The sequence below is a fragment of the Leptinotarsa decemlineata genome, unplaced genomic scaffold, assembly GCF_025532065.1.
Source record: "Leptinotarsa decemlineata unplaced genomic scaffold, Ldec_3_MD MMD2_tig00026374_RagTag_RagTag, whole genome shotgun sequence".
NCBI classification, from domain to species: domain Eukaryota; kingdom Metazoa; phylum Arthropoda; class Insecta; order Coleoptera; family Chrysomelidae; genus Leptinotarsa; species Leptinotarsa decemlineata.
Genome location: NW_027412710.1, coordinates 1,922,469 through 1,994,557, shown reverse-complemented (window position 1 = coordinate 1,994,557; position 72,089 = coordinate 1,922,469). Strand labels below are relative to the sequence as shown.

The 72,089-nt window shown below is 36.4% G+C and overlaps 4 protein-coding genes and 1 long non-coding RNA gene across 6 annotated transcripts; 4 read left to right on the top strand and 1 right to left on the bottom strand.

Annotated features, from left to right (window-relative positions):
* The first annotated feature begins 26,373 nt into the window (after positions 1-26,373).
* On the top strand, positions 26,374-30,270 carry LOC141486848 (uncharacterized). The gene is made up of 3 exons (XR_012468071.1): positions 26,374-26,622; positions 26,674-26,870; positions 29,241-30,270. It is a non-coding gene; the product is annotated as an uncharacterized lncRNA (long non-coding RNA).
* Positions 30,271-31,803: 1,533 nt separating this feature from the next.
* Positions 31,804-40,968, bottom strand: LOC141486847 (uncharacterized). Its single transcript, XM_074185419.1, is given in 5 exon segments — positions 31,804-34,672; positions 34,674-34,988; position 39,178; positions 39,267-39,386; positions 40,649-40,968. Coding segments are annotated over 5 exon segments (1,206 nt in total). The 3' UTR covers positions 31,804-34,222.
* A 303-nt stretch (positions 40,969-41,271) lies between these two features.
* On the top strand, positions 41,272-43,571 carry LOC141486846 (uncharacterized). Its single transcript, XM_074185418.1, has 2 exons — positions 41,272-41,428; positions 42,583-43,571. The coding sequence occupies exons 1-2, from the start codon at positions 41,272-41,274 to the stop codon at positions 43,239-43,241; spliced, it is 816 nt and encodes a 271-aa protein (XP_074041519.1). The 3' UTR covers positions 43,242-43,571.
* A 1,840-nt stretch (positions 43,572-45,411) lies between these two features.
* Positions 45,412-47,802, top strand: LOC141486833 (uncharacterized). The gene is made up of 2 exons (XM_074185402.1): positions 45,412-45,559; positions 46,790-47,802. The coding sequence occupies exons 1-2, from the start codon at positions 45,412-45,414 to the stop codon at positions 47,737-47,739; spliced, it is 1,098 nt and encodes a 365-aa protein (XP_074041503.1). The 3' UTR covers positions 47,740-47,802.
* Positions 47,803-55,664: 7,862 nt separating this feature from the next.
* LOC141486834 (uncharacterized) lies at positions 55,665-57,498 on the top strand. Of its 2 annotated transcripts, XR_012468068.1 has the most exons (4): positions 55,665-55,905; positions 55,981-56,404; positions 56,526-56,624; positions 56,720-57,498. XR_012468068.1 is itself a non-coding variant. In XM_074185403.1 (3 exons), the coding sequence occupies exons 1-3, from the start codon at positions 55,987-55,989 to the stop codon at positions 56,857-56,859; spliced, it is 657 nt and encodes a 218-aa protein (XP_074041504.1). In that variant the 5' UTR covers positions 55,665-55,986; the 3' UTR covers positions 56,860-57,498. The 2 variants fall into 2 exon arrangements, 1 of the variants encoding a protein (XP_074041504.1); XM_074185403.1 differs by having other exon boundaries at positions 55,665-56,404.
* The last annotated feature ends 14,591 nt before the right edge of the window (positions 57,499-72,089 follow it).

Here is a 72,089-nt window from a genome sequence, read left to right as displayed (position 1 = left end):
CTCCTCTAACAATGCTAAACGAAAAATTTCAAAGGTCAAAACAGCTCATAATTTCATTGAGGATAATGCATGGACAATGCTTGGACAACGCATGAAAATGATTATTCAGTATGAAGAGCAGATGAAAAAAACAACACAGAAAAGGAGGAAGAGGAGACGTAGTACTGACGATTCGGAATTCGTGGAAAAGGCAGAAGCTTCCCAGAAAGTATTGAATTTGATAACACAAATGAGGTGACCCCTCCGAAGACCTATGTAGCTCGACGTGAATGTGAAATCAACATTCTTTTGATGTCGCGAAACAAAAGTTTTTGCCGAAAGTTGCCAGTAGCACCGAAACCCTGTCATGAAACCTATTTCAGAAAGTATACGCGTACTGAACCACTGACTGGACGAAGAAGTTGAGAAAATCGGCATTATCGATAGTGCCGAGTCAATTGATCAACCCCACTGAGATACACGATTAGTCTTCAAACAGTGCTGAACGAAGAATTTCAAAGATCTAAACAGCTCATAATTTCACTGTGGACAATGCCAAAGAGCAGGCAATTTGCATGAAAATTAAAACTCAGTATGAGGAGTAAATTAAAAATGTAACACAGAAAAGGACGAGAAGAAATCGTAGGAGATCTAGTTCAGCACTGGAAGGGAATACTAACACCTGCAATAATGTTAGAAAAGTGATTTATAGAGCCTAGAAAGATTATTGTCGACTAAAATGCATGTTATTTTGTCATGCACGTGCTGCAACATGACATGAAGCGTTGCATAGATGACCGTTCTTAGAGCAACAATTGAGAGAATTTATGGCTATTAACTTTATCCATCTGAAACAAGTCCTAGTTTGGTTCATGAATTTGGTTAAAATTGTTTATTCTAAAACTCAAAATCGCCAAATGAGAAAGGTCCTTTTCAGTTTATTGAAGTTGTGTTCGGAGCAAGAGTGACCAGAAACTGAAAGTATTCAAGTATCTTTATTATTTGAATGAAAATATCATTAGAAATCAGAAGTTTTGTATTTGAATAGTCCTTTTTATAAAACATTTTTGAAAACATATGAAACAACCACCTCCCAGTTGGACTGTAAAATAGGGTAAGAGTACCGGTACCATAACACCGAATTTTTTAATTCAATTTTGAAGAAATATATGCCATTTCTTCGGTTATAGCCAGGAGGTTTAAAAAATAATCCCGGAAGATTCAGCAATGCAAATGTTGAAAATTGGTTTTCACAAGTTAAAAATCATCTTTTCAACGGGAACTGCTACAATCAAAAGTGCAGTAGGATCATTAGAGTTTGACGAATAAAAAAAATTCTTCACGAACAGATAATGTCAGGTACTCTCAAGAAACGCATGCACATTGAAAATTATAGTAAAAAAAAAGTTGAGTAATACGCAGGTTCCTGAACGTTTGAATGAGGCGTATTCCCAGACAGGAAAAAAAGCAAATTAAAAAGGATACCAACTTTTTAGGGACAAATTTGACAACACTCTCAACGAAGTAAAAAAAACGTTCTGGAATGAATTCAAAGACATATTTGTAGTTGATAGGAATCCATGATGACTCAACAGACGATGGAAACTTTTTATTATCCCTTTCAAAAAAACTAAAGGTGAAGAATATTGCAGAAGAGTGTGAGGAGTATTTGAAAACAGTAAACAAGATACTTCTGATCTAGAAAAATTAAAACTAAACTCTGAATTATGGCTTAACCAACGAAAAATTCGTATTACTTCATGTAATTTTGGAAAAATAATAAAGTCTATTTCGGATAAGTTCAGAGAATATATAGCAAAATATTTTTTATATAGAAAATATCCACAAACAGAAGCTATATTTCATGGAAGTATCACAGGGAAACTCTTGAAGCAAAACAGATTGAAGACAAAAAAAACTACAAACAGGCAAGAAATAATGTGGTGACAGTTATTAGAGAACAAAAATCAATATTTTACAAGGACAAAATAGATAATTGTAGTGGTGACCCCAAAAAAATGTGGAAAACACTGAAACCTTTGCTGTCACCAAAAGAAAGAACAAAATTCACCAAGTAAGAGATTGACAATGAGGAGGAAGTAGATATTAATATGATTCCTGATAAACTCAATACATATTTTGTAGAAAGTATCAATAAATTAGTAGAAGAAATACATGTTATATTAGAAAAATCAATGCACCCTTTGTCCAAGGATTGCACCATAACAAACAAACATTGCATCAGCCACTACGCAGTTACCCAGGAAATGACTCAGCATATTCAGCACATTTCCAAGGTTTTTCTAGAATATTCGAAGAAACGCATATCTACATCAGCAGTTCCTGATCCTATAAATATGGGAAAACAAGAGGACGCCTCATTCTTGAACCACTTCGCGACTATCCAAGTTCGTCGATTTCTTGAATCATTATTTTGATCAAATTCTTGAATCACTTCGCGACTATCCAAGTTCGTCGATTTCTTGAATCATTTTTGTAACATTTCATACTTTATTGTAAATATTATATTCAATAAAGTTTGTTTTTAAAAATATAAATTCAGTGTGAACCACATAACAAATTGGCGCAGTCGTACGGATCTTGAGAAACGCTGATATCCAAACAGCGGTAGTCTCCAGACTTTCGACAAGAAGAAGAACAAGCACCAACCCAGTGGACAGGACGGTCTCTTCAGCAACAAGAAACCCGCATAAGTCGTCGCCGTTGCTCATCCGTTGTGAAGAAATCACTCCAGGAAACACGCGTAAGTCGTCGAACGCTGCTCATCTTGCTGTAGCCAGAGCTCATGAAGTAGGATTTCATCCCGCCACACCAAGCAACCAGAAGCCACAACGAAAAAGAAAAACAAAGAAGAATAGAATAAGAAACTAGGATAAGGAAAAGCGTGAGTACACTTTGAATTATCATCACAATTGAGTTGAAATTTTGATTAACCCTTGTTCAAATTTTGAATAATAATTTAAAAATGTCTGAAAACGATCCAATTGAACCCTACAAACTTTCTGAAATATTTTCAATTGTTCCTGAATACGATGGTGATTCAATTTCGCTAGGAAATTTCATAAATGCTTGCGATCATGCCGAACGCATGGCCGTAGATCAACAAAAAACTTTACTCACAATTCACATTAGAAATAAATTAAGAGGAAAAGCTGCTCAATTGATAAATTCCAGAAACCCAGGAACTTATCAAGAGATCAGAGGTTTATTAAATTCTCACTTTGGTGATACGCGAGATCTAACGTCACTAATTCAAGATCTACAGAGAATAAAACAAGGAAATGGAGAAAATGCACTGACATTTTTCTCACGACTACAAAGTCACAATGCAAAAATGTTATCTTGCATACAAGCTTCAAACTTGACTCACGAACAAAAATTAGCACAATCAGTACTAATCGAGTCAATGATATTAAATACTTTATTGACAGGACTAGAACCCAAACTAGGTCACATAATACGAGCAAGTAATCCAACAACGATGTTAGAAGCATCAATCAGAATAAAACGTGAGATACAGCTCTCATACTTTGAAAATCAAAGATTGAATACACGTTTACCCCCAAATCAAAGTCAGAACAAACCAAGACAAATGGCAAACACCCAAAATAATTTCCAAAGAAATTATATGCAAAGCCAAAATCCAATAAGACCCATTGGAAATCAAAATCAAAGTCAAAGCTTTCAACAAGGTTTTCAAAGACCACAAAACTACCAACAATCATATATTCCAAGACCCAACTTTCCAGTACGACAACGTACACAACCTAATCAAACAAACCAATTCAGACAACAGAATTACGGTCAACCACAAAATAGGCCAACAGTAATTCAGAAAAAAATCCCCAAAATCCAACAAATAATAACATGAGAACCCATTATCTTGATTATAATGATTATAATTATGACAATGAGTATGACCAAAACGAATACTTTTATAATGACAACCAAGACGAATACAATTCGGAAAATAATTCATTTTATGATGAAAACAATTATTTTCAAAATCAATATGAAGAAGAACAATTCTATGAGGATTTTCACAATACCCTGTCTTTAGACAACCCTCCTATAGCCAACCCTCATATAGAGAATCCATGTATACGAACTACCAACAGTCATTCAGACAATATCAATCCCCAATTACGACAAACCCAGTATACAGACAAGCTATTAATAGACCCATCATGCGTAGCACAGCCGATAACCGAAAAATTTGCGGCAGTCATCAAAACGAATATCAGTCCCGTTCGAACAATGAACAAAGAACAATTATTCGTATAAGCCCGATCCTAAGTAATCTTTATTTCATAAACAGTCTAAGCAATTTTAAAATACTAATTGATACCGGAGCAGGAATATCAATTTTCAAAAAGAAAACTGTAGAAAATTATTCAAAACGATTTAAAGAAAATATTCAAATAACAGGAGTAACTGAAGGAAAAGTAACAATTAATGAATCCGTATTATTACCATTTGGAAACAATAGAGTTGAACACAAAGTTTATATACACGATTTAGATATCGATTTTGACGGAATTTTAGGATGTGATTTTTTGGAACATTTTGAAGGAGTTGTAGACATAAAAGAACAACAATTGAAATTAAATTATGGCACAATCCCGCTAATAAAAGCAACAGAAATGATTGATGACCGAAAATCTGAAGAGAAACAAGATGGCCAAAAATCAGAAGAGAAACAAAATCAAAACAAAGTCACTCTTAACCCTGAAACATCAATGGCTGAAATAAATGACATATTTGAGTATGACCCTGATAATTATTTTTTCGAAAGTAAATACGACTATTACAAATACTTAGAAGACGAAATTCCCATCAATAATATAAAAATCGAACCAAGAGTAGAAAAAGTTTTTAAATTAAAATCGAAACTAAGAAATACAGAAGCTATACTGTTAGCTGCTGAAAAAGAAAAAGTCAGACTTCCAAACGCTCTTGTAAAAATAAATGAAAAAGGAGAATTTTTAGTAACAGTTGTAAATGGAAACGCAATTGAAAAATCCATTGATTTCCCAGACTTACAATTTGAAAAATTTAATGAAAATGAAATTCAAAATGATTTTAGTGAAATTTTTCCAACTCGCTCAACAGAAATAAAAAGTTTGCTTCGTTTAGAACATTTGAATGAAGAAGAAAAAGAACTCATTGAGAACCTTTGCTTAGAATTCTCAGACATATTCTATATAGAAGGAGATCCTTTAACATTCACGAGTGAAATAAAACATTCTGTAAAACTAAAAGAGAATGCACAACCAATCTCAACAAAATCATACAGGTATCCACATATTCATAAAAATGAAGTGAAAACACAAATTTCAAAATTATTAGAACAAAACATAATACGACCATCAGTCTCACCTTGGTCAGCCCCAGTTTGGATAGTACCTAAAAAACTTGACGCATCTGGAAAACAGAAATGGCGCGTTGTAATTGATTACAGGAAATTAAATGAAATCACAGTAGACGATAAATATCCTCTACCTAATATCTCAGACCTTTTAGATCAATTAGGAAAGTGTCAATACTTTACAACACTTGACTTAGCATCAGGATTCCACCAAATTGAAATGGATCCTAAAGATATAGAAAAAACTGCATTTTCCGTAGAAAATGGCCTCTACGAATTCCTGAGAATGCCATTCGGGATGAAAAACTCACCCTCCACCCTTCAACGAATTTTAAACCATATATTAACCGGACTTAGAAACGAAAGATGTCTAGTCTACATGGACGACATAATAATTTATTCCCCAACAATTGACGACCACTTGCAAAATTTAAAACTAGTATTCAAACGCTTAAGAAAAGCTAATTTAAAAATACAACCCGACAAATGCGAATTTTTAAGACAAGAAATTGCATACTTAGGACACCTTATAACCAAAAATGGAGTAAAACCAAACCCAGAAAAGGTGAATTGCATAATAGACTTTCCAGAGCCTATAAACGTTAAAGAAATAAAACAATTCTTAGGTTTAGCAGGTTATTACCGGAAATTTATCCCAAATTTTTCCAAAATATCTAAACCAATGACACATTTATTACAAAAAGATGTGAAATTTAATTTCGACAATGAATGTAAAATTGCATTTCAAGAATTGAAAAAAGCATTAACGTCAACCCCAATTCTAATATATCCTAACTTTGATGAACCCTTTATTTTAACAACAGACGCATCTTCCTTTGCAATAGGAGCAGTATTATCTCAAGGACCCATAGGAAAAGATTTACCTATAGCCTATGCATCTAGAACATTATGTCCAGCCGAGACAAAATACTCTACCATAGAAAGAGAATTACTAGCTATGGTATGGGCAGTTAAACATTTTCGTCCCTACCTTTATGGAAGAAAATTTAATTTTATAGTAGACCATCGCCCTTTAACGTGGTTATTTTCAATTAAAGACCCTGGCAGCCGATTAGCCAGATGGCGATTAAAATTAGAAGAATATCAATTCAATGTAATTTATAGACCCGGAAAAATACACAAAAACGCAGACGCTTTGTCTAGAATTAAAGTAAATTATTTCAAAGAATGCGCAAAATTTCATTCAAAAATTTTCGCAATCGAAAATGAAAATCAAAATGAAAACGAAGAAATTTCAGATACTGAAACTGAAATAGGTCAAGAAACAATTTTTGAAGAATTGAAAAACTTTACAAAACTTTATGAATCAAAATCACTAATTGACTATTCTAAATTCATTTTTACCAATGACCAATTTTTAGACAAAAAACATAAAGATATAATTGTCTTTCTGCAAAGAAATAAACTTACAGAAATTCATGACAAAATACTTGAAGACATTTTTGAAGAATATCCCGATTTCTTCTATAACAAAATCAATGTTGTGTCTAGTAAAACGGTGAAAGATCGAAAATATTACTTGATCCCATTACCTTTTGATCATGACGGAGCAATAGAATATTTGTTTAGCTCTCTATATAAAGACCAAAATTTATTCGTACCAAATAAAGTATACCAACTCGAAACAAATGTAGGATTCCCAATACAAGAAATGTTATCCTATATTTTAGCTGACAAAGATGACATAAAATTCCAAATATGTCAAAACATTGTAACGACCCCTGACAAAGATCAGATTCCACTAATATTAGACCAGTTTCATAACGGTAAAAACAATTTACACCGTGGAATAAATGAAACTTTACGAAGAATAAAACAAAAATACAACTGGAACGGTATAACAAAAGATGTTGAAAATTTTATTAAAGCCTGTGAGGTATGTCAAAAAACAAAAATCTGCAGGAAAAACTTAGAAAATCCGTTAGTAATCACGGAAACCCCCAAAACAGCTTTTGAAAGAATAAATATAGATATTTTAGAAATTCCAACAAAGAATTATCTTCTTACAATTCGAGATGAACTTACAAAATTCACTCAAGCATACCCTATTTCTGATAAAACAGCGAAATCAGTTGTAAACACATTATTACTATATTTCCAACATTATGGAACACCACTAAGAATCCATGCCGATTCAGGAAAAGAATTTAACAATTACCTACTAAAAGACATATGTTTACTCTATAATATTAAATTAACATTTTCCAGTGTTAACCATCCACAATCAAATGGCTCACTTGAAAGATTCCATGCCACCCTAATGGAAATGATAAGAGTAAATCTAGCAGAAAACCCTAAAGACCACCCATTTTCTATTATACCCTATGCTGTTATATGTTATAACAACAGTATTAATAAAACCCACGGATTCAGTCCTTATGAATTAATATTCGGACACACATCCGGTAGACCCCCAGAAACTTTATATAATCAAAAAGACCTTATGACAAAGTATGTCAGAGATCTTAATAACCGTATGGAATATTATTACAAAGTAGCACGCACAAATACTGAACGAAAGAAAGAAAAAGCTAAAGTAAGATTTGATAGTAACTTACATCATGAACCAAAAACTTATAATATAGGTGATAAAGTATACGTAAAAGAGTCCCAAATCAAAAACAAGTTAGAAAATAAATTCAACGGACCTTTTGAAGTAATAGAAATTTTCAAAAACTCAGCATTACTGAGAAATCCTGAAACTAACCAAACAACAAAAGTCAATTTCGATAGACTGAAACCAAGTTTTGTTTCAGATCAAGAATGATTCTTCTACTGGCACTAACGATACAAATAATCAACGCCCAGTATATGCTAGTACCTGTGAACAACACTATAGATATTTATTACCATGAAACCGGAAGCATGAAAATATCAAATGAAAAATGGACTTTATTAGTTGTAAAAGACATGGCACCTGTAAAACAAGCCATTGCCCATAATCGAAACATTTTAAGTAATCTCATTCACCTACTTGAAACAAACAATTTAAGAATGAAAACTTTCAGTTCAGAGATAAGCACACATATTAGCCTTTTAAATAAAGTAGCTGATTCAGTAGAATTGAAATATGAAGAGACGCAAATAGACGCGAATGATTACAATAAGAATAATAAGCGATACAAACGAGGACTTTTAAATGGAATAGGTTCCGTATGGAAAGCAATAACCGGCAACCTTGATGCCAGTGACGGCGAATATTTTAATGAATGTATTAACAAGATTTATAAAGATGAACACCAAATTGAAAATTTATTAAAAAACCAAATTTCAGTCACAACCTCTGTAATTAAAGAATTTAATACTACAATACGACAATTACAGGTTGATGAACAAGCATTTAATGAAGATATAGTTCAAATTGAAGCATGGATATATACGCTATCCGACAGAGTATCTTTAATAAACGCAAGGTTGAAAGCCATCCAAATTTGCGAACAACTTTTAGAAAGTTATGTATTTCTAGAAGATTATTTAAATGATATGCTGAACGCAATTACTTTTGCCAGACTTCATATCATTCACACATCAATCATAAAGCCAAACGATTTAGTTTCGTCCCTTCAGGAAATTGCTCAAACAATACAAAGAAACAATTTACCTTTACCAACAAGACTTTCTTCAATATCAAAATATCTTGACATAATTGAATTACAAGCTTTTCAAGCAGATTCAAGACTTGTCTTTATTTTAAAAATACCACTAGTAGAACCTGAATTATATACTGTTTATAGATTGTACCCCATTCCAATTTTGGACAATCGAACAGGGTTACATCACATTTTACCCACAAATAAGAAATTTATAGCAAAAGATGATGATTCAATGCTGTATGCTGCATTTGAAAATCTAAATTCATGTAAAAACTTAAACTATAATGTTGATATATGTCAAAATGTAATTTCGTACCCAATTGATAGTAACGCAATGTGCGAAGCTCAAATTTTGAGACCACTTTCAGAACTTCCTAGAATGTGTTCAATTTCACTTTTATTTGCAAAAGATTACAATGTCTATGAAATACAAAGTAATACTTGGCTAATTGCATTATCAGACCCGTTAGCTGTAACAATAAATTGGCAAAAACGTGAGGTTGAAACACGAATTATAAAAACCAATTCAATCTTGAAACTTCAAGATAATTGTAATGCTTTCATTGGAAACACAAGAGTGTATTCAAAAATACTTGCAAATGAACAAAATGTAACTTATAAAGGTCATCCAATTTTGATACCATATCAATGTTGCAAAGATGTACCAGAAAAAGAAAGTTTACCACATTTAAAACCTTTGAAATTGAGTAAATTGAATGTAGACAATCTCAATATTGCTCAACATAAATTAGATCAATATTCAGATCAGTTGGACCAAATTATAAATGAACCATTCGTAAACCGACATGTTTCATGGTTTACTATTTTCACAATTGTAATAATTGTAATAATAATAGTACTTTACATATTTTGTAAATGTAGAAAAAGACGTTCTATGCAAATTGGTATAATGACATCAAGCAATGATGATCAACCACCTGGACCCAGAAGAACTTTCGCTTCATTACGAAGATTACTCCCAGCTCCAGGAAGAAGACCCAGTATCCACCTAGAGGAACCCATTGAGGAAGAAATTGAGTTAAACTCAAATAAAACATTTGCTTGACTGAAAGTTGCAGCACCGCATCAACTTTCTTTTCAAGGGGGAAGTTGTTATATTAGAAAAATCAATGCACCCTTTGTCCAAGGATTGCACCATAACATACAAACATTGCATCAGCCACTACGCAGTTACCCAGGAAATGACTCAGCATATTCAGCACATTTCCAAGGTTTTTCTAGAATATTCGAAGAAACGCATATCTACATCAGCAGTTCCTGATCCTATAAATATGGGAAAACAAGAGGACGCCTCATTCTTGAACCACTTCGCGACTATCCAAGTTCGTCGATTTCTTGAATCATTTTTGTAACATTTTATACTTTATTGTAAATATTATATTCAATAAAGTTTGTTTTTAAAAATATAAATTCAGTGTGAACCACATAACATACATATTGAGATGAAATAAGGATACAAAACACTGCAAAAAAACATTTGAGTGATTTCAAATTGATTAGTTTTGAGGAGCTACATGATATATTGTTGACAATGAAAAATAAAGGTAGTGATGATGATCTAGCAACGGAATTCCTAAAAAAAAATATATCATAATATAAAAGGCCCGTTATTAAACCTTGTCAACTATTCCCTACACACCGGCACATTCCCATCTATGCTGAAAGTATCAACAATAATTCCAGTTCCAAAAGTAAAGAATACTAGTAAAGCCAGTGATATGCGACCAATAAATACTTTGTTGGCAATAGAAAAACTAATTGAGAAAGTTGTCTATGTACAAATGTTAAATTTTTTGAATAGTAATAATATTCTAACTGAAAATGAATCAGGTTTTAGAACTGGGCATGATTGCGAAACAGCGGTCCAAAGTGTTTTATTTGACTGGAAAATGTGGACAGATCAAAATATGAATGTAGGAGCAGTTTACTTAGATTTGAAAAGAGCCTTTGAGAAAGTAAATAGGAGAAGATTCCTGCTTAAATTGAGAAATTATAGAATATCCGGTACAGTCTATAAATGGTTTGAAGATTACCTAAATAGTAGAAGACAAGTAACAAAACTTAATAATGTAACGTCCTGTGAAATTGTCAATAACAACGGAGTACCTCAGGGCAGTACACTAGGACCACTCTTATTCCTAATATATATAAATGATATTGTTAATGAGGTAGACAAGTGTAAAATTCATCTCTTTGCTGATGACACACTTGTATATTACTGTGCACATGATGTGGAACATTTGATAGATACAATGAATAGTGAACTACAAAAAATAAGTCGGTGGTGTAGTTATAATGTATTGAAATTAAATGGTAATAAATCAAAATTCATGTTATTTACTAATAAAACGGGATATATTATCAATATTGATAATATAGAAATAGAAACCGTTAGTGCGACGAAATATCTTGGAGTCTTAATTGATAAAGGCTTAACATTCAAAGAACACGTACAAGAGGTAATAAAAACTATCTCACGAAATGTTAGCTTTCTAGGAAGCATCTTCTCTCCCTAAAGCATTCCTAATAGGCGATTTCAACTCTCGTCACACTCAATTCGGAGATTCCACCTCCAATGCCAACGGCCGTCTCCTAGCCAACCTTCTTCTAGAACACAACCTTTATAGAATTCCCTGCCCCGACCCGACGTTTCTGAGCCACCGTGCGGCCTCTATCATCGACCACATCTTGTGCTCTGAGAGCCTGATAGAGATGGTCGATGAACTGGCCTATATCGGAGAAACTATTACGTCGGATCACCTACCCCTGATCATCAAAACCTCCCTAAACTTCCCTACTCCTTCCACTCCTGAAACCATTCCATACAAAAACCATAGATACACAGACGTCAAACAATTCCAACTTCTCGTTAACCAAAAACTATCTACTCTTGACAATCCTCCACTGAACCATTCTAGACAAATTGACGCCCAAATTGAATCAATTCAAAAAATTATCTCTGAGTCAGACGACCTATCTACTCCTACCACCACCCGACGAATAGATCAATCCCCACTTCCCCCTTACCTCATTAACCTCATCAAAAATAAACGCAAACTATATAGAACTTTCGTCCGTACCAGGGATCCTGTCCATAAAACCGAGTGGAACCGTCTTAACGCTCGTATACGCCTCCTCATCAACCAATTCACCCAGAAAAGGTGGATTGAGGAGACTAAAAAACTAGACTATCGAGATAGAATGGCTTTCTGGAAAAAATTTAAAGTCCTAACAGGACAAAAATGGAAAACCGACAGTCACCTAGTGATTGACGGTAACATCATTTCCACCCCTCCCGACAAAGCCGAAGCCTTCCCTGAAAATCTCGAAAACACCTTCCGTCTTCCTAAAGACCCACACTTCGACAACCTATTTCTTAACCACATTCACCAACATTTGCCAGCGCAGTTGGCAGGCACCCACGTCAAATCCCTCTCGACGCCAACTGTCCCTTAAGATCCCCATTCAGCGAGGAAGACATCCTCAATACCATCCACAGCGGTAGAAATACCGCTCCTGGACCAGACTCGGTTAACCGCCGTGTTCTGAAAAACCTCCCCGTCTCAGCAATCCCATTCATCAAACACATCCTAGATGCGTGTCTCGCACACGCCTACTTTCCAAACGCCTGGAAACAGGCTAACACAATTCTAATCCCTAAACCCCACAAGGATCCCACTAATCCCGACTCCTACAGACCCATCAGCTTGCTTAGCTGCCTTGGAAAACGATTGATGACTAACCGTTTGAACGACTTCCTCACACTCCACAACATTATCCCTGCCTATCAACATGGTTTCAGGACCGAACATTCTACCCAGAACGCACTAGTCGAACTACACACCCACATATCCCAAAATATCAACGCATCCTTTTGCACCATTGCAATCTCCTTAACATCCAAAAGGCTTTCGACAAGGCCTGGCACGCGGGCCTGATCTGGAAACTTATCCAAATCAATCTGCCTCATCATTTTATCCGACTAGTAGCCTCCTACTTATCCAACCGACATATCCGCGTCAAAGTCGTCGAAGCCTTATCCACCCCTTTCTCCCCAAATGCCGGAGTCCCCCAGGGATCAGTCCTCACCCCTTCCCTGTTCCTCATCTATGCACATGATGTTCCCACAACCCATAAAATCCTTCAATACGCCGATGATACCATCCTATACTCCTCCGCCCCCAACACCCGCCGCTTGCAAATTCAAGTCCAAAATATGATCGACCATTTCGAGCAGTGGTGCAACAAATGGCGTATCAAAATCAACCCCACAAAAACCCAAACAATCCTCTTCCGACATCCTAACACCTCTACCCATCCCAAACTAAACCCGGACAACTTAAATCTCAGACTCTTGGGGGAAAACCTCATACTCCAGGACTCGGTTTCCTACTTGGGGGGTCACCTTCACGAGGACCCTCAACTGGGAAATCGACCTGAGAGAGACACTGGACAGAGTCCGGAAGAGAGCTAACCTACTAGAGGCTCTGAGAGGAAAGCTTGGGAGATGCGACAGTAGAACTCTGCTTCATACCTATAAAACCTTTATAAGACCAGTCGCTGACTACAAAGCAATGATATACTGTACGCTTCCTCCGAGACTTACGACCGAGAGAAGAATCCTACGCAACATACACAACATGCACTACCGATACCCTTCCCTAGACCTATACAACCTCATAAATACTACACCAATCAACCAAAGATTTCAGGAACTCCAAGGACGATATGCGACCAGAACGATGAGCAGCAACAACACCGATGCCATCGACACGCTCACATCGCCATGGATCCCCCGTGGAGGATCCCGAAGGAAACCCAGGAAAAAGATCCCCTTTCCCCCAGCCAGACTCCTGGGAGCAATGGAAGACCCACCGGAGCCGATCCAGGACATCCTAGTCTGGAGGGTTATAGAACGAAACAGTTCCGCTGTCAGGCGATACTATAAATATCCTGGATTCGAAAGATATATGTCGAACTGGAGCACATCAACTTTTTTTTTTCAAAACTGGTCGGCAGCAAAAGACGATATTTGGGGATCCAAAAGGTTCCAAATGAGAACAAAACGTTCGGGATGGTCACTCCAAAATCCTTTCAGGTTGATATCCGACCAGAAGTATCAATAGAAACTCCTCCTTTGGGCCGTGACGTACACGTTGACGAAATTTTGTGTACTCCAATGGCAATACTTCTACTTTGTATGAAGTATTCATTGAGCATTCCTTCTTCATGGGAATTTTATTTCATTAATAATAATTCATTTCTTTTTCTCTTCCCTAGACTACATCAACTATGCAATGAAATACAGAGTTATCAAGATAATAAAATAGCTGATGTTTACTAGATTGGAACTCTGAAATTGTATACATGTATTTTATGATTTCCACAAGTAAATGATACATTTCGTAACAAGTGTTTTAGATTGTTGATAAAAGTCAATTTTTCACGTTACAACTCTCATTTGCGAGCTTGAGAGCAAGTGGGCGAAACTTCGTTTTTTTGTATTTGAGAAATCGCGTAACGATTTTTCAGGCGTCATTCTTGTGCTAGCAGTCGAACCGAAAGGATCAAGTGCAAGCAAGTGAAAATGAGTGCAAATTAAAGTGTACCTAACCCAAAAGGATTAACTTAAACGGCCTACGCGTAAAGAGTTCCTGAAGCACACTCGACCGATTGTAGGTGCCAAAGCCTAATCCTTAGGTGAAGGATTCCTAGGATATCAGCAAAACCACAAGTACCTGGGAGGACAGAAATTCCAGCCTACCTAAGAACTTTTGCAACAAAAGATATCTGAAAATAAAATCAGGTCGCATAATTCTAATTGAAAAAAAAAATGAAGAGGCAATCCCACGTCAACACAAAAAAAACATCTCTTCTTCCCCTATCATCTCCCGTGTTCTCAGGCTCTTCGCCTGAACACGAGCAATCTCCTCCCATGTCGCCAGTACAAAATGCACCCTCGACCAGTCGAGAAACTAATGAAATCAGCCCGGTGTGAGTAAACAATATAAGGGACATCCCCGCCGAACTATCCAATCAGAGGTCGATATATAACCTCCTAAATTCCCAAGAGCTCATCCATGGACAAATAGTAAAACTTGAAGTTAATTTCAACAACACCGCCCTTCTTAAAACGACCAACCAAACAAAAATAGTTGAAAACCTACAAAAACTCCTTCGTGATCGTAAAGGTCACACCGTTTTCAAAGTTAACGAACTCCGCCCAACAACAAACACCCAGAATAACAGAATACACAAAAAATTCCACACCTTCCAATCATAGTCAAGGATGTACACCTTGACTATGATTGTACACCGGATAAAATAGGCTCATTACTAAAATGAGCTAATAATTATTATCTTCAAAAAAAACTAATAAAGCGACCACGCTCATTCGAGTCATTATCGACGACAAAGAGCAATATACAAGGTGTCTCACCCATGGCGTCAATATATTCGGCAATATATGAGTGCGAAGCCTCGAATATCAACCCTTCCTCCAATTCCAAAGTATTGCAACATTTGTAGCAACAAACCTGACAACAGAGTCCCAACACGTAAGGTGAAGTGCCCCCACTGTGGGGAAGCTCACTCCTCAACAAAATGCAATAAAATCGCGAATCTAAAATGTCCAAACTGTGAAGGCGATCACCCTGCCTTTTCCTTAAAGTGACCAAATAGAGTACAAACCCCACAAAAGCCTGAAGAAATAGCTCCCATCAATATCAAAAAACCAGCTACAATCACCCAACAAACCGAAGTAGTTGAATGGCTGAAAGGCCAATGAACGACACGAGGCGTTTCATCCTCGGCACTGTGAACGTCCAAGAACTCACTAGACAAAGACCTAACACACAATCTCTCCTAGACACACAAAACATCCACATCCTATGCCTCTCTGATTCCCTTACCAAAAATCCTCCCAACTTCTCCGGTTACAATACTATTCATCGCCCAAAAGACCAATACTCCAGCGGTATCGCGATCCTTACAAAACATGGACATTCACATAAAAAACACAACCTCCTCCCCAACCCCCTAAACCTAGATTGCCTGGCAATCGATATCCTAGAGATATCTGATATCACCATAATCATAGCCGACTATACTTATGTGCATAAAACTGTGCCCAGAGACATAATTGAATATGCATAATCTCTGCCAAAAGCCATACTACTAGGAGACTTCAATTCCAGGCATACCCAATTCGGCGATACGAACTCGAACGCCAACGGTCGACTCCTCTCTAACTTTCTTCTCGACCATAACATTCAGAGTCCCATGTCGGGACCCCACGTTTCTGAGTCACCAGGGGGCTTCGATCATTGACCACATCCTATGCTCAGAGAGTCTTATGGAGGCGGTTGAGGATCAGGCCTATTGGAGACACAATCACGTCGGATCACCTATCTCTACTCACCAAAATCACACTTAATATCAAAATCCCAACGATCCCAGAAACCGTTTCTTTCAAAAATCATAAATTCTTTGATGTAAAACGCTTCCAATCCAGAGGGCACTGTAGGCGCTGCAAATCCATCAGGATGGTCTAATGAAGCCACTTTCGTGATGTTCATGGATCATTTCATAAAATTTGAAAGACCTTCTAAGGAGCGGCCTGTTATTGTTCTAATGGACATCACGAAAGCCATATTTCTGTTACAGCAATTTGCCTGGCCAAAGAAAACGGTGTCATTCTTGTTACCCTACATCCACACACAAGCAATAAAATGCAACCATGGGACAAATCAGTTTTTGGAACATTTAAAACATATTTCAATCAGGCAGCTAACGAAAAGCTGACACCTGGACACATAAGAAAACCTTTGACAATTTATGACATTGCTGACTTGGTCGAAAAAGCATTTCCACTTGCGTTTACACCAATGAACATTGCGAATGGTTTCAAGGCTACAGGATTTCATCCGCTAAATGAGAATATATTCTCAGATGCTGACTTTTTGGCAGCGAACTTTTCAGGTCGTCCTTTACACCAAGAAATTTCTACACAGCCAGATCGTCTTTTGCCTGAAGAATCATCTGCACAGGCTGACAAATCACTGCTCCAAGAACCTCCAGTCGAAGTTAGTCATCTTTGGCCCCCAGAATCTTGTGCACAGAGTGGTAATCAGTTGACTCCAGAATTGGCCCAAGAGTCCTTTGATCAACCTGAAATATCCTTACTAAACAGTTCTAATACACCTCACAAATTTGTACCAAGTTCATCAAAACTTATCACCCCTGAAATAATTCGCCCACATCCAAAAGCCGCACATCGAAAAGGAACACATAAAGGTAGACCGAAAGGCAAATCTAGAATTCTAACGGATACACCAGAGAAAAATGCGATTGAGGCTTTGAAAAAAGTAGCTCTTAAAGATGATCATAAGTTAAAGATAGGCAAGAGAATAAGGAACAAAAGAAAACAGATAGAGTAAAACGAAAAGTTCTCATCCAGTCTGACTCTGAGGATTCGAACTATTCCGACCACGACACTGATGACTCTTATAGTGAAAATGAAAACAGTGATATTCCGATTGAAGAAGGTAGCGTCAATTATGAGTATGAGATAGGAGACTTTGTGATATTTATTTATGAAGAAGAAGAATACTTCGTGTATAAAATAAAAGCCCTGAGTGAAGAGGGAGTTTTGATAAATTCCATGCAAAAGTCTTTGAAAAACTAGAAATGGCCTGAAAAGGAGGATTTGAATTTGTATCCTCATCAAGATATTAAGAAAAAGATTAATCCACCAAAGAGAGTCAACTCAAAAAGAGAAGTTTATCATGTTCCAGAAATTGAAAAATACTGGGACTTTTGTTAAATGGTATTCAATTAAATATAAGTAAGAATTGATCTCAAAATACTAACAAAAAGTCTGAGTCTTTCGTAAGTTTTTCATTTTAATTTTTGTTGTAACTTCGTAAGTTTTTTTTATTTATTTTTGTTCAATACAGCATTTTCAGTGGATGAATTACGTAATTCCAAGTCAAAGTATTGTCGACTATAATGAGTACAAAATAGATAGATGATGCTTTTAAAAAAATACTTCTACTAAAATCTAGTTGTTGATAACTGTTTTTATTTGCTATTTGCAAATACTTATATAATTAAATAATGATCACTAATATTATTTCAACAGAAAATAAATAAATTATAGCTAATAGAAGTGTTTATCTTGATTTAAATCTTCTCTGTCCAAGGTACAACGGAGACCGTCCAAGGTACATCTGGTTTATTGTACCTGGGTCAGTTTTTTCTTTTTTTTTAAGTGGGTAGTGGTCCCAAGTCTTTAGAAATATACACAGTTTTATTATTGAATTATGTAATTGATCAAATGATCTTTACATGAATGCACACTTGACACACGTAGATATTGACATTATTTTATAAATAATTTAAATAAAAAAAACTGACCAAGGTAGAACAGCCTACTCTGGCCAAAAAAAAATTCATTAAAAAAGGACGTTGTTATTTTATTTCATACATACCGTAAGTTCAGTAACTTCATCACAATATTTAGAAGAAAAGATTCGTGTTCAATTTGCTGGGAATATTCAAATACTACATACAATCAGGTCATAAAAACGTTATGGCACCGTAAGACATTACTTCTATAGATGAATCTTTATTTGCTCATTCAAAAGAGATAGACATTTCACAAGCAGCAGCCTCGATTTTACAAAAAGAAATAATGAACATTGAAAAATCAAAACTTCCAGATAATTTAAATAGTCAAAAATTGATCCCAGGGTGATGTTCAGTCCCATCAAACCTATCAAATGTTATGGGAAGTTAATTTCGCAAACGACAAAAAAGTGACAGTTTCAAACATCACGTCAATTCTGTGCCAAGAATTTAAATTACTCACAATGGAAATCTTAAAACTCCCAAACATGTTTAGGTATCACTTTGAAAAGTGAGTTGTTGATATCATCAGCCGCTACCGACATTGCATTAGCTACAATGAAATTGAAAAACTTGAGACTGAAGCTACATATACATCGGCTTCTCGAGCTGGACTGTGTGTCATCAATACCCAACAAATGCTTAAATTACGAAAGATTATTCAGGATAACTAGATCCACGATAATTTAAATATGCCTCGATTTCAGAGCGCAAAACATAAAATAACATTCCATCCTACCTAAGAACTTCTGAAACGAAGGAAATCTGAAAATAAAATCAGGTCGTATAATCCTAATTGAAAAAAATCAAGAGGCAAACCCGTCTCAACACAAAAAACCCACCTCTTCTTCCCCTCTCATCTCCCGTGTTCTCGGGTTCTTCGACTGAACACGATCAATCTCCTCCCATGCACCCCCGACCAGTCGAGAAACTAATCAAATCAGCCCGGTGTGAGTATACAATATAAGGGATATCCCCGCCGAACTATCCAATCAGAGGTCGATATATAACCTCCTAAATTCCCAAGAGCTCATCCTTGGACAAATAGTAGAACTTGAAATTAATTTCAACAACAGCGCCCTTCTTAAAACGACCAACCAAACAAAAACAGTTGAAAACCTACAAAAAACTCCTTCGTGATCGTACAGGTCACACCGTTTTCAAAGTTAACGATCTCCGCCCAACAACAAACACCCAGAATAGCAGAATACACCATAAATTCCACACCCTTCATTCATAGTCAAGGAAGTACACCTTGACCTCACCCCGGATAAAATAGGCTCATTTCTAGAATGAACTAATATAAATTCCATAAAATATTGGAGAATTATCTCCAAAAAAACTAATAAAGCGACCACGCTCATTCGAGTCATTATCGACGACAAAGAGCAATATACAAGGTGTCTCACCCATGGCGTCAATATATTCGGACGCACTCATGAGTGCGAAGCCTCGAATATCAACCCCCTTCCTCCAATTCCAAAGTATTACAACATTTGTAGCAACAAACCTGACAACAGAGTCCCAACACGTAAGGTGAAGTGCCCCCACTGCGGGGAAGCTCACTCCTCAACAAAATGCAATAAAATCGCGAATCTAAAATGTCCGAACTGTGAAGGCGATCACCCTGCCTTTTCCTTAAAGTGACCAAATAGAGTACAAACCCCATAAAAGCCTGAAGAAATTGCTTCCATCAATATCAAAAAACCAGCTACACACCAGTTATCACCCAACAAACCGAAGTAGTCATCAAAATCCAGACTACACTACTGCTTAATCTCACGTCATCTATGATAACCGAAATACTAGCCATCACCAACGAATTATGCAAAGTAAACCTGGGTCATTCTCTATTCGCCACGGCCAGTGACAACAAAGTTTACTACACTTTTACCGAGCTGATTGATGAATTGAATGACTGAAAGGCCATTGAACGACACGAGGCGTTTCATCCTCGGCACTGTGAACGCCCAAGGACTCACTAGAAAAACACCTCACACAAAATCTCTCCTACACACACAAATCATCCACAAAAGAGCAATACTCCCGCGGTATCACGATCCTTATAGAACATGGGCTTACACATAAAAAACACAACGTCTCCCCAATCTCCTAAACCTAGATTGCCTGGCAATCGATATCCTATCCAACTCTGATATCACCACAATCACAGCCTACTATACTCATGTGCATGAAACTGTGCCCAGAGACATAATCGAATACGCATATTCTCGCAGCCAAAAGTCATATTACTAGGAGACTTCAGTTTTAAGCATACCCAATTCAGCGATACGAACTCGAACGCCAATGGTCGACTTTCGCCAATGGTAACTTTCTTCCCGACCATACCATTCACAGAGTCCCATGTCGGGACCCCACGTTTCTGAGTCACCAGTCCACATCCAAAAGCCGCACATCGAAAAGGAACACATAAAGGTAGACCGAAAGGCAAATCTAGAATTCTAACGGATACACCAGAAAAAAATGCGATTGAGGCTTTGAAAAAAGTTAAAAAAGTAACTCTTAAAGATGATCATAAGTTAAAGATAGGCAAGAGAATAAGGAACGAAAGAAAACAGATAGAGTAAAACGAAAAGTCCTCATCCAGTCTGACTCTGAGGATTCGAACTATTCCGTCCACGACACTGATGACTCTTATAGTGAAAATGAAAACAGTGATATTCCGATTGAAGAAGGTAGCGTCAATTATGAGTATGAGATAGGAGACTTTGTGATATTTATTTATGAAGAAGAATACTTCGTGGGTAAAATAAAAGCCCTGAGTGAAGAGGGAGTTTTGATAAATTCCATGCAAAAGTCTTTGAAAAACTAGAAATGGCCTGAAAAGGAGGATTTGAATTTGTATCCTGATCAAGATATTAAGAAAGAGATTAATCCACCAAAGAGCGTCAACTCAAAAAGAGAAGTTTATCATGTTCCAGAAACTGAAAAATACTGGGACTTTTGTTAAATGGTATTCAATTGAATATAAGTAAGAATTGATCTCAAAATAGTAACAAAAAGTCCGAGTCTTTCGTAAGTTTTTTATTTTAATTTTTGTTGTAACTTCGTAAGTTTTTTTTATTATTTATTTTTGTTCAATACAGCATTTTTGGTGGATGAATTACGTAATTCCAAGTCAAAGTATTGTCGACTGTAATGAGTACAAAATAGATAGATGATGCTTTTAAAAAAAATACTTTTACTAAAATCTAGTTGTTGATAACTGTTTTCATTTGCTATTTGCAGATACTTATATAATTAAATAATGATCACTAATATTACTTCAACAGCAAATAAATAAATTATAGCTAATAGAAGAGTTTATCTTGATTTAAATCTTCTCTGTCCAAGGTACAACGGACACCGTCCAAGGTACATCTGGTTTATTGTACCTGGGTCAGTTTTTTCTTTTTTTTAAGTGGGTAGTGGTCCCAAGTCTTTAGAAATATACACAGTTTTATTATTGAATTATGTAGTTATTCAAATGATCTTTACATGTATGCACACTTGACACACGTAGATATTGACATTATTTTATAAATAATTTAAATAAAAAAAACTGACCAAGGTAGAACAGCCTACTCTGGCCAAAAAAAAATTCATTAAAAAAGGACGTTGTTATTTTATTTCATACATACCGTAAGTTCAGTAACTTCATCACAATATTTAGAAGAAAAGATTCGTGTTCAATTTGCTGGGAATATTCAAATACTACATACAATCAGGTCATAAAAACGTTATGGCACCGAAAGACATTACTTCTATAGATGAATCTTTATTTGCTCATTCAAAAGAGAAAGACATTTTACAAGCAGCAGCCTCGATTTTACAAAAAGAAATAATGAATATTGAAAAGTCAAAACTTCCAGATAATTTAAATAGTCAAAAATTGATCCAAGGTGAATGTTCAGTCCCATCAAACCTATCAAATTTTATGGCTTCAGTTATGGGAAGTTAATTTCGCAAACAACAAAAAAACGACAGTTTCAAACATCACGTCAATTCTGTGTGCCAAGAATTTATATTACTCGCAATGTAAATCTTAAAACTCCCAAACATGTTTAGGTATCACTTTGAAAAGTGAATAGTTGATATCATCAGCCGCTACCGACATTGCATTAGCTACAATGAAATTGAAAAACTTGAGACTGAAGCTACATATACATCGGCTTCTCGAGCTGGACTGTGTGTCACCAATACCCAATAAATGCTTAAATTACGAAAGATTATTCAGGATAACTAGATCCACGACTATTTAAATATGCCTCGATTTCAGAGCGCAAAACATAAAATAACTCTCGTAGGTATAAAGATTCTTAGCGAAAATTCCAAGTCCAATCGGCGGCCAGTACCCTAGACGCCGATATAGTCAAACGCGTCGAAATGGCCAGAGCTCATTTCAACACTCTCATTTGCGAGCTCGAGAGCGAGTGGGCGGACCTTCGTTTTATGTATTTGAGAAAACGCGTAACGATTTTTCAGGCGAGACACACTCGACCGATTGTAGGTGCCAGAGCCTAATCCTAGGATATCAGCAAAACCACAAGTACCTGTGAGGACAGAAATTCCATCCTACCTAAGAACTTCTGAAACAAAGGAAATCTGAAAATAAAATCAGGTCGTATAATCCTAATTGACAAAAATCAAGAGGCAAACCCGCCTCAACACAAAAAAAACCACCTCTTCTTCCCCTCTCAGCTCCCGTGTTCTCTGGCTCTTCGCCTCAACACGAGCAATCTCCTCCCATGCACCCCCGACCAGTCGAGAAACTGATCAAATCAGCCCGGTGTGAGTATACAATATAAGGGACATCCCCGCCGAACTATCCAATCAGAGGTCGATATATAACCTCCTAAATTCCCAAGAGCTCATCCTTGGACAATTAGTAGAACTTGAAGTTAATTTCAACAACACCGCCCTTCTTAAAACGGCCAACCAAACAAAAACAGTTGAAAACCTACAAAAAACTCCTTCGTGATCGTACAGGTCACACCGTATTCAAAGTTAACGACCTCCGCCCAACAACACCCAGAATAGCAGAATACACCAAAAATTCCACACCCTTCATTCATAGTCAAGGAAGTACACCTTGACCTCACCCCGGATAAAATAGGCTCATTTCTAGAATGAGCTGATAATAATTATCTCCAAAAAAACTAATAAAGCGACCACGCTCATTCGAGTCATTATCGACGACAAAGAGCAATATACAAGGTGTCTCACCCATGGCGTCAATATATTCGGCCGCACTCATGAGTGCGAAGCCTCGAATATCAACCCCCTTCCTCCAATTCCAAAGTATTGCAACATTTGTAGCAACAAACCTGACAACAGAGTCCCAACACGTAAGGTGAAGAAATTGCTCCCATCAATATCAAAAAACCAGCTACACACCAGTTATCACCCAACAAACCGAAGTAGTCATTCACTGCGAGCGAACTTTGTAGTTCGCAAACGATTTGCGAACGAATTTGGAGAGGTTAGTTCACAGAATTTTGTGGTTAGGTAGAGTGGTACAGAAAGTTTATGTTTAGTGGTTGAAATTTGTCGTATTAGTTGAGTTGTACCTAGTTAATAAATTTATATAAAATGGATGAACTGCAGTATATAGCAAATTAAGAGAACCTAGAAATAGCAGAGGAACCAATACATCAACCTAATCGGTTTGATAATATCGATCCTTTTGATGTTTTGAGTGAGCATCAGTTTCTGCAAACCTTTAGAATGACCAAGGAGCTATGTAGATATTTAACCTTCCAGTGGTGACGTACGGTTTCTCATACCGATGCGTCACATCCCCTTCCATAACTTTTGAGTGGGGGATAATATTTACAATTCCCTCCATGTATCTCTCAGTTACGTTCCGTTAGATACTAAGACGAAGTGGTGTGTTGTCAAAATAATTTATGAACAGGTTATGTCAAGTTTCGGTGTCGTAAACCGAAGTCACTGTTGCGGTTAGGGAATTGTTATTGAAGAAAAATATATTAATTCGCAAACTTCTGTAAGTATGATAGAAGATAATGAAAATTATAGTTCATAACTCAATATATTTTAATTATTTGAAGAAAGTGGGTGATTATGAGTGTGAACAAGAACGGCTGATGGCCCTTATGGAATTAACTGTTGAGGATATTGTTGAAGAGCAGTACGATGACGAGGAAGAAGATATGGAAGATCGTTTGGAAGAAGAGAAGAATAACAGCGACACAGAACAGAAGAGGAAGATGAACAGCCTCCTCAAAAAAGAAAGATAGTCCAAAGAAAGATAGTCTAAGAACCAACGTTTACTGGTAAAGATAAAGTTACTAAACGGAACAAGCACATGCCGAACCAAAATGTGAAAACTCCCTCTAAGAATATAATAAGAATGAAACTCCCGTGTGTGAGGGGCCCTGTGAAACAAATAACAGATCCATTAGATATTTGGAGACATTTTTTTGACAATGATATGATAAACATTATAGTTACTAATACCAATTCTTATTTAGAGAGCGTATCACAAAAATATAACCGAGCAACATATACAAGACCTACCACCAGAGAAGAGATAGAGGCACTTTTGGGACTGCTCTTATTCAGTGGAGTGAAGAAGAATAATAATTTGAACACAGAAGACTTATTCAAAACTGATGGTACCTCTGCTGAAATATATCGATTGACTATGTCACTCCAACGATTTCGTATTCTTTTGAGCTATATCAGATTTGATGATTTAGAAACAAGGGCAGAGAGACAATCTCTTGACAAATTAGCCCCAATAAGGAGTTTCATCAACAAATTTATTGATAACTGTAAACGAAATTATATTCTGTCACAAGAAGTTACAATTGATGAAAAACTTGAGGCTTTTCGTGGACGCTGTTCTTTTCGGCAGTACATGCCAAATAAACCCAATAAATATGGGATTAAAATTTTTGCACTTTGCGATTCGAAAACATTTTATACCTCTAATTTAGAAGTATATGTTGGTACTCAACCAGATGGTCCATTTGCTCAAAATACATCGACACTTTCTTTAGTCGTTAGGTGAACCAATTCATGGGTCTGGTCGGAATATTACAACCGATAATTGGTTCACAAGTATTCCTCTAGCTGAAAAACTTATACAACGGAACCTAACAACAATTGGAACTATACGAAAAAACAAAAAGGAGATACCGCCTGAATTTGTTCAAGGAAAAAATCGTCCAATTGGTTCCAGTATGTTCGGTTTTAGAAAAGATTGTACTCTCGTTTCCTATTGTTAGGAGCAACCGCCCTATATATCGATAGTCCAGTTATGCGTAATGAGGATGATTCATGGAAGCAGCTGTTTATCGGGAGATATTCATTATTGAGTAGACTAGAGTAGGATACGTTTGTTGTGGCGAAACATTATTTGGGGAATATATTAGTTGTTCAGAATGTATTAGTGATACCTAACACTATGTACCAAAAAAGAAGAAAAATGTTCTTTTGATCTCCACTTGCCACAGTGACGATAAAATCGATGGGAATAGTTCAAAACCAGATATAATTATTGACTATAATCGTACTAAAGGGGGAGTTGACGTAGTGGACAAATTATGTGCATCTTATAACACTGCAAGAGCTACTCGAAGATGGCAAATGGTAATTTTTCACAGTTTCTAAATTTATCTGGAATCAATTCGCAAGTTATCTTTTGTGCAAATAAACCTCAGAGCAGAGTAGTTAGACGCCAATTTCTCGAAAATCTTGCGTTGTGTCTGATTGAACCACATTTGATAATCCGTGCAATCTCTCAAAATTTACCAAGACCTCTTAGAGTTCGAATATGTCAGATTTGTAAATTAGAAGTAGCAGAGGCAAATCGCAACACGGAAAATATTTTCGGAAGATGTTCTAACTGTAGTTCAAAGAATAACACCCAATCTTCGAATGGGTGCATCGCAATTATAATACGTAGGCTTTAGAATGTTCCTTTTTGTTATTTATAGTTATTCACTCTTTCATGTTTTTTCGTACTTACTTGAAGGAAAAGTCAATAAAAGTTTAACTTCATTAAAATCCTATAGTTTATACAATTTATGACGTTATATAGACGATGAAACTTGATCGGTGTGGTAGACCGAAGTCACCACTCGTGGCTTACGGCAACACGTCACCACCGAAAGGTTAATTGATATGGTATCTCCGTTTATGCGACCACAACGACGACATACTGACATGAGCGTTGCTACCAGGGTAAGATTGATATAAATTTAATGAAATGTTTTCAAAAAATGTATACCTCAGGTATTGGTCGCGTTACGCTTCTTCTCAACAGGAAGTTATCAAATGGACATCGGGAGAGGAATTTTTGTATATGTTTCACAATCTTCTGTATCTCGATATATTGAAGAAGTAAGTGTTGCACTTAATGAGCCAGCAATTTTTGACAGATGGGTGACTTTCCCAAGAAATATGGAAGAACTAAATGGAGAACGATTACGGTAAATACCTACAAAAGTATACAGTGTGTCCAAGATAAGGATCCTAAGCATGGGAATCTCAGTACCTGTTGGAGATACAGCTTAGGTTAAATTAGGAAAAAGTTGTGTTCTTTAAAGCTTATCCACATGCCGTTTAGAAACTTGAAGAATTTTCATGGCCTGCTGAGATATTTGGGAAAAACGAGAATTTGACAATATCAATTTTATTTTTTTCTGACTTTATTTGGTAAGATATCAAAAAACGAATAACACTTTTTCATTGGCACTTTCAAGGTACTACACGATGGTATTTTTAGTTTTTATATCCGACGTTTCGTTTTCAAAAAACCATCATCAAATTTATTTTTTTAAATAGCACGAAAAAAAAGTACACCCTGTATCTGATTCCATTTTTTATTACGAATTCAACGATGTAACACATGCCATTGTTTTCTTTTTAGTTTAGGGGAAAATTGCATTTTTTCTATTTTTAAAATGTATTTTTAAGTAGGTTAATAATGATTTTCTTAAAGTAATGAAAACAAAAAAGAAATTAACGCATTTTTTATTCAATTCAAAGGAGGTGTTCAAACAGGTTTCCGTTATTTTCCAAACATAAGTTAGATCTTCTAACTGTAGAACTTAAAACATCACGTAACATCTCTGGTGTAATACTGTTAAATGCGACAGTTACACATTCTCGTAACTGCTGTTCAGTTTCAAAAGAATGTTGGTAAACCCGGTTTTTAACAAAACCCCATATGAAGAAGTCCAGAGGAGTTAAGTCAGGGGATCGCGCTGGCCAAGACACTTCACTAAAGGTTCCAATCCACCTTCCAGGAAATCGCTGCGAAAGATACTCTCGAACTTGTCTAGAATTATGTGCAGGAGCACCGTCTTGTTGAAACCAACAGTTATTGACCTGTGCCAGAGGTAAATTATCTAAACAGTCTTCTATATAGTTTTGCAATAAATGATGGTATCGTTCGGCGGTCAAAGAATTATAGTAAAAAAACGGACCTAGTATTTTAGTTCCTAAAATTGCACACCACATATTAAACCCAAAACGTTCTTGATGTCTTGATATTTTCTTAACACGCGGATTTTGCTGAGCCCAGTAATGCGTATTGCGGCGGTTGAAGATACCATTATTAGTGACCATACTTTCGTCGGACCATATTATTTTTGAAGGGAAATTATAATCTTCTTCACACGCGCGTGTATACCATTCGCAAAAATTTCGGCGCCGTTCGAAATCCCCTGGTTTGAGTCCTTGGCAAATCCTAAATTTATAGGGGTGATATCTATTTTTAAGCAAAATAAATTGAGCTGTGGATTTGGCTACTCCTATATTATTTTAGATTTGCCTAGTTGATATTTCAGGGTTCTCAACAACTGCTTGTAAAACATTATTTTGGGCTTCTTCTGAAGATTCCTTTTTTCGAGATAAAACAGGTTTTTTAAATGAACCATATTCCTTTGAATTTCGAGCCAGCTCTAACAAAATGAACTTACATGGCTGCTTTCTTTCTGGATATGTATTAAGATACATTGCTGCTGTATTTACAGTATTTTTGTGGCACAAAATGTAGCACGTTAGCATGTCAAACTATTCTTCATGGCTATAATGCTCACCCGGCATATTCGACGATAATAACACAATATTATCTATTCAACAATAAACAATAATAACGACAACAGTAACAATAACTCTAAAAACAACAACTCGACAAACAGGATAACAACAACGACAATTACTATTTTATCGTGTAATTAAATAATATTTGACAGGCTCGGTGACAGGTATTTACGTCAAAGCATTTGTTTGCAACGCCTACTTAAAGATTTTTTTTAAAATAGAAAAAATGTAATTTTCCTTTAAAATAAAAAGAAAACAATGGCATGTGATACATCGTTGAATTCATAATAAAAAATGGAATCAGATACAGGGTGTACTTTTGTTTCGGGTCATATAAAAAAATAAAGTTGATGATGGTTTTTTGAAAACGAAACGTCGGATATAAAATCTGATAATACCATCGTGTAGTACCTTAAAAGTGCCAATGAAAAAGTGTTATTCGTTTTTTGATATCTTTTCAAATAAAGTCAGAAAAAAATAAAATTGATATTGTCAAATTCTCGTTTTTCCCAAATATCTCAACAGGCCATGAAAATTCTTCAAGTTTCTAAACGGCATGTAAATAAGCTTTGAAGAACACAACTTTTTCCTAATTTAACCTAAGCTGTATCTCCAACAGGTACTGAGATTCCCATGCTTAGGATCCTTATCTTGGACACACTGTATATCTTTCTAGAAACTGGGTATATAAACAGATATTCAGTTTCAACTCAACCTCCATATATCTGAATGAAAACTCAAATACTTTTTAGATTTTTCGAAGATTTCAATTTTCCGGGGGCTGTTGGCTGTATCGATTGTACGCACATAGCAATATTTCCACCCAATGTCGATGATGCTGAACATCCCGAACATATTTATGTTAATCGCAAAGGCTACCACTCCATTGATGTTCAATTGGTGAGTCTACTTCTACGTTTGTGATTGCAGATTATGATATGCCTCTTTTAAATCAATTCAGCAAAAATATAATGACAACTTTAATTTTCAATAAATTGATGGATGAAGCCGTTACTACGTGGTAGGAAATCGTAATGAAGAAAAGAGAATGTTACAACAGAATGTTTTTAAACCAAAAAATATTCCGCCTAATCAATTACAGAAACCGGAACCCATGTCCACTACATCAAGAAACCCAACAAAAATGTCTCGAAGACCTTTTTCTCAACAAAACAGCACTTTTAGGAACCCCAATAATTACGGAAACCCTCAAAAAATGTTTACCGCGAATCAAAAGCCGAATTTTATATCTGAGGAATTATTTTCTAACGAATACGATGAATTTGCCAATATAATGATACTGATCAACAATTTTATGATAATCCCAGCCTCAGTGAAGAAGCATATTCTTCAGAAAATGCTGTTCATTCAGAAAACGAACCAAATTTTCATTTAAGCAACATCTACTCTGATTCAAAAATCCCGAAATTTGAAGGTATGTTGACATATTACTAATTTTTCGGTGCACAAGTAACTTATTCAAATCGAAGGCAAAGTCGCCGATAATTGTCAGCCTCTTCCAATCAATGTGGCAGAGTCGATTATCGAACACATCACTCAAAAAGAAATCCTGGTGATTCCGATACAGAGCGAAAGAATATTTTCCAAATGTGAAACCGATCGATATTTGGAAATAAAAGCGCCCACCCTAGTCAAGATCCCGAAAAAATTGACAAATTGAAGTGAAAACAAGATTTTCACCAACAAAGTGAAAATAGGAACAGGCAAGCCACTGATTTTACCTAAAATTGAAATGAAGAATATCGAGAAGTCAACAATATATGAAACACAAAATTTCTTGAAACTAAATTTTGAAGAACTCTACGAAATCAACAATATAGTGGTTTGACTGAAACCAATCCACAAATTCAACAACTCCGAAAATAAGACTACCATTTTTGCAGGAGTTACTATCACAATAACTGTCCTGATGTTGGCAGCTTTTAGGAAAAATTGGATTAAAATCCCTATATTGGGATGATGTTGCTTCAAAACACCCCAAAAAGAAGAAAATACCAATGACGAAGATATTGTTCCAAGCCGCCAAAATAATTCCATTATTTTTTCGGCCTAAGGAAGGAGCAGTTACGTGGTCATAGTTCCCATGACACGGCCATTCACGGGGAGGCTCAGCTGAGTAAGCGTTCTTTCACACAATACGATTTTGGTCGTCCGGTAAAAAGTCGGACGACCATATTCCATTAGTTAAATACGGAAATATACGAAATCTTTCACACAGGACGACAACGACTTATTGTCGTGTCTTGGTCGTACAGCTGTCGTCCACTGCCACTGCAATGGACGACGGTCGTGCCGTTCTCTGATAACAGTGACAAACGGCATCAAATGGATGTTTGTACACAATACGATTTTTAGTCATTTGGTAAGTTGCATTTTTACTTTATTTTGCATTAAAAGTATTATACACTCTGATCAGAGATCTCAAATGGGCTTAAAAACCTGAATATAATTATTTAAATAGAAAAATATTTAATTTTTTCTGAGATGCGGCCAAAGTTTGCATTAAAATAACAAATTCACTTGTCAAGATTTGGTTTATTATTTCATTAAACCATCTTCAGACATATTTTCTAATTAAAAATAATTATATACATTCATAAAAAAAATTTAAATTTTTAGCAACAAATTAAAATTTTCCTCAAAAATATGTGATTCTCGCTGTGAAACACAAGGTAGAACAATGTCATCCACCAAGGTTACATTTATTAAAAGACATTAAAGATAATTTTTGTGTACGTTTAAGTAAATTTAAAATATTTTCAGGGTGTTTTAGTTTTAAAATAGTTGATGTTTGTTTATAAACATCACTTTTATCTTTGAATCAATTAAGTAAAACGAAAAACGATTATTTGAGTACTCCTTTTATATTAATTAAAAGACACATCAAACTTAACAATCGCAACGGTACAAAAAACATATGCCACTAAATGTGCTTTTTGAATTCATACAACAAAGACGGAAGGAACTTCTTCAGAGGGCTTGTCGTTCTGACCAAAAGCGTCGTTGCCGTATTGACACAAAAATCCCTCGGTTATATTATAAACAGTTATAAAACAATTACACATAATTCTGTTTTGAATTTGAAGTCACATTATAACAATTTAAAATTCGTACAGTAAGTAAAGTCAAATAAAAAATATTTTTGAGGTAAATTTCATATTTTTATAAATTGAAAATTTTTTTATTATCGTATAATTATATTTAGTCAGAAAAATATGTGAAGATTATTTAACGAAATAATAAACCGAAACGTAACAAGTAAATTTGTTATTTAAAGGCAAACTTTGACCGCATCCCAGAAAAAAATAATGTTTTACTAGAATATAATTCGACTATTGATACAACTTAGTGTATTTATTTATTTTAAATAGGAATAATAATTGTACAAATCGATATGAAATGAAATATAATTACAGTACAACTTCACTAGTTCGGACACTCGCTGATTCGGACACTCCAGTAATCCGGCGTTCCTAGGTGTCCGGATATTTTACCTCTGTAGTCCGGACAAATGAATGTTTTCAATACGAATCGATATTAAACGCGGATTTTTCCTTTTTAAACTTGTCAAAACCAATATTGTTCGCAACCTAACGGGTTTGGCGCCTTTGGCGGTCAGTTATCGTTTAGTTACCGTGCGTCGTGTGTCAATCTTAAAAAAAATGGCGCCAAATAAACGACCGCATAATACAGTTACTCTTGCGGAGAAATGTAAAATATTAGATTTTCTTGATAAGGTGAGAAGCATACGCCGTGTGGCTGAGAAATTTAACGTTCCAAAATCAACTGTAAGTGATAAAGAAAAACAAAACTAAAATAAGAAGATTTGTGTCGGAGTCATTCAGTGGAGCAGGTATGTATGATTTAACTTTTATTGCAGGTAATGTTATTATGAAACATAATGTTTTCAGGTAAAAGGCAGGTTATCCGAAAGGGAGAACATCCCGAAGTTGAAGCTGCTTTATATGGATGGTTTCTACAGCAGCGTAGTGCTCATGTACCTATTTCTTCTGAGATTTTGCGAACGAAAGCTAAACAATTTAATGAAAGAATAAGTGGGAAGAGTGATTTTTTTGCGAGTTCAGGTTGGCTTGACAAATTCAAAAAAAGGCACGGAATACGCTTTTTTAAAGTTTGTGGTGAAAAACTTTCCAGCGATGTAAGTGCTATAGTACCATTTCAAGAAAAATTTCTAGCTGTGGTTAATGAAATGAAGCTAAGTCGTGAACAAGTTTATAATGCTGATGAATCAGCGACCTTTTGGAGAGCCTTGCCGGACAATACGTGGGTTCATGGTCAGGAACAATCAGCTCCAGGGCGGAAAATATCTAAAGATCGCGTAACATTTATGCCCTGTTGCAATGCGGCTGGAACTCATAAGTTACCCCTTTTAGTTCTTGGAAAATCCGCAAATCCAAGGGCATTTAAGAATGCTACTTTACCTGTCAACTACAAGGCAACCAGCAAAGGTTGGATGACCAGGACATTGTTCTTTGAATGGTTTAAGACTTGCTTTATACCCGACGTCAAACGTTTTTTATCGGATGTTAACCGACCTCATAAAGCATTGTTACTTGTAGATAATGCTCCATCTCATCCACCTGAGACAGAAATAAATTTCGATCCTGATTTCAGAGTCATGTTTTTGCCGCCCAACTGCACAGCAGTTTTACAGCCATTGGATCAAAACTTAATACAAAACATAAAAGTAGCATACAGAAAGAGGCTACTAAATCACATTATCGCTCACGAAGGTGACGATTTAGTTACAGTTTTAAAGCAATTTAATTTAAAAGATGCACTTGTTAATCTAGATATTGCTTGGAAGTCCATATCTGAAAAAATATCCAAAAAATTTGGATAGCATTATGGCCGAAACAAAGAACTGATGCAGAAGAAGAGGAATCTGATGAAGAGAACATTCCACTTTCAGAACTTCAAAGACGACTTTGTCAAATAAACGAGGAAGATTTAAAAACCATTACCGCTTCCTTGCTTGTGATAGATCCTGAGAACAATTTGGATCGGGAAGATATTGTTGAATGGGCTTTAGGCAAAAATGAAGTCATTGTTGATTTGACTGAAGAGGGGCTTATAGGTGATGCGCTAAAATCTAAGGATGCAGAGAGCAATGAAGATTTAGATGGGAATATTGAGATTGTTGTCACTAAAGTGAAACACAGCGATGCTGTAAAAGCATTAACATTGGGAATTCAGTGGGCTGAAGAAAACAACTTACCAATGCACGAAATTTTGCTTTTAAAGAACGTGAAAGAAAAAGCGACTGAATTAGCAAGCTCTAAGGCAGTTCAGAAAAAAATTGATAGTTTTTTCAAAACCGTTTAAACTTGCATTTGTTTGTCTTGTATTTGTAATTTATGTTTTGTCCTACATAATGTATTTTTATTTCTATTTAATGTTTGTGTACCTGCGTGGACATACAGGATGTGTATGTACATATGTACATACATATTTGTTTATACATACTTATTATGTATGTATATTACAATTTGAAATATAAACATAATCTTCTTTGTAATTAGGGTACAATGATTTATTTATACCTAGAAAAAAAGCTATGTACATAGTATGTACAATGTACATATGTATATTAAAATAAAACTATTGAAATATTAATCCAGTTATCCGGACACCTCGCTAATCCGGCCTTCTTGGAACGATATGTGTCCGGATTATCGAAGTTGTACTGTACTTATATTCTTGACATTTGCCAAGGCACGCTTCCAACATCGGAGGCGAAATATGTACAAAATATCGTCCTAATAGTATTTGCGGATATACCTCCTCGTATTACATGTTCTTGTGGTAAATCGTCCAAACCTGTTATTGTAGCAGTATCATCTATCAAAAAACCATCTCTGTCACGTACAAAATTATGTAATACGGTGCAAGCTTTAATAATATCCACAGAAAAATTTGGCTCTACATTTAGAGGTCTATGAAATATTCGCCATTTATTGCTGAGGATGCCAAAAGCACATTCGACATAACGTCGAGCTCGACACAAGCGATAGTTAAAAATCCTTTTTTCAACAGTTAAATGTGTTCCTCCAAAAGGTCGCAGTAAATGTCGATGCAATCCAAATGCTTCATCTCCTACGAAGAAATATGGAACTTTGGGGCTTTCAGTTCCCGGTAAGACACTTTTCTTCTGGTAGTGGTTGTGTGTTTGATTCTATCGACTGCCATAAACTGGACCTTTTAAATATTGAAGAGTCACAATCTTTACCATAACTTCCAACGTCTACAAACACAAATATGTATCTACAGTCGGCAACTGCCATTGAAACTACAGAATAATGATCTTTATAGTTGAAATACATTGACCCACTGCGAAATGGACAAGTAAGACGTATGTGCTTGCCGTCCACTGCTCCTATACAATGGGGAAAGTTTGCAATGGTTTCAAAGTCTGAAGCGATAGATTTCCACATTTCCCTTGTAGGTGTTGGTATACACTGTTGTATATAAACAGAAATCAGGCTTATACTCTTAGTTATTGTTATATTCAATAGAAACAACGTGCTACTTTGATACTCTGTATTCAACTAACTTGTTTCTTTACAGTGTTGCCACATGGCTTCTAATACCATGACATGTGACCTTTCGATATTCACAACACCTCCACTTATATAAAGGTCACTGTTTAAAAATTTAAGAACCACTTAAGCCTAAACAATTCACAAACTTAATATTCTTTACATTCTGTAAAGGTTTTGTTAAAATATCCGCTACCATTTCACTTGTACGCAAATATTGTACATCAATTTTGTTTTCAGAAAGTGCATCTCTCAAGAAGTGGTACCTGATATCTATGTGTTTGGATCTATCATGGAAAACTGGATTGTTTGCCAATTTCTGAGCACTTTGATTGTCATTATAAATCTTAACACAATCCAATTTACCAGTTAGGTCAAATAATAAATTTTGCAAGTATATGGCTTCTTTTGCAGCCTCACTAAGAGCCATATACTCGGCTTCTGTTGTTGACAAAGCCACTGTTCTTTGCTTGCAACTCTTCCATGAAATAGAACATCCAGAAAGTTTGAAAATATAACCAGTATAGGACTTTCGGTCCTGCTTGTCTGACCCCCAGTCAGCATCTGCAAACCCTACTAAGTCTGATTGACCCTTAATAAACTTCATGGAAAAGTGCTTCGTGCCTTTCAAATATCTCAATAATCTTTTGGCACATTGTCAGTGTACTTTAGTATAACAATTATTATATTGACTTAGTAAGCTCACAGCAAAAGCAATGTCGGGACGAGTCATAACAGCCAAATACATAAGGCTCCCAATTAATTCCCTATATGACAATTTTACATCACAAGTTTCTCTCTCAACATTACTCAAGCTAATACTGTTATCTAGTGAAGTACATACCGTCTTACAATCTATCATGCTGAAACGTTTTAATAGTTCATTAATATAACCCTCTTGATCAATAGTTATAAAATTTTCATTATAATCTCTATCAATTCTTAATCCCAAACAGTGTTCAGCTTCCCCAAGATTTTTAATTTTGAAATTTGAATTCAAATGGTTTTCAAGAAATATGATTTCTTCCAAATCATTAGAGAATACAAAAAAATCATCCACATATAATGCAACTACAGTCAACAATCCATTGCCTTTCCTTTTGATATACAAACAAGGTTCGAAATTTGATTTTTTGTATTCGATATTCAATAAAACTTGATCAACCCTCTCATTCCAAGCTCTACTTGATTGTTTAAGGCCGTACACAACCTTTTTTTAATTTATAGACCTCATTTTCATATTCTTTTGAAACAAAACCCTCAGGCTGTCTCATATATACATTTTCTTTTAATACCCCATTTAAAAATGCAGTCTTTACATCTAAATGTACAATTTTTAAATCTAACTGTAAAGCTAAAGCTAAAAGAACTCGTAAGGTTGAATGTCTAACAACGGGAGCAAAGGTTTCCGTGTAGTCAACACCCTCTTTCTGAGTGTAACCTTTTGCCACTAACCGAGCTTTATAACTTCTTTTATTATCACAATCACACTTCACTTTAAAGACCCACTTACATTCCACTAGTGTCCTATCTTTAGGAAGGTCAGCAAGCTCCCAAGTCTCGTTCTCTTCAAATGAGCTCATTTCTTCCAACATAGCCTGCTTCCATTCATGCCTATCTGGCCTTGAATATGCCTCGGTAACAGTTTTAGGTATGTCACAGATGTCTGACGTCTCAATAGTGTCACTTGCACCAAAGTAAGTAACGTAGTCCTCAAAGGTTTTGTTCTTAACAGGCCTCTGTGATCTCCTAGGAAACTCCACATCTGGTGGCACTTGCTCATTCGCGGAATCAGGGATATAATCACTGTCACTCCCATCAGTAAGTTCTATGGTGTCTTCAAAATATTGATCTGTCAAAGAGTTATTACTTGTGGAAGAATGATTGCTTTTCTCCCCCACTGAATCTGAAGCCTCTACAGTATTATCTATAACTGTATTGGGTAATATAATGGTCTCATTGACATTCTCCATTATAGTAACATCTCGGCTAATGATCACCTTCCTTGTAGTTGGGTTATAGCATCTGTAGCCCTTTATATTGTCTTCATAACCCACAAGAATGTGTTTTACTGACTTGTGATCCCACTTGTTCCTATGAATTTTTGGAACATTGACCATGACTACACTACCATATATACGAAGATGACTAACGTCTGGTTTCTTGCCAGTCCAGATTTCAAATGGAGTCTTGGAAATACCTGCAGATACAGAACGGTTTTTGAGGTAACAAGCAGCATTACAGGCTTCTGCCCACAAGAATTTGTTGACATTTTCATCAAATATAAGGCACTTAGCTTTTTCAACAAGAGTACGATTGAAACGCTCAGCCATTCCGTTTTGTTGAGGTGTGTGGCTATTGGTCTTTTGATGAATGATACCAGCATTCTTCAGATATTTTTGGAAATCTTTACTACAGTATTCGCCCCCATTATCTGTATTTAATACTTTTATACTAGTATTCTGTTGATTTTCCACTAAATTCTTGAACTCCTTGAACTTTTCATAAGTTTCATCCTTCGTCTTCAGAAAGTAAATGAAACACATGCGGCTGTAATCGTCAATAAAGGTCAAAAAATATTTAGCGCCTCCTAACGAAGTGGTCTCCATTGGCCCACATATGTCGCTATGAATTACTTTCAATATAGCATCAGCTCGGCTACCTTTACTGGGAAACGGTAAACGAACTTGTTTGCCCTGACAACATACTGCACAGTTCGTAACGTTAGCTTGATCTATATAGACAAGGCCATCTACCAATTTACTTGTTCTGTTCAGGTAGTTGTTGTTTAAGTGGCCTAAACGTTGATGCCAAATTTCACTGGTGGCCAAAAAAACTGTATGGCTTTTAGGGACATCTAATTTATAAATATTGTTGTTCAAACTAGCAGTTGCTACTAAAACTCCATGAGAATTGTATATCTTACAACCTCTTTCATCAAAGCATACTTTGTTCCCATTGTTGATTAGTTTACAAACAGATAACAAGTTTGTTGTCAGGCCTGGGACAAACTGTACACTTCTCAGCAAAATGTTATGCTCTATGTCTCCTAATATGGTCTTCATTTCCACATCACCTGCACATTCCACAGCGATTTTTGTCTGATTAGCTACAACAATTTCTGGTAGATCAGGACTGTGTTCATTTTTCAACCATTCTTTCTTAACTGTCAAATGAGTGCTTGCACCACTGTCTATGTACCATTCAGAATCATTGAACTGTCCTGTCGTAAAAACTCAAACCACTCTCAGATTTGTTATTTGGGCACTTTGACATGAAATGACCATTTTTCTTACATTTAAAACAAATAACATGACTCATGTCTTTCTTCTTGTTTGAAAAATAGCTGTTACTTGAACTCGCATGTCCAGCTGATAATTTTTCTCGAGGAGCCGAACTACCAGCGCCATCTCTAGTCCACTTTTTGTAACCTGCTTTGAAATTTTTATTCCCCACAAAAGCGCCACTGCTGCCACTGTCATCTGTCTGCATATCCAACAATTTTGTTTTGATGGAATCTGTACTGATAGAAATGCCGGAATGCTCGACGGCCATTATCATAGGGCCATACTTTTCAGGAAGACCAGCTAATAAAAGCGATCCTATCCACAACCTCATCGATTTTGAATCCCGTTCGTCTTAATTTCTGTGACGTTTCGACGATTTGATTGATATAGGATTCCATGGAATCATGATTTTCCAATCTAACTGATATCAACGTCCGTAGAAGTCCTATTTTCCTCATGAAACCGCTATCGTCATGGCTTTGGCTTTTGCAATCAAAGTGGTGTCCTGCTCGCTACCGTCGATGCATTCGCTCAAACCTTCAAGTACTAATACATTCTCGACTGCAAACGACCACACGTCATAATTCTCACGACCAAGAAGCTTGGGCACACTCGTCAGGTAATTGACTGCCATTTTCTTTCACTGGTGAACACGTTTCAATAACACAAACTGTTGTTTTTGTTATACCTTAACTACTGAGTACTTGACAAAATTCGCAATTCATCGGCCTGGGCCCATAACCTGTTGTATATAAACAGAAATCAGGCTTATACTCTTAGTTATTGTTATATTCAATAGAAACAACGTGCTACTTTGATACTCTGTATTCAACTAACTTTTTTCTTTACAGTGTTGCCACATGGCTTCTAATACCATGACATGTGACCTTTCGATATTCACAACATACACTCCACTCGCAGAACCATCCAGATTGCTTTGCATACCTCCTTTACTATATTACTCGCAGTAGAAATTCCAATTCGATAAGTATAATGTAGCTCAGTAAAGGTACAGCCACTTGCCAGATATCTGAAAAGAATCACGTATCTTCATATTTCTTAAAAATGAATAAATAAATATTAGTATTTGTTATTTCATTTATATTTTAGGTAAGGACGTTATAAGACGGTGGACTAATCTTCGAGGTGCGTTCGCTAAGTCTAAAAGAAAAATGAAAGACAGCAAAAGAAGTGGAACAGATGCAAAAAAACCCTAGAAATATGTATATAATAATCAGCTTCAATTTTTTAACAAACTGTACGAAGTTAGAGAGACAGTTGATAGTTTGAATGACGAAACCAGACACGGAACTGAAAACAATTCGGAACACAAAGAGGTTGAGGCAAATGCTAGTTTCACGATTGACGAAACAATAAATAAACGTACGAGAAATAGGAAACATCGCAAACCTGATGAGGTGGAATTAAAAATTATGAAGGCATTAGAGCCTGAAAACAAAATAGTAAAATGTCTTTCTTCCAGAGTTTGTTGCTTCACCTTGACAGATTTGATTAAAATGAATTACTTCAGTTCCAAATGGGCGTTTTGCAAGTGATTGCAAACATCAATGAAAAAAGAAGATGGTTCCTCATGTCCCTCCTCCTTTTCCTCAATATATTCCTACACACTCTCACTCGCAGCAGTTTGCGTTCCAGCTTGCTCCTTCTTTTCCTCAACATTCGCAACTTACTCAGTCCCAATCATCTACACCATCATTTACTCAACTTTTTCCCACTCAATCTTCTTCAACTAATAATTACAAAATACAATCAACACGTCAGTATTATCAAGATTGCGGGGCATCATCTGGAATGACATCTCCAATGATAGATCCCAGGGACAGTTCCACTCCGCTCTCTCAGGACTTCAGCACAGTTGATAGTGTAGATTTTACTTCCCTCTAATGTCTTTATTTGTAAAACTTTGTAAAATTCAGGAATTTTCTTTATTTTGTTATTACAGAGCAAAAATAAATGACTTGTTTTATTAATGGTTTTAATATGCTAGAATTATTCAACCAACTCTGGCCTATGTCTATCGGTTCAAGTGATATCAACAAAAAATATACGAAATTATAACGATCTAAACAAAATTTTTTCTTAGAAATTTATTATAACAATTGAGGACTTAAAGAAAATTTATAAATTGTTTGTTTCTTGTTCTACATCTCGTTTTTGCATAAAAATAAGACTTGGGTTTATTTAATGAAAAACAAAAACGCCAAAATTTAGATTATCATTAAGAGTATAGAATAAAAATTTCGTAGTTTGTAAAATGGTATCCAAACTTACCTCAAAGTGACAGCCAACATTTCTATAGGTTGAATACAATTTCTCTTTTTTGTATTTCGCCGTTGAAGAACAGTCTTCAGTTTATCATGTAATTCATCGAAGGAACTCATTGACATGCGGAAGTAATTAAAAAATTTGGTTTGGTCATTTCTTAAATCTTCAAAGAGTATACGAAATGAACCTGCTTCTTCTCTCCTTCTATTGATTGGATGCACCCAATGTAGGTGATTACGTTTCTGCCTTTTTTTACGACGATAAATTAACCATAATGCCAAAATTTTTGCCCGATTTGATGCGACGCCTTGTGCTCTCTCGGACATCACGATAAATACTAACGATAATATGTCGTTATGTGTGAAAGCCAGTGAGTTTAGGTAGAATTCCGCAACAAGCGACCGAGACAGGAGACCGAGACAGGCGACAGATAGGAGAGACCGATTGTGGTCTCTCCAGGACCTCTAATGCAATTACATAGAGGTCGTTCTGCAGCCCGAGACAGAGACAGATGACAATCTACTGTCGCCTCAATGTGCCTCGTCAGTCCCCTACGAGAGCAGTAGTGAAGTGGGTCGTTGCGCGACATTTCTGTTTCGACACTGAATTGTGTATAAAAATAAATAATAATGTCAGAAATCAAACTTACTGGGGAGGAAGACGAATTGCTTATAGATTTAGTGGCTAAGAACCCACCACTATTTGATCCTCAAGTGGAATCCTACAAGGATGTTACTGTTCGGGAAAATATTTGGAAGGATATAGCAGGGAAAATGAACAGAGCTGGTAAGTTTAAATTTTATTTTCAATCCATCACTTTTAAAATTTATAAACTGATGAATAAATATTTACAATATGTTATTATGAAGGTGGTCACTAGCGAGATATTGAATAATCAGATTTCTATTGATTGTCTTTATTTAGTTCATTCGCTTCACATGGTCTTCTTGCCAAAATACTTTCTTAACTCATCTCTTTTGGTAAATCCAGTATTACTTGCATAACCTCCTATATGAATTAAAGATTGCATATTATTAGAATGTGTTGTCACATCGGAACTACTCAGCCGATAAACAGATTTCCCAGAATCTTCTAAAAATCCTTCACGAAGTAGGTTATGTAAACAACAGCAAACTAATATTAGGTCATCACATGTTTCTGGAGCAATTGCTATTGGCGTGTAATATATTCTAAATACCTGGGATAACAACCCAAATGCGTTTTCTGAAACCCTTCTACCGCGGCAAAGACGATAATTAAAAACTTGTTTGCTCAAGTCATTCTTTGCATCTCTTTTTGTATAAGGTTTCATCATGTAGCTGTCAAGACCAAAAGCTTCATCTCCTATTAAAAAGTAGCCTAGTTTTATATTAGTCCCTGGAAGACACTGAGGTTCAAGAAAATCGAATTTGCTGTCCATAATACTTTTCCCCATTACAGATTTTTTGAAAATGCTACTGTCTCCTTCTTTCCCATAAGAACCAACATCTACCGCTATAAACTTGTTGTTAGAGTCCACAATGGCTAAGAGAAAAATAGAAAAAATATTCTTTATAATTAAAAAATAAAGATCCACTCTTTGAAGGAGCTCTTATACGAACGTGTTTGCCATCAATGGCTCCCACACAATTCGGAATATTCCATTGTGTCCAAAAGTCCTCAGAAATGCGTTTGTACTCGTCTTTGGTAGGCTCAGGCATGAATTGAGGGATTAATTTTTTTCTTAAAACGCTCAATACCTCCTTCACAATTCTTGAAATATAACATGCAGATATTCTATAAGCATATGAGAGAGATGCATAGCTTTCTCCAGTAGCAACAAATCTGAAATTGTGTCACTTAATTTTTGTGCTAGTTTGGTGACCATAATGATGGCATGGTAGCCAATCCCATTATTTTAACAATAGACTGAGATATAACAAAAAAATTTTTTATTGCAGATGTTGATTGTAAAAGAAGATGGAAGTACATTCGTGATTCATACAACCGTTTCAAACGTAAAAGAAAAATGACCTCTGGATCGGCTGCTCCAGCTAAAAATTCCAAATGGGAGCTCTTTGAACGACTTCAGTTTTTGGAACTAGTATCTACAGAAAGAGCCAGTGCCTCCAATGTTTCTTTCGAAACAGTAGTTTCAAGTCCAATGCCGAATGAAGAGGCAGAAATTCTCTTTGATATTGAAAAGAATCAAGATATAGCGACCAAGCCAGCCGCCAAGTCTACACAAAAACGCAAAAAAGTGGAAGATGAATTTCTGACATATCTCAAGAAACGAGACGACCAGAGACAGGTATATTTTCAAGAGATGAACGCTTTCAAAGAAATTGATGACGACGTAAATACATTTGGTAACCATGTAAAATCTGTCATGAGAACATTGAACCAGCGATTTCAAATACAGGCAAGGAACGAGATATTTAACATTTTAACAAAATACGAGCACATGCAAATGGATTTGGAATGTAACATCGAACAGCGCCTCCAATCAGATGGACATGTATCAGCCGTTTCTCCCTCTGGATCATCCACTGCAACCAGTAGCAGTAATGTTACTTCACAACATCATGAAGATTATTTCAATTCCCTTCTTCCTTTGTAAACAAATTGATAATTTTGTTGATAATAAGTACCAAAATATATAACTTACCTTAATGTTAAAGACAATTTTTCTTGTGGTGTTATGTCGCCTTTCGTTTGTATGTCCTTTTCTATTAAATTATTCACATAATCAAACTGTTTTTTATTCAATCTAAAATACCTTCGAAACTTTTCTTCATCTAATGATAGGTGATTCATTATTAGTACACTAAAAAATCCTTCCTCGCGGCTTGTTTTGAACATAGAATTTATACACCTACGTTTTTTCATTCGAAACAGGTAATATAGAAATATATCGTCATCTTCTTCCAATAACCTTTTAAAGAATAGTTTCGAAGCCATGATACTGACTGGTTTACAACTTCTGATATACTGAAGCATAGAAGCCATTTCGCGCCTGTCGCTTGTCTCCGTCGCATAGTTATTGCAAGGAGCGACAGTTGAGAAGGTGTTTGGTCTCAGCTCGTAATGAGTGTCTCTGTCACCTGTCTCGGTCTCTTGAAGCGGAACGCTACCTTTACGATAAACGGTCGTCCGACTTTTTACCGGACGACCAAAATCGTATTGTGTGAAAGGAGCGTAAGAGATATTCCAGGAATCCCTTATCTCGACATGCAGTTAGCATCCAGTTAACAATTATATCAATTATTATTCTGTTTGTAGCTCTCGTAAGAGACAGTCCTCTCTAGTTTGTAAAATAAATTCTTTTAAAAAGTTATTTTCTCGTTCCAATCATTTAATTCACGTATTGCCATTATGTTCTGCGTTTTATTTACGCTCTGTTTCATTTGGGACTAACCTTTAAAACCAGTGTGCTCTGTTTTGATTATATTTTCGTAAATTCTATGTGGCTTAATGCTACTGATTCAGTTTGTGTAAAATTTCAGCCTGAGAACTGCGGTTGGTTGTTAGATGAATATTTAAAACCAGTGGGGTTTATTGGGGATCATACACCTTTAAAAATAGACGACATAATCGAAACAACTGCAACAGAAAACGATGACGAGGAATGCTCAGAAGTTGGAGATCTCAGCGACATGTCCGATTTCTTGTGTCGAGAAATTAATTTTTTGTAAATAGATTTTTTTTCTCACTACGTGTACCACCATCACCTTCAATACCTTCTTATTTACTAAAAACGTACATACTTGAATGTCACATAAAATATATATATATATATATATATATATATATATATATATATATATATATATATATATATATATATATATATATATATATATGTATATATATATATAGATATATATATTAGATTTTTATAAGATTTTTATTGATGTTTGAAGAGTATAAAAAATATTTAATATAAAAAAAATCACAAAATACTCCAATTACAGGCCGGTGGAGTGGGGACTGCAAAAAAAACGGTGCTCCCTGGTTGACATGATTTTAACCCTTGAAGTGATATGAAACAAAAAAATCAAGAAAATTCTTCAATAATAAGGATGTAGCTATCGGGTTACCCGTTACAACAAAAAAAAATCACAAAATGGCGTCAACTTTAAAAAAAAAATTTTCAACCTTTTATTTTACGTTTTTGAATAAAAAAAAATACTTTAAATTTAAATTTTTCGAAATCCGGGGCAGGTCCGATAGAGAGATGTATAAAGAAGATTTTCAAAAAATTTCAAAGAAATCGGTGAAGTAGAACTTGAGATATCATGTCAACCACCTCAAAAAAAAAGTAGTTTCGAGAAAAACGCGTTTGAAGTTTGAGAAACAGTTCAAACTCAACGCGGCCGGCTTCGACGCCGAGTCACAAAATCCGCTGTATCTCCGGAAATAATTCGAATTTTGAAAAATCCGTTTAAGGGCATATTTTTGAAAGTATAAACTTTGAAAATATGCAAAAAAAATCGATTTTTTCAAATTTCTAGACCAGAATACCCCCTTAGGCAAGGCGCGCACTGAAGTGGTCAGCAAGTGCCGTGGCGGTGGCGTGATGACCAAGTGGCACGTGGAATCGGTAAAGTCTATGTAAACAAATGAAGACGCGCGTATCAAAATGGATTAGTGGTGAAGTGGTATTTTGCAGGTGGCGTGATGTCAGTCTGGTGCCACTGAGCTCGGACAAGCTTAATTTTCGAGTGGCAAGCGACTGGTGACGACGTGGATTTGTGAATGAAAATAAAATTATACGAAAACGAAAAAACATGCAAGATGACCATGAATTCAACATACATTTTGTAACCCTTGTAGAGGCATATCCCTGTCTATATGATAATACGCGGGAGGATTATCATATGAGCCATGTGCAAGAGCGGGCTTGGTCCAAAATTGCAAAAGACATAGGGAAAGAAGGTAAGTAATAAAAAATTTGGTTCTTTGAAAAATATATTGGTTATTTTGTGATTCTCCAGTACTCGCATGCCTATTGTTTATAAGTGTTAATACTTTTGTCTTCATACACAAAATCTTTTTTGACCTTCAAGTGAGCCGTCCACTGTGAAGAAAAAATCACAGAGTTTCGTTCGTGTAGCAATTGCTGGATTGGTAGCTCTTCTTTGATTTGAGAGTCTTGGATCACGCTGTTCTTCATTTTCTACTTCTATGTCATCATCGTTTCCTTTCTTTCCTCGTGGGCGCGAAAATACACCTTCCTCTTTTTTAATAAAATTATGCAATACGCATACTGCTTTAACAATACTGTCCACTGTATTTATATTAAGACCAATTGTTGTGTGTAAAATTCTGAACTTGGATGACATCATTCCGAACGCGCACTCAACTGATTTGCGACCTCTTGATAACCTTCCATTAAACACCCTTCTCCTATTTGTTAAACCTCTTTTAGGGTAGGGCTTCATCATAGTACACATCAATGGAAAAGCTTCGTCTGCAGCAAAATAAAATGGAAAATTTGTGTCTTGTCCTGGTAATGGAGATGGGTCTGGTAAGTCTAAAGTGCCGTTGGCTAATTTCTTTCCAAAATTACTTTCTTTTAATGCCCTCCCGTCACTGTTTCGGCCATACTCTCCTACATCAATGGCCAAAAAACATCCATCTGCATCTGACACAGCCATCAAAACAATGGAAAAATACCCTTTGTAATTTATAAATTCGGAACCTGACTTTGGTGGACGTTTGATCCTAATGTGTTTACCATCTATACTCCCAGCACAATTTGGCAGGTTCCATAACTCCCAGTATCTTTGAGCCGATTGTACCCATGTTTCTTTGGTAGGGTTAGGAAGATAAGTTGGTTGTAGAACTTCCCAAATTACTTCTGAAGTTCTCGCAATTATTTCCTCTCTCAATTATGACCTCTCAAAAAATAACACGATAGTGCCTTTAGATTGCATCCGGTTGCGAAATACCTGGAAACAAAGACAATAATTTAGTAATTTGTTTTACCTTACAAGCGCAGCAAGCGGTATGGCATTTACTTTCCAAAATATAAGAAATTGCATTTTTTTTTCAATAGTGTCCAAAAAGCTAGGATGATTTGCATTTCCTTATGTATACATGTATATATATATATATATATATATATATATATATACATATATAATATATATGTTAATATTACAGCTACCGTTGCGGACTGCAAGAAAAGGTGGAAGAATCTACGTGGAAGTTACACAAAACATTTAAAGACATACGTGCCATCTGGATCTGGAGCATCAGTAAAACGCCCTTCCTATCTCTCGGAGTACATATGTTTTGTTTTACCATTCACAAAGTCACGTCAACCTAAGGGTAATGTTGGCGCACCAAAGGATAATGAAGCGGCAGATATACTTGATGAAGAAATATTTACGGAAGACTTACAGACCGAAGAGCTTGAAAGTGAACAATTAGGAAGTGCAAAGAAAACTGGAACGTATGAAAATAATCAAGGGAGAAATAACGATAGTGATGGTGAACAGTCGATTACTGAAGAAGTCGACCAGAATGTATCAAATGTAAATGTAAAAAACGATTCCCGTGATCCAAAGCAAGGAAAACAAAAGAGAAGTGTATCCAGTTTGTCAGTACTCGGTGTAAAGAAACCTAAAATAATAAAAAATACTCAGAATCAAGTAACTTTGGAAGACGTTAACAAATCTGCATTGGAATATTTCAATAAAAAAAAGGAAGCATCCTATAGACCACCTGCTTTAACTAATGATGACGCCGATGTGCAGTTTTTGTTGAGTTTATTGCCAGACTTGAAAAAAATGACGGACAAGCAGAAAAGAAAATATAAAGTGGGAGTCCTAAATCTTGCCGGTGAAATCTTGGATGAACCTCTTACTTCTGCACCTCTCTTCTCCCCAACTCCTACTTATTCATCGCTTGCTGCAGACAGCATGTCTTCCATCCGTTCATCTGCAGCATGTACTAACTGTACTCCACCTCGATGTGAGACAGCTGATTCACAGCCATCTTATGAAGATATTTCGTTTTCGACAGTACATCAGCTACCTACACAAGATACATTATTACCAAATAGTCAGTATAGTTATCTAAAAACCTCATTATTACCAGATACCTTCTAAGTATGCGTTACAAAATAATGTTTTATAAGTTTGCATTTGGTTAATAAATACTTATTATTTTAAGTGCTTATTATTTATATTTTCTATCGTACTTACCGCAGTGTTACTAGAAGTCTTTCTTCGGGAGACACACAATTTCTGAAGTTTGTATCCTTTTTTTGAAGCATAGAGCGTAGTTTTGTCAGCAACTTGCAAAATGTCCCTTTCTTCATTCGGTAGAAAAGTTTAAATTTTTGGTCGTCCAAGTTCAAATCCTTTTTATATACGTTAAAAATTCCAAATTCTTTATTTTTCTGCCATAGGGGATGAACCCAATAGTGTTTTTTCTCCTTCTCCTGATTTTTAGCATTCAGGTTAGCAAGTTGCACAAGTAAAAGAACATCTTCATCCTCTGAGGACGACATGATGAATCGGTGACACCAACGTTGTTTGCCACTACAATGCGCTTTACACCATTTCCATACCACTTCGTTGCTATTTGATCGCCACGCCATATGCTCACCATCCCTATACCGCTCACCATTCCAATACCTCGCTACTACCACACTACTTCAGTGCGCGCCTTGCCTTAAGCTACTCCAAAATGATGCACAGTAATTATTAGGCTATCGCAATCCTTTTCATTTCCACAGGCAACTAGCATGCGCATTCTCTTTCCCACAATGAAGAAACTATACACAGCTGCTATGCTGTATCCTTCTCCATCGCATAGGCTGGCTTGTTCGGACTTCTCTGTCACACATATTCGCTTGCCGCAATCTTTTACTTTTTTAAATTCGACAACCGGGATTCTGGACTGATTTTTCGCAGACAACCCTATACAACCGTGTTCAGAAAATAATAATCTTTATTTTAATGTAATTTTCATGTTTTAACCAGACCGGTGCAAGTTACTACTATCGATTTACCTGTTTATACCTGGCAACCCAAGAGTTGGGGCAGGAAAAAATTAGGCAACCCAACGTTTGCATACTCTGTAGACTTTATACTGACGAACGGTATATAATTTTTCTATTAACTACACCAGTGAAATGTTTGAAAAAAAATTTTTTTTTATTATAAAAAAATCATATTCTGGACTGAAATTGTTCAGGCAACCCATTTCCACTATACTTAACGATATATTTAATTTGACTTGAAATACTTTTTATCCATTAACCAGCTCGGTGAAGGTCGTTTTATATCGGGATCTTATACTACAGCTATTGTCACCCTTTTACTTAATTGGGAACCAATATGTGATTATTTTATAAGTCTAAGTGATAATTGTCCAATAATTATACAAGAATTATTAAAGCTAAGAGATCAACAAGGGGAAGTTATCAGTAATTTTTTACTTTTTATTGATATGAGCTTAAATTATTTGACAAAATGGTTTGATTTTAGTGAAGATAATTGGCTTTCAATACTTCCTAACATGTTTTTGAAAAATGAGATTAAATTGAACATTTTGAAATGGTAATTATAAAGGCCAAATTACAAGACAGATTAAATATTAAAATGGACGATTTATATTCTGATCCAATCACACTTGAAGAAATCCAAAGAAAATTTACTAATAATGATAAAGAATTTTCAAAGAAAAGTACTGTTGATAAATGGCAATGTATACTTAATCGCATCTGATAGCTTACCAAATATAAAAAAATGATTTCTTATTTACTCTCTGTTCCCACCACTTCAGCTTTCACTGAAAGAGTTTTTTCAGTAATGAATCTCAAGTGTCGAGAAGAGAGAAATAGAGCGTCAATAAATTTGATCAAAAACGAATTGTTTATTTATTTAAATTTAAATGATGATTGTCAAACAAGCTTTGAAACATTTAAAAATAACATCAAAAGATTGTTAACAAGTGCTAAAAGCACACAAAAATACGTTTTTAAGACAAATAAAACATAAAACTTGAAAAATTTTTTTTTTCCTTCCAAATACTTTATTTTTTCCTCTTAAAACGATTGTATACGTTTTTATTTGTCAAAAAAGTTGGCAAACCTACCGAGATCTGACCTCTTTCCGCTTCATTGGTTTTGGTCATCTCCCGCCTAAACCAATGGAAGCGGAAAGGCCGTAATGGGAGCGTAAGGGCCGCCGTAAATGCACCGTATTACATCCCGAACAGATTCATATACAGAGATCTAGGACTGGACACGCAGTATGTGGACGTGTATATGAGAGAACATGCAGAAAGCACGTTCGATAGAATCAGATCGCATTTAAATCCAGCGTTTCGCGATCTACACGATGCGTTGAACATGGATGACCCCAGGTTCCGAGAAAGGGACAAACATCCAAGGCCGACCAGACAAAATCAGAGACCGCCCCCACGAGTCGCCGTCAGGCGGCTCAGGCAAGTATAAAAATCTTAAGTGTATTAACCATATACTCTCTTACAGGAAAACCGCGATTCAATTTCAAAATCACATTTCTCAGCTTCACTGGGAAAAGCCCGACTATCACAACTCTGGCCGCCGTTAGCTTTGGGGGCCCCCATGCAAAAATTCAATTAGGAATACCGCGACAAATAAGAGCCAAATAAAATTCAAACCGAGAAGTTAGATAGGGAAATAAAAGCACCTAAAGGCTGGTTTCCAATCAAAAGAGGTTAGATATCAATCTTGCTGAAGTGCCAGCAGCTGGATTGAGGACCGTTTCCTTAAGAAACGGGGGTGGAAGGAAAGGGTCGCCAGGTCCAAACCTGCGGAAGCATTTCCGTAAGGAGGGAGCTTGCGACCTGGGCACACAACCCGGGAGGGGCATGGAATGGAATGAGTCCAGAGTCGCATTCAGTGTTGGGATCTCGTAGAGGTAACATCTACTGAAGGCAAAGTGAAGTGAGAAATGTGACTTAGCGAAGGCGTTCAGTGCTGCGTATATACAAAGCACTAAGACAATTAGTTCTTTTCAGAACTGAGTGTGCGATAAAAAAGAATTCGTGTTCTCTTTTAGGTATTTATTTTAGGTTTTTAGGCCCCCAATATGGAGATGGAAGAAAAACTAGAATACTTGGAAAGAGAAAACTACAGACTCAGACAGCAAAGGGAAGAGCTGACAAAAGCAACTAAATAAAAGGCTCAATCAAGTAGAGGGAATACTCGCCCAAAGAAAGAGGACGGACACGGGACCGTCCAGGGCGCAAAAAAGAGAAGAAAAGTTCGATGAAACCGACTTAAAAACAACAGGATCAACCCAAGGAAAGGGAACAGACACTGAAAACAAAGAGGAAACGCGCCAAACCAAGAGGCCACACGGCCCGGACAGCGCGTCGAACTCTGATTCAGAGGAAGACGGGTTGGTACTTGTTGAAAAGGCTAGACCTATCAAAAAAACTAGAAAACGACAGGCCCAAGAAAAAGCCGTAAAAATCGTCAAACAAGAGGCAGAAAAACAAGCCACCAAAAATATGAAAACTGAAAACACACCTCAGATGAATAACATAGAGAGGCAAAACACAGAAAAAGGGGAATCATCCCCAAAAGTGACAAGTGGACCACCGATGTAAGCAGGAAAGCCTCCACCAATAGTAATCCACGATGCCAAAAAGTGAAGTGCGATATCAAAAGACCTAGAACAAAGAAAGATAGGTTACAATAAAGCCAAACTCACGAGAGATGGGATATACCTATTCACCAATGATGAAAATGAGTGGGGTACAGCCACCAAATACGTAGTGAAAATACTTAGCAGTTTGACAGCCGAGCAGCAAAAAATCGCGCAAGCGGTCTTAGCCGCACTAATACAAGCACCCGCCAAACAGTAATGTCAGTACGAGTGCCTGACAGACTAGTTATAGGATTGTGAAACCTAAACGGTTTCAAAGACAGAAGAAACGAGCTACTTGAGCTACTGTCGCGTCTAGAAATAGACGTCATGGCACTCCAGGAGACACGGATAAGAAACAAAAAGAGCTGTCGAATCCCAGGATTTAATATACATAGGACAGACAGGCCAGGGGGTCGGAACGCCGCGGGGGGCGTTGCGCTACTAGTAAAAACAGATCTAGCGCAAAACGAAGAAAGAAAACCAGATGTTCAGCTCGGAGAAGTAGTAGCGGTCAGAGTCAACGTGAGACGCTACGAACAGCTGAGATATCGTCAGTATACCTATCTCCGCGAGGTAGAAGATTAGAAAGAACCGACATGGCAGAACTATTCCCAGATCACCATCCTACAGTGGCCATCGGCGACTTCAACGCAAAGTCGCCAGACTGGAACTGTAGATTTGCAAACACAAGAGTAAGATTACTAGAAGAATTTGAGGGCATCGAGGTTGTAGCATCTAATACCCCAACGCACTACCCGCGAGAAGATGCAGTCACAAGTATTCTTGACATCGCGCTAGTACAGAACATCGATACTGGAGATGGAAGTACTAGACGAAGGTTCGTCAGACCACAACCCCATCCTATTCACAATAGGAAGGGGTGAAGTGGAAACAGACAACCCAACAAGACGAGTCATAGACTGAACAAGATTCCAGCGAGCCATACACGATGCGCTGGGTGAGATACCACGCATCGAGACAACAACAGATCTGGAGAACGCCAAGAACCAGCTTCAGCAGGCGATCTTACAAACAACGGAAAGAAACGCGCGGGAAGTCCCAGCCACGCGCTATAACTTCCAAGAGCATCTTCCACCAGAAACGATAGAACCAATCAGAATAAGAAGACGCCTGAAAAGATAGTACCAAAGGACACGTGCACCTATGGACAAAAGGTGCATGCAGAAAGCAAATAGGATACTGAAAGAAAAGTTGAAAGCGATCCGAGAAAGACAATGGACTACCCATTTGGAAGAACTGAGCAAAGAAGATCGATCTGCATGGCAAATACAGAAAGAACTCAGAAATGGACCTCGACGACCCTGCCCACCGATACACGGCGAGGCTTAGACAACGGACAGATAATGCGCAACCCCTGGCCCCGACGGAAAACGATATATTTCGTATAACGAGTTGAAACAAAATGAAATTTTTTCGTTTGCACACACAATTTTGACTAAAAGTTTCTACAATAAAACATAATGATTGTTCTATTTTTACATTTTTTTTATTTGAGGTGCCGCCTACTAGTCATTATTTTTAAAATCTTCTTTTTCATTGCAGATTATGCAATGCAATTCTTTGTAAGTGATTATTTTTTTGTTAACTTCAAATATTCATCAATCATTGCTTTTCATAAATGAGAAGGTGTATTATTCGCTGGGGGAAGAAGCAAAATATTATTCATCTTCGGATGAGGAGGTAGATTTTTCGTGAGTTTTTAAAATTCAACTGTGTTTGCAGATTGAACATCGATAATGCAAGATGCAGTTTTTGCCCCGAGTGGTGGGGGTTCTGCATTTGTACGGGGCAAGAAGCATACGTTTCACCGGAGTCTACCTCTTGACCCAAACCCAAGACCACCTCCGACAGCAAACAAGAAACAAAAGAAACAGCTGAGCCGCCACCTCCTGCTGCCTCCCCAAACTTGAGCCAACCTTCAGCAACTACAAGCACACACAGTGAAGATAAAAATTAATAAACTATTTTAAATTCAATGTGTTTGTTTTTTTATTCTCTTCTACTTTAAAATATCAGTTTTCAAACGGCAATTAATTGGTAACCTATCGAAATACTATCAAAATATCTACAACTCAATATTTCATTTTTCCAAGCCGTTGAATGATGAATTTTACCTAAATTCCTCGCTTTATATCATGAAGCCTTCTTCTACCACTTAAAATTTGAATGTTTCGAAAAATTTCATTTTTCCCTACTTTCAAAGAAATTTCGATTACAAAATAAATTACAAATGCCAGGTGATCAGCATTTATTTTTTTTAAACGACATCCTATATACATTTTTCTGTTATTTTCATCTACATCTGGTTGACTTCTCTTCATGATAGTAACTTGGTTAACAAAGATATGACTAAGTATCTTTCTGATATGTTGGATCACACGTTAGGCACTCCTATTCAATATAAATTGACATACAGACACATTTTTTCATTTCGAATATATTTTATGTATGTGAGTTGTTTTTCACCAACCTTATACGAGAGTTTATAATAATGAATGAAGATTGCGATACAAGATAAGTTTTCATTTTCAAATTTTTCCGAAAAATCGGTTCTAGTTTATAATATTATTAATAATATCGCCTTCATTATTTCATAACCAAAACAAAAAACACAACATAACTTATATATTCAACTTACAATTGAAATAAAGGGCGAAGTTCGTCGTCCGTAATGAAATACATTATGGAATATGTTTCATATCATGAATAATATTACATCTTTCTGTCATGCGTTATTTGTTTGAGGCGTATTTTGGAGCACTAAGTTACTCTCTATACGCGTATTATGCATTGTTTTAGTCACTATCATGTATTGTCACAAAATTATTTTGATATGCCTTGTATACGTTTCTTCTGTTAAAATTATCAATCAAAAATGTTCTCAATCTAAAACGCTCTGTTTCATAAAGCATGACACGAAGTGTTCTGAAACATATACACCGTTGTCATTTACATTCTTCACACATGACTATCAACGCAATGAACTTGACATAAATTTCTTGCTCTATATCATAAGAACCTTTTCTCTTAATAGCAAGTATAAAGAAATTCAGGTTATGTTTCCTATTACAAACAGTTTACTACCTTTCTGTTAGACGATATACCTATTTTTAGAAAATATGTAGCGTTTTTTGGAAGCAGTTGATGTGCACAAAATTTTTATTAGCGAAACATCCTAAATAACGATCTGATTTCCAATCAATTTTCAGACGAAACCTTTGAAAAGACGTACTACTCGATATTTCAATTTTTCAAGTCGTCGAATGATGAAATACGATTTCACTACAAATAATATGTTTATTAATCGATGGTTTGAACATAAAAATAAAAATGGAAATATCATGTTATAGTGTTGACGAAAAATACATCATCGATTTGATCTTCTATAAACAAAAAATAAATTATATTTTATTCTATCAGAAAAATCGGTTCTAGTTCATATCATAAACGTTTTTCGATCTTTCTGTCATGCGTTATTTGTTTGAGACGTATTTTGAAGCACTAACCCACTGTGTATACGCGTATTATGCATTGATAAATTCCATGCTCTTTTCTCTCAATAGCACGTCTAAAGAAATTCAGGTTCTGTTTCCTATTGCAAACAGTTTACTGCATTTCTGTTAGACGATATTTCTATTTTTTTAAAATATGTAGCAATAAAAAATGCGTTTTTTGGAAGCGATGTAGCGATGAGTACCGCGTTGTGTGTGTTATTAAAGGGGAACTGCTGGAAGTTGGGGGGCAGTATATCTTTTACTTGAACTATATTCAGATGTTTCCCGCCACTATGGCACTGGAAAGATTTCGTTTTTTAATGAGGTGTTTGCGAATGGATGACATACGAACGAGAAAAAATCGCAAAACACAGGATAATTTAGCAGCAGTTAGAGAATTATTTCAAAATATAAACGGAAAATGTCAGAAACACTACACCGTGGGCAGATATGCTACACTTGATGAGATGTTGTGGGCATTTAGAGGTCGTTGTCGGTTTAGGATGTATATGCCGAACAAACCGGCATGATATGGATTGAAAGTTTTTTCTTTAGTCGATTCGCACACATTTTATATATACAATATGGAAATATACTGCGGCACACAACCAACATGTCCATTTGCAGTTAGCAATGCTACCACTGACGTAGTGTTTAGACTGTGTTTCCCCCTTTCAAAGTCTAGGAGAAATATTACAATGGACAATTGGTTCACGTCTGTTCCAGCTGCAGAAGATTTACTGAAGAATCATGACTTAGGCCCAGTTGTACAATCGTGGTTTAAGCCGAGGTTCACGTGAACCAGGTTCAAAAATGAACTCGGCTCAAAAACGTATTTTGTTGTTCATACAATATTTGAGCTAAGTTCTTCGAAACTAAGTTCACGGAATAAAACCATAGGTTGGTATTATTGGCGCATGCGTATTTTCAATTCATGCGTTGAAATTTTCTCATAACCACGTTTTTGACACAAAACAGTTGTGTAATTTTTGACTAATACTAATAGCAAATAACAAGTTTTTCATTATTCTGTGGAGTGAACGGTGATAAACTATTTGGAAGAATTTCTTATCAGAAATTTTACAATATTGTTAGACTCCTGACTTCCGAGGTAAGCAATCAGTGTCAGATGAAAAATATTTTATATTTTCTTGGGTCATATTCTTACTTATATGAATTTTTATAGTAGACAATGGAAACATCTTCAGAAAGCAAACACCAAAGAGCAACAAACTTCAATTCAAAAGAAGAAGCAGTTTTGCTTAGTATTGTTACAAAATATAAGGGAATTATTGAAAATAAAAAAACAGACAGTAACAATAATAAACAAAAGCGTGAATGTTGGGAAAAAATTGAAGTACAGTTCAACAGTCACAGTGGTGAGGTCTTCAGAGATTGGAACACGTTAAGGAAAAAATATGAAAACATTAAAAAAAGGAGTAAAAGAAAAATAGCAGATGCAAAATGTCATGTAATGTCTACTGGAGGAGGCCCACCGAATAAACCAATTGAAGTCAATGATGTTGACATACTTGTAAGGGATATTTTGGGCAGTAGAGTTGAAGGACTGCAATCTGAGTTTGGAGGTGATGCATCTATTTCAGGAACAGGTTAGTATTACCATCTTTAACAGAGAATTGTGTTTTATTCATTCATTCAAATTTCATTCAAGACTTTCTTACTGAAATACCAATATGTCGCTAGGATAACTTTGATTTCCTTTGTTTTTAGAATTTATAACAATTGAATGTGAGGATAATGATATCTCTTTTGGAATACCTGAGGTGATACCAAATAATGATTTTACGGAGGAAGAATATGCCATTCAAGGTAAGATACTACACAATTATTTTAATGAAATGAATAAGGTATACTTAATGCCACATTTAGAAATATCGTTTACCAGAAAATTACTTTTTTTCAAGGACAATTGGAGAATACACAACATGAAACAAAGAGAATGGATCAGATGAAAGAAGAAACAAAGGCTAAAATGGACTGGTCCAAATCTACTCCCGACAACTTAAGGACCCCAAAATCTAAGGTTCCTATTTCAGGTAGGTAAACATGTACTTTTTTGAGATGAGCATCAATAGCCGATGTTTCAAGTACGATGTCGATGTTTTTTTGCCATCCAAATGTTCCATGTTGTTGGTATATCTCGATGGTATTGTTTTGAACTACCATCAATGTTTTGTACAATGGTACATATAGAATTTAGTGACGGGATAATTCGAATGGAAAATGATTATTCGATTCTTGCAATAATCAATTTTTGTCGACTACTTTAACATTTTGGTTAGATAATATTTAGTAAAATAAAACCTACTGACCGAAAAATAACGTTTCAATTTTACTTTCAGGCGAGTCTGGGAATAAGCGAAAAAGGAATGAGTATGAAACACTTTGTAGTAAAGTAAGTCACTGGGCAGAAGCCAAATCCAGTTTAGAGCAAATCAAAATTTCTCAGATGGAGAAAGAACACAATTTGAAATTGAAAATAATGAAAGATAAATCAGAAGCTGAAATTGAAATGATGAGAAAGGAGACAGAAGCCAGGATTGACAACTCCAGAAAAGAACTGGAGGTAACTCTGGAGGGTATTAGGGAGCAAAACAATTTAAAAAAGGAGATTTTGTTATTAGAAAAACATTTTCTTCTTTTGAAAAAGTCGCGAAATTATGAGATGCCTAAACAATTATAATTTTTCAAAGTAACAGGATAGTTTTCTATGTTCATTTTTTGTATTTATTTGGGAAAATGGTAAAATAAATGTTTGTGAATTAATCCTATCCAGTGTTTTATTTGTTGCTTAACAATGTACTAAGAAGGAGGAAATAGAAAACGATATAGGCCTTATATTTGGATTTATTTTACAAATTACTGAAATAGTCATTAATCAATTGATGCCTCACTACATTGTTAAGATTATTCATATCATTGATATTGATGTGGTTATCCACATCATTGACAAAATCTATGGCAGCTTCTTCTTCCTCATTAATAGGTGGTACAGGTTCATCAAAAAGCTTGCAAATGTTTTCCAAAACTGCTGTAGCAATAACAACTGCTTCAACCTTTCTCAATGACAATCGTATACCAAAAGCTAGTATCGGAAACCTCCTTTTCCACTGCCCAAATTTCCTTTCTATGCAATTTCTGGTTCTGATTTGAGATTCATTGAAAAGTTGTTCGGCTCTCATTTGTGGATTTCCAAGAGGTGTTATCATATACTGTTTTATTCAATACGTACTATCTCCAACCAGAACATAATCATGAAACTCATTGTTTTCAAACTTTGCCCTAATATTTGAGCTGGCAAATATATGAGAGTCATGACTGGAACCTGGCCAACGACATATTACATCTTGGAACTTGCAGTCTGCATCACATATTGCCTGGACATTGAAAGAAAAAAATCCTTTTCTATTTCTATAGACTTCCGCGTTATCACCACCTGGAGATAATATTTTTATGTGAGTGCAATCTACTGCACCAATACATTTAGGAAATTTGGCTATATTGTAGAATTTTTGGGAAATATTTCTACATTCTGCCTCAGTAACTGGCATTTTTATATATTCTCCATACATATGTGCAATAGATCTGGAAACTTTCGAAACTATTCTACTTGCAGTTCCTTTATCCAAACCAATAAAGTCCCCAACTGTTTGCAAGAAGTTACCTGTAGCAAAATATCTCAGTGTAACTAATACCATTTGCTCTGGTGTTACAGCATGGTTTCTGAAAAAGAAAAAATAAAATTTCAATATATATTGCTAAGCTTAAATATGTGTATTGGTATGAAATAACAAACCAATAATAGTAAAAAAAAGTTAACTATACCTATCAGTTGGTGACATAATTTGTTCTCGAATTCTTTCAATCACGAATCTTGATACTTGTTTCGATAACCTAAACCTTTGAATAAATTCATCATCAGTTAGAATATCAAAGTAGTTTTTTCTCTCCTGGAAGTGAGGATGTTTCCTTCTCACATTTCCTAACATTTCCACCACATCCACAAAATCCTCGTCATCTGTTAACTCTTCCAAGTTAAGAAAATTATCAATTCCTGCCATTAATCAATAGTATTTTCAGTACAGTGCACAAAATATTTTATTCAATGAAAATTGTAAGGTTATAAAATGCTAGAACCGAGTTTAAGCCTAGAAATATGATAGCTCAAGTGAACCTACATATTTTGGTAATCCGGAACTAGGTTCAAACTTGAACTGCAATTGTACAACAAATAAAATTATATAAACTTGGTTTAGACTTGAACTTCATTTGAACCACGATTGTACAACTGGGCCTTAACAATAGTCGGGACACTATGTACGGACAAAAAGCAAATTCCTCTTGATTATTTTACCAAAAGACCACCAAAAACCACCAGTATGTTTGGTTTTACACAAGATAAAACCATCGTTTTCTATATTCCGACCCGAAATAAAAATGTGATTTTGTTGTCCGCTCTGGCGAGGACACCAAACCAGAGATAATCACATTTTACAACACCACAAAATGTGGAGTTGATACCGTGGACCAACTGACTTCTAAGTACAACGTTGTTAGGAATACTCGTAGATGGCCAATGGTGATTTTCTACGGGCTTCTCAATATTAATTGAATAAATGCTTTTGTAATCTTTAAAAGTGATGCCATATTACGTGGAAGAGGAGATGCCAAAGTTGAAAGACGAATATTTTTAAAAAATCTTGGGTTAACCCAGATAAAGCCAGATACAAGTTCACTGAGACAATGAAGTGTGTTATTTGTGGAAAATTTGTGCGTGATGATGACAAATCTGTGGTACAGAGACCCAGAGTACAAGGTTTGTTGTCACTAATAGCTAGTGCTGAAAAGAGGCAAGACAATCGTTCGAGAGAAATTCTGTCGCAGAAAAATAATATTTTAAATGGTGACCCAAAAATAAAATATCATTTAGACAGCAATTTAGACAGCCGTAAATCTTTCACAAGTTCCCAAAATGTTCATAGTATTTTACAATCGGACAATGCCGCCGGACCCTCAAATTATTCTGGAACTCGGTTTAAATCACAAAATTTGATATCAGAAAAATGTGCCTTATCTGCAACAGCAGTGGAACAAAAAAAAAAGAAAGGATTGGTATCCGTCCAAACAGGTAATGATATAATAATCAACGATAATATGTAGTTCCAATTTATAGCTATAAAGAAAACATGAATATTAACTTTGAAATTATTTTATGGATGTTTTTTTCCTTTTACTGCATAATGAATACAAAACCTTTTCAGGTAGTGGTAAAGCTACTCATAATAATATTATGAAGGCTGCAAGGGATAGGAATGACATCCATATGATATCCAAACTGAGTGGCTTTGAAGATTTACTCGCCTTTGATGCGAAATATCATAAGTCATGTTCTAGTCACTACATATCCAAAAGAAACATAATTCTCACAAAAATAAGGAGGCGGCTTCTAATATATCTGCAAACTCACCCGAAGAATCAGCTGACTCCTCAACATGTAGTAGTTATGTTCAGGCGAATATTACACTCCGCAAAGAAATGTCTGAAACTCAAATTTTATTAAGAGCTGCCGCCATTATACGAAATGCAATGGATTCGTTTGAACCAAAGAGTGGATTTTCAACACCAGATAATATCAATAGGAATGAGTTTCAGAATGAAGTTCCAAATATTTTATATCTATTCGTGTCATGGCTTTTAGATGCAAAGTTATTTGAAGAGGTAAATATTGTAGTTGAAGATCTTTCGATTCAAGTATTTTGATGTTTATGTTTTTACAGGCTGAATATGGGAAAACAAGTGAATTGTCAGCGATTCCAAGCAATATTATATTGAGGCTTTTCGACAAGTGTCATAGAAGAAATTCGTTTCATGTCGGTCTGGATTTGCATCTGTATCACCACATTCCAAGCAAACACATTTTAGATACGCTTTCCTCACTTGGACTTACTTGTTAATATAACGAAGTCCGTCAAGTACCAACTTCGTTAGCAAAACAAGAAATTGATGACAGGGAAGATGTATAAGTACTCAAATGTCTAGGACAAGTTTCGAATGATTACATTCGAGCGAGTATTGATAATTTCGATTTGAACGAAGAAACTTTCGATGGAAAACGTACAACACATGCAATGGCTATGGTTGTTTTTCAACCATTTCAACTCAGAAATGGACCTCGACGACCCTGCCTACCGATACACGGCGAGCAAGGAATTGTCTACACTGACCAGGAGTGAAAATACTTAGCAGTTTGACAGCCGAGCAGCAAAAAATCGCGCAAGCGGTCTTAGCCGCACTAATACAAGCACCCGCCAAACAGTAATGTCAGTACGAGTGCCTGACAGACTAGTTATAGGATTGTGAAACCTAAACGGTTTCAAAGACAGAAGAAACGAGCTACTTGAGCTACTGTCGCGTCTAGAAATAGACGTCATGGCACTCCAGGAGACACGGATAAGAAACAAAAAGAGCTGTCGAATCCCAGGATTTAATATATATAGGACAGACAGGCCAGGAGGTCGGAACGCCGCGGGGGGCGTTGCGCTACTAGTAAAAACAGATCTAGCGCAAAACGAAGAAAGAAAACCAGATGTTCAGCTCGGAGAAGTAGTAGCGGTCAGAGTCAACGTGAGACGCTACGAACAGCTGAGATATCGTCAGTATACCTACCTCCGCGAGGTAGAAGATTAGAAAGAACCGACATGGCAGAACTATTCCCAGATCACCATCCTACAGTGGCCACCGGCGACTTCAACGCAAAGTCGCCAGACTGGAACTGTAGATTTGCAAACACAAGAGTAAGATTACTAGAAGAATTTGAGGGCATCGAGGTTGTAGCATCTGATAGCCCAACGCACTACCCGCGAGAAGATGCAGTCACAAGTATTCTTGACATCGCGCTAGTACAGAACATCGATACTATGGAGATGGAAGTACTAGACGAAGGTTCGTCAGACCACAACCCCATCCTATTCACAATAGGAAGGGGTGAAGTGGAAACAGACAACCCAACAAGACGAGTCATAGACTGAACAAGATTCCAGCGAGCCATACACGATGCGCTGGGTGAGATACCACGCATCGAGACAACAACAGATCTGGAGAACGCCAAGAACCAGCTTCAGCAGGCGATCTTACAAACAACGGAAAGAAACGCGCGGGAAGTCCCAGCCACGCGCTATAACTTCCAAGAGCATCTTCCACCAGAAACGATAGAACCAATCAGAAAAAGAAGACGCCTGGAAAGATAGTACCAAAGGACACGTGCACCTATGGACAAAAGGTGCATGCAGAAAGCAAATAGGATACTGAAAGAAAAGTTGAAAGCGATCCGAGAAAGACAATGGACTACCCATTTGGAAGAACTGAGCAAAGAAGATCGATCTACATGGCAAATACAGAAAGAACTCAGAAATGGACCTCGACGACCCTGCCCACCGATACACGGCGAGCAAGGAATTGTCTACACTGACCAGGAGAAGGCGAAAGCATTCGCGGACAACTTCGAAAGGCAGTGCAGAGAGGATGACGTCCCGTTCACAGACGAGGTAGACGAAGACAGGTGAAAATAACGGTACGGAGGCTTAGACAACGGACAGATAATGCGCAACCCCTGGCCCAGACATCGCCTGAGGAAGTGAAGGATATTCTGAGACGTCTTGCTCAGAAAACACCAGACCCAGACAATATAACAAATCGAGCACTGAAAGTGCTGCCGCGAAAGGGTATAGCAGCCATAACTAACATCATAAATGCTTTACTCAGATTGCAACACTTCCCGTACCCGTTCGAAGAGGCAACGGTAATCCACATACCGAAGCCCAAGAAGAACCACCTGTTTCCAGCGAACCACCGGCCAATTAGCTCACTGCCATCCGTAATCAAAGTGGCGGAGCGTGTCATCCTGAAGAGACTGGAAGAACAAACTAGAGAGTTAGGAATCCTCCCCGACGAACAAATATTCAGTTTTAGATCAGAACACTCAACAGAACTACAAGTCCTGAGGGTAGTGGACTTTGCGACAGAAGGCTTCAACCTTGGCAAAGAATACAACACCGAAGCTATCTTCTTAGACGTCTACAAGGCGTTTGACAGAGTTTGGCATGACGGGCTACTGGCCAAGATGAGCGATTTTGGATACTCAAAACAATGGTAAAATTAATTCAGTCTTTTCTAGCTGACAGGCGATGCCGCTGCAAAGTAGGAAACGAATTATCAACAGTTCGACTACTGGAGGCAGGAGTCCCGCAAGGTGCAGTCCTTTCACCACACCTCTACTCCGTATACACGGCAGACGTGCCCAAGCCAGAGAACAACTTTATCAAGCTGGCGCTCTACGCGGACGACACGGCCCTGCTGGCGATATCTACGAGGATGCTGTCTAGGATGACACTAACAATCGAAATTTCGGTATTTGATGAAAGCCTGACTTCAAGTCTAGAGTACTAAAATATTTGGCTCTTCCTAATTGGTCTAAAATAAGGGTGGCCAACCCGCGGCCTTCATGGGCCCGCCGTTTGTTACCTTGTGGCCCGCGGAGCCGAGCACATTCTTTTAGAATGTGCCGGCGCGCACGTCGCTAGCGTTCGGTCAGTTCACTTCACGGCAATTTCGCAACGCATACAATACGTGTCAAAGAGTGTATCAGATATTAGTGTGGCACGTATTCCATCGCGATCTATTGTAATTGTTTATCCCAACATTCGCTTTTCGGTAAGTAAACCCAACTGTTTTTAAATGAATCTGCGAAGATAGCCGGTTTTGTTTCAATAGATTGAGCTTTATTTTATTAGTTTCAGTTAAAAACATTAACGTACAATGTCGTCAACTAGCAAAGAAGTTGGACCAAAGAAGAGAAAAGTTATGGAAGAATTAAGAAGTTTTCAAGACAGGTGCAATGAATCGGTTTCTGTTATGAAAGAGTACAATATTAAACGTCACTACGACACTAAACACACACATAAGTTTGATAAGTACAAAGGTCAATTTCGAAAGGACCAGGTCAACAACTCAAAATACAAAACGAGAGCGAATTCAGAGTCAACATGTTATGTTGAAGCGAGTTATGCAGTAGCTGCAATACTCGCAAAAAAATCAAAGCCATTTTCAGACGGTGAAATTGTTAAAGAGTGCTTGGAAAGTGTCGCGAAAACTATGTGTCCAGAAAAGAAAGATTTCTCAAAAATAAGCCTATCTCGTCAAACTAATACAAGACGTGTGGATGATATTAAAAATGAGGCCTGTAAAGTTGGCAATACGTCGATGCTAAATTTTCATTCTATTGTACTGGTATAGCAAATAATGTGGAACAATAACAAATTGAGAAATAAACAATATTCTAATTAGAACACCTAATACGTGCCAGGACAGCTCTTTTCGATGTATGCCGATCTTATGTTATTAAAACATTATGTAACATTGAGATAGGGAAGGATTACGACGAGGATCATGTAATTGAAACAAGGTAGATCAATTTGAGTTATTCTGAATAGAGGAAGTTTTTCTACGAAGTCGTTTCATTCCGTTCCTTATAAATGAACCTGAAGTGAGTTTATTACATGGCGATCCTGCCAGGATGATTCCAGGATTACCACGTATGTTATTAACGGGTAGATACTGAGAAATAGAGACGAGTTGCATTTGACATCTTCCAACATGGGATCCACAGAGAGTAAAGAAGAAGTAATCATAAGCCAAGCCGGGAACAGTGGTGGAGTTTCAGCTAGCAATGGGTTCTCCGTTTCCGAAGTACTAGGCATAGTAGCTTTCGCCTGTTTCATTTTGGCACTCGGCGCATTTCTAATAAAGAGGTGCCAGAAATCATTAGAAAAGAAGATAAGAAGAGAGATAACGAGGAGTCAGGAGTTGGTATAGGCGTAAGGAGTGAGAAGAAAACGAATTTCATGGGTGGTTCACGCATTCCAAAGTGAAAACCAACAACAAGTAGAGTGGAAATTGGATGACACATGGAAAGACATTTTAAGGTCGTATTTATTTAGTATAAGTTTGTGTATCAATATATCGATTTATTTTCGTCTTTAGCGTAGCAAATGAGCATCATAGACTTATTTAGATACTCGTTTGAAGAACTCAAAGTTTTTAATAGGAATTTAAATAAAGATAGCAAAGAGAGGCGAGTCGATCTAAAAGCTATAAATCGCAAGTTTGAAGAATTAAATAGGATTGAATCAGAGTTAAATGAAGTGAAAAATAAATTCAATGCGGGCCCTAAAGATGCAGATATAATTCAAAAAGTTAAGTTATATGTTGAATCTTCAAACAAATTATTAGTCGATATTCGAAATACCTTAGAGACTAGATTAGCTAATATTACAGAAATTACTAGAAGTTTTACAATAATGGGTGAAAAATTTGATCTCAGAATAGCGTCAAGCTTATTGCCTATAACCGACAATTCGGAGGAATCTGTAAAACAGTTAATAGATGCCATTGAATTATACGATAGTCTTTTAGACGATAATGGAAAAATAACACTAACAAACTATGTCCTTAAAACTAGATTGTCACAAAGTGCAAAGATGAGATTAGAGTCGTCATATCCGTCTAATACTGATTTAATTAAAGACATCAAAACACACTTGTTGACAAAGCATTCTGCCGCAAGTTTATCAGTTGAATTACATAACGCAAAACAAAAACATAAATCAGTGAATGAATTTGGTAAATCAATCGAGGAATTACTGGTCGATTTGACAATAGCGCAAGCCGATGGAAATGTCGAGGCAATGAAAATTCTTAAAGTTGCGAACGAAAAACTGGCAATTCATGCTTTCGCGAACGGACTGCGAAGTCACGATCTGGGAACTGTCATAAAAGCTAGGAACTATAGCGCTTTGAAAGATGCTATAACGGGAGCTGTAGATGAGGAATGTACGGGAGGTGCAACCTCTTCTTCGCAGGTGTTTCACATGCGAGGGAACTCAAAACTTAATAATTTCAACCGTACGAGTCGAGGATTTCAGCAGAATAATAGGGGAAGACCAAATTTCAGTACCGGACAATTCAATAACTCACAATCGAATAAGATCAGAGGAAGTAGTTTGCATAGTAAAAATAATTTTAGGGGTCGAAACCAGGGACATTTTCGCGGAAATTTTAGAGGGCGTTGGAATAATCACAACAACCAAACTTTCAGTCCATCTCGAAGAGGGTTTTTTATGGAAAACGCTCAGGATGCTGAATTAAACAACCCTTCCCCGCAAGCTAATCAGTTTTTTCGGTCGAGTCAGTGAGAATGTAGGTGATTATAAGGTTTTAAGTATGAATGGTCTTAATTATGTATGTATGAAAAACGGAAAAAGTGAGTTGAAATTTTTATTGGATACGGGTGCTTCGGTAAGCGTAATTTTTACATCATGTATAAATAAAAATCAGTTTGTCGATACGACAAATAGAATCAAAATAAACGGCATAGCGGGTTTTGTCTTCACGCAAGGCTCGGCTAATATTACATTAGAACTATCTGACGTTAAGATAGGTCACGAATTTCATGTGGTGAATGACTTTGGTAGTGATATGAATGGTGTTATTGGGTCAGATTTCTTTATCAAGCACTCTGCAATATTAAACTACGAATTATGCACATTCTCTATATATATAAACAATCGGAAACTGTCGATTCCACTGCAATCCAAGTATGAAAATTATATAACGATTCCACCAAGGTGCGAAATTATTAAATATTTGCAAGTACATAACTCAGATGATTGTATTATCATACCAGAAGAAATTTCAGAAGGTGTTTATACTGCGGGAATTATCGCAAAGCCTCACAACCACATTATACCTGTTAAAATTCTGAATATTACGGATAAAGAGGTACACTTGAAAAATTTTAGGCCCAAAACTGAAAATATTTCAGAATTTGATGTTCATACTTTTGGAAACACACACTTTTCAGTTGAGCGTATAGATAAGTTACTCAACTCCATAAATACCAAAGGTCTTAATAAGCAGGAAAAAATAGCTATTGATAAAATCTGTGCAAAATATGCGGACGTATTTCGCTTTGAAAATGACCCACTGACGGTGACAAATGTCTGTAAACAGACCATACATTTAAAAAAGGATGCCATTCCGGTATACGTAAAACCATACCGGTTACCGCATTCGCAGAAAGCGGAAATAAATAAACAAATTGACAACATGCTGTCAGAAGGAATTATAGAGGAAACAAGGTCCGAATGGTCGGCACCATTGTTAATAGTACCGAAAAAAGAGGATAGTAAGGGTAATAAACAATGGAGGATAGTTATCGATTACCGTCTGTTGAATAAACGCATTGAGGATGACAAATTTCCATTACCTTGCATAGATGAAATTTTAGACTCACTCTCCGGAGCGATGTACTTCTCACATCTTGACTTATCTCAGGGCTATTATCAGGTTGAATTGGATGCAACATCTAGAGCTTACACAAGTTTCACAACCGATAAAGGTCAGTATCAAATGACGAGATTACCGATGGGGTTGAAACTGAGTCCAAGTGCTTTCTCTCGAGCGATGACCATAGCAATGTCAGGGTTAAATTATGAGAGATGTTTCATTTATTTGGACGATTTGATAGTTTTCGGGAATAATTTGGAAGTTCATAATCGGAATTTGGTAAAAACTTTGCAGCGATTGAGACAGGTCAATTTAAAACTAAATCCTTACAAATGCGAATTCTTGAAAAAACAGATATTGTATCTGGGTCACGTGATTTCATCTGAAGGAATATCTCCAGATTTTGAAAAAATACGTGTTATACAGCAATTTCCGGTTCCAAAAGACTCGAATGAAACTAAACGGTTTGTAGCATTTGCGAACTATTATAGGAAGTTCATTCAGAATTTCGCGGATATCGCAGCACCGCTTAACAGATTGTCAAAAAAGGGTGTAGTATTCGCTTGGAGCGAAGAATGTCAAAAAGCATTCGAAACGCTAAAGCAGGCGCTGGTACAACCACCAATTCTCGCATATCCTGATTTTTCGGAATCAAACGTTTTTAAATTACGTACCGATGCCTCAAATTTGGCTATCGGAGCAGTTCTGTCAAATTCAGATGATAAGCCGGTGGCGTTCGCCAGCAGATCGCTGAATAAAGCTGAAGTCAACTATTGTGTGATAGAGAAAGAATTACTTGCTATTTGTTGGAGTGTGAAAAAATTTCGTCCTTATCTTTACGGGAAAAAGTTCATTATCCTTACAGACCATAAACCATTATTATATCTTTTCGGTATGACGAATCCTTCAAGTAGACTAACGAAATTTAGGTTAACACTAGAAGAATATGATTTTACAATAAGTTATGTTAAAGGAAAAGATAATGTAACGGCTGATGCATTAAGTCGTATAAAAATTGACTCCGACGAACTGAAAGAAATGTCAGTTAATTCCTGTCAAGTCATGAATGTCGTGACAAGGGCACAAACGAAGAAATTGGGCAACAATTCACGGGAAAAGTCCAATATCTCTTTCGATAACAGGCCTGATCATCCTGGTGTCGTAGAATTATTGAAACCACCTAAAGAATTTGTTCAGTTGTATCCTTTGTCGAAAGTTGAGTTTCAAAGAAAAAAACGTTCTGAGTGTAAAATAAAAGGGAATATATTATATGATGAAAAGGCAAATACTATTTATATGAATCAGGATGAATCTCGATCAGCGACTGCATTCGGTGCATCGTTGAGAGACCTGAAGGAAATTTGCCAAGAATATGGAATTCCAGAATTAGTTATAGTAAAAGAAGATAGATGCGCATCGTTATTAAAAAACATTTTGGAAATTCCCAATGAAATTCGAAAGGCAGGTATAAAAATAAATATAATAAAAGCTCAGCAACACATAACTAGGAAGGAAACCCAGCAATTAATTTTGAACGATTACCACATGTTACCAACGGGAGGGCATGCTGGAATTAATCGCATGTATAACAATATTAGAAAACTTTACTTTTGGTCTGGTCTCCGAAAGGATATCGAAAATTTTGTAAAACGTTGTGATGACTGTCAGAGATATAAGTACTCAAGACCGCATCGGCAACCAATGAAAATAACCACAACGGCTACCTCAGCGTTTCAGAAAGTTTTTCTTGACTTGGTGGGCCCTTTAGACCAAGACAGGGAAAATAACCGATACATTTTGACGTTGCAATGTGAGTTAACAAAATTCGTAGAAGGGTATCCATTAGAAAATAAAGAGGCAGTAACAGTCGCGAAATCATTCGTAGAAAATTTTATTTTACGATTTGGTATTCCAGAACAAGTTGTGACAGACAGAGGCACTGAATTTCTAGCGTCGACCTTCAAAGAGTCGTGCAAACTGCTAAAAATCGAACAGCTGAATTCAACGGCGTATCATCACGAAACCATTGGAGCATTGGAAAACACACATAAAAATCTAGGTGATTATTTACGCATACATGCATCAGAGCATCCAGACACCTGGAGCTCATGGATACCATATTGGTGTTTTGCATATAATAATACAGTGCATACGGAAACTCGGTATAGTCCATACGAATTGGTTTTCGGCAAAATGAGTCGAGTACCATCGAGCATTGCTACACAAGTCGACCCTGTATATAATTTCGATGATTACCCAATTCAGTTAAAATTTAGATTGCAAACAGCTTGGAATGACGCGAGAAATAATTTAATGGTATCAAAATCGTTACGAAAACAAAAACTAGATATTAAAATTAATCCTGTTAATGTTAGGATAGGTGATAAGATATTAGTAAGGAACACATCTTCAAATAAGTATGATCCTATCTTCAAAGGTCCTTATATTATAGTAGAAGATAAAGATCCAAATGTTGTAGTTAGAATAGATAATAAGCTGGTAGAAATACACAAAAATAGGACAAAATTGTTTATTGAATGAAAAAAAAAATATTGTTTAAATTTTTTTTTTTTCGTCATCGGGGGGAGATGTACTGGTATAGCAAATAATGTGGAACAATAACAAATTGAGAAATAAACAATATTCTAATTAGAACACCTAATACGTGCCAGGACAGCTCTTTTCGATGTATGCCGATCTTATGTTATTAAAACATTATGTAACATTGAGATAGGGAAGGATTACGACGAGGATCATGTAATTGAAACAAGGTAGATCAATTTGAGTTATTCTGAATAGAGGAAGTTTTTCTACGAAGTCGTTTCATTCCGTTCCTTATAAATGAACCTGAAGTGAGTTTATTACACTATTATTCATCAAGAGAATATGTGTGCTGAATCTCTTGAAATGGATCATGTTATGAAGGTAATTGTCAGAATAGTGAACTTTATTAAGTCGAAAGGTTTGAACTATCGTCAGTTTCAAGAATTTCTTAAATCCTTAGACGCAGAATAAGATGATGTTTTGTTTCATGCAGAAGTAAGATGGCTGACCCGTGCCAAAATGTTGAAAAGAGTTTTTGATTTGAGGCAAGAAATACAATCATTTTTTGAAAGCACATCCAGGAGTATTTCCGAGTTTCAACACGAAGAGTGGGTATCCGACTTTGCATTTCTGGTAGATATAACTAGGCACTTAATGAACTCAATATTCGTTTATAAGGCAAATGTCAATTGATTATAGCTTTCTTGCTATAAGATGTTTATTTGAACTAGCAAACGAAATTCAAGACACCAAACCAACCATATATTATAAAGCAAGATTTCTACATGGATGACATGCTTACGGGTGCGGACTCCCTCCAAGATGCTCAGCGGATATGCTGCGAGGTTTCCGATGTCCTCAAAGGTGGTTGTTTCGAGCTCCGGAATTGGTGTTCTAATTCACCCGAAGTCTTACGAGAAATTGAAAATTCCAACCTAGCTTATGATATTCTAGAATTTTCCAGTGACTATAAAACATTAGGTTCAACTTGGTCATGTCAAAGCGATAATTTACGTTACACTATACAGGTAAACCATAATGAGCAAGATTTTACAAAAATATCCATCTTGTCCGATGTGTCTAAGATATTTGATTCTTTAGGATTACTAAGTCCGTGCATAATTTTAGCGAGAATTCTAATGCAGGATTTATGGACAACTAAAGTCTCCTGGGATGAACCTGTACCCGATCATATAAAATCTAATTGGCTCAGCTTTCAGCGTGAATTACCTTTGCTGAATAACTTATCCGTACCTCGACACGCTATAATACAAAATTGTGTAAGGGTCGAGTTGCACGGGTTCTGTGATTCCTCGGAACGCACCTATGGTGCTTCTGTATATCTGCGTAGCATGGACAAAGAAAGCAATACTCGCGTCACTCTACTTAGCGGAAAATCTAAGGTGTCGCCACTAAAAACCGTCAGCATACCGAGACTCGAACTTTGCGGCGCAGTGTTATAATCACGTCTGACAAACAGGGTCATAAATTCAATCAATTTGCAATTCGATCAGTGTTTTCTTTGGTCCGATTCAACCATAGTATTAGCCTGGATCAAAACCAGTCCAAATTTATTGAAAACGTTTACAGGGAATCGAGTCTCCGAAATTCAAACTTTGACACAAAACTTTCATTGGAGATATGTTTCTACCAAGGATAATCCTGCAGACATAGTCTCCATCAAATTCATATTGACACACTCCATTAGACATTCAGTCTCGGCGGAAGTAATGTCTTCTTTGTACCAGCGATATCGTTATATCAGGTTTTTTGGTATTCGTCAAACGAACATGAATTTGAAATTAGGAATATTCCCCTATAAACTGAAGGCTTTTTCAGCATTGAGCCTCATTTTGGCAGATGCTTGCGGAAAAGACCATTTGATATATGTTTCGTTTCGTTCACCCATAGTCGTGAAAGCCTTTTCAGCGATTACATATCTCTGTCTTTGAATCAAACTTAGAGTATCTGAATTCAATGTACCATCCACGGCAAGATTATATTTCTCCTGAAAACTAGTCATAGTCGATTCAAAATGTGTAAGAGAATTATTATTATCAATGTAGCCATATTGAAATGGATACTGTGTAACATTTCTTCTTTATTCGTCACATTTTCACAAGTAGTGAGGTACGGAAAAAATATGAGTGCCCACCACAACATCTTGAAACAATACTGAAATCCCAAGTCATTTTTCATGTTTATATATGGTAGTTGTGAGAATGTGTGGGCAAGATGGTAATGACGCCTGCATGGGGTAACAGAAACAATATGAAGCACTTAGCTGCAACTTAGTTGATCATACTCACACACACACACACACGAAAATTACGGAAAACGATATATTTCGTATAACGAGTTGAAACAAAATGAAATTTTTTCGTTTGC

Coding starts and splice junctions, on each gene's coding strand:
- LOC141486833 (XM_074185402.1), top strand. CDS start 45,412: ATGCAAGATGACCATGAATTCAACATACATTTTGTAACCCTTGTAGAG. Junction 45,560..46,789: donor AAAAGACATAGGGAAAGAAG/GTAAGTAATAAA, acceptor TTAATATTACAG/CTACCGTTGCGGACTGCAAG.
- LOC141486846 (XM_074185418.1), top strand. CDS start 41,272: ATGTCAGAAATCAAACTTACTGGGGAGGAAGACGAATTGCTTATAGAT. Junction 41,429..42,582: donor AGGGAAAATGAACAGAGCTG/GTAAGTTTAAAT, acceptor TTTTTATTGCAG/ATGTTGATTGTAAAAGAAGA.
- LOC141486834 (XM_074185403.1), top strand. CDS start 55,987: ATGGAAACATCTTCAGAAAGCAAACACCAAAGAGCAACAAACTTCAAT. Junction 56,405..56,525: donor TGCATCTATTTCAGGAACAG/GTTAGTATTACC, acceptor CTTTGTTTTTAG/AATTTATAACAATTGAATGT. Junction 56,625..56,719: donor GGAAGAATATGCCATTCAAG/GTAAGATACTAC, acceptor CTTTTTTTCAAG/GACAATTGGAGAATACACAA.